Genomic DNA, 70453 nt, shown 5'->3' on the forward strand with positions numbered 1-70453 from the left:
CATCCCAGAGAGACAGGCTTCTCCAGGAAGAAAGTCACTGGGAAGCAAGGTGGGGTGAGGAGAGAAATGAGGTGGGGTGAGGAGAAAGATGAGGTGGAGTGAGGAGAAAGATGAGGTGGGGTGAGGAGAGAGATGAGGTGGGGTGAGGAGAAAGATGAGGTGGGGTGAGGAGAGAGACTGCAGGCTGTGAGTCACCGCGTGGTCTAGGCATGGGACTGCCAAGGCCCAGGGAAAAATTATAATCATTAGGTACTTTAAGAGGCTGGGGGAGGGACCAAGGGGGGCAGATTGCAATGGGACCCCCCAGTTCCAAGGCCCACTACAGTCTTACCTCAACTCACCTTCCATCTCTCCTGCCTTCTCTGGGTCTGTGTCCCTCTTTCTGAGTTACACACACACACACACACACACACACACACACACACACACACACACACTGAGCCCCTGTCTCTGGGTCTGTTTCCTTCTCTTTCTGGGTCTCTATTTCTTTCTTTCTGTCTGTCTGTCTATCTATCTATCTATCTATCTATCTATCTATCTATCTATTCATCCATCCATCTTCCTCTCTGCCCTTCCCAGTATCATCTTTGGAATCCCTACCCAGATTTTACCCGTCCACTGCACACTCTTTAACTGGGCTGGCCACCTCTCCCACCCTCCTTGCCCAGGACCAGTCCTCCCCCCATTCTTTCCAGATTATAGCATCTTTCACTGGGCGGGCTCCCATTAATAACTGTGTCTGCTTCTCTGGCCAGAGATGGGAGGGAAGGGAGCAAAGAATCTTGGAATGGAAACTAGGTAATAAAAAAAAAAAGTCAGAAGGGCGGTGGGGGGCAGGGCCAGCTGCCCAGACCAGGGATAAAAGGCTTTGCTGGCGTGTCCTGGAAGAGACACCACCCTGCTTCTTTTACACTTGCAAGGAGCCAGAGTGACTGGAGCCTGGTAGGCATCATTTCTTCACAGCCGGAGGAGGCTGTGACCCCCATCCTCTCCGACTCTGGCCTCTACCACTCAGCTCTGTCCTCATGTCACCGAGGTTCTGGGCCTCAGTGTGAGTGGTACTCACTGCCCCAAGTCTATTTCTGGTTTTCTCTTCCACTTGCTCTCTGCGTTTGTTAGACCTGGACCTTCAGCTCCAGAATGTTCCTTCTACTGACCGTACTCCAAGCCTTGGCTCTAGGTAAGAGCAACGGGGTCCCCTGGAGACTCTGGGATGAGCTAGGGATGGGTTCTGGGGTGTAAACATGCTCTTGGAGACAGCCTGGTTAGAAAGAGTCCAGAGGGGCTGGAAGATGGCTCAGCCCTGTAGACCAATGGCCTGAGTTTGATCCCCCTAGAACTCACTCTTTTAAAAAATGCAGTGGACTATTGTAATTCCAACACTGGGGAGACAGAAGACAGGAGCCCCTGGGGCCCGCTGGCCAGCCAGCCTAGCCTAACCAGCAAGCTCTAGGCCACTGAGAGGCCCTGTCTCAAAAGAAACACAAAAAGATGGATGGTGCCTGATAGACGACACCTGAGGTTCACCTTTGGGTTCTACATACACAGAGAAAGCAGAGAGTAGAGTAGCTGAGGACTTCACTTAACTAGAAGTTCATGCCCTCATTCTAAGTTTGGAGATACCAGGGAAAAGGGTTGGAGAGAAAGCAGCTATAGGAAATGGAGGAAACCAGGAATTCGAGAAGGTTCTGACTCCTCAAGTGGCTTCCATCTGAAGAGGCCCATGGGGCTGTCTCTGGTCGTGTCCGGGAAGATGAAAGTGGACTATGAAAGGGTGGAGGGAGTCTGGGGGAAGGTTTGGAAGGACACAGGAACTCGTGTGTTGAGGAAGGACTGAGTGGCGTGTGGTACTCTGTGGGGAGGACTGAGTGGCGTGTGGTACTCTGTGGGGAGGACTGAGTGGCGTGTGGTACTCTGTGGGGAGGACTGAGTGGCGTGTGGTACTCTGTGGGGAGCACGGAGAGTTCGGCAGTAAAGTACTTGCCACTCAAGCATGCGTAGAGTTCAGATCCCCAGAACCCACACAGTAGCATCTGTTTGTGACGGGCATCCTTGAATTCCAACTTTGGAAGGCAGAGATGGGATCCCCAAAGGAAGCTGGCTAGTGAGACTGCCCCAAAGAATGAGTTCTGGATTGGACTGAGAGACTCTGCCTCAATGGACAAGATGGAAAAATGATCAAGGAAAATTCCCAACATACCTTCAGGCCTCAATACATACATGTACACACATAAATATACATGCATACATGTGCCCATATATATGCAAATACACACATATGCATACCATATGAAAATGGAAAAACAAAAATATTCATCGGAACCATGAACCGCTATAGCAAGGCCCTGGATGAGTTGGACAGGAATACAATAACAGAAACCATGGAGGTCAGTTGAGGGAGGGTCAGAGAAATCCCGTTTGTGTTGGGGGTAATGATGCATGCATTTCACACTTGGGGGAGCAGAAAGAGGTGGATGTTTAGGTGTTGGACCACAAGGAAGCGTCTCTGTCTGCTGGGCATGGTACAGAGTTGGGGATTAGAAGACATTTGTCCATCTTCTCTCCCACTCCACCCACCCCATCTGCCCCCAGCCATGGTCCAGAGTCAAGGAGATCATAAAATTATCGGTGGCTACACATGTATCCAGAACTCCCAGCCATGGCAAGTGGCCCTGCAAGCAGGTCCTGGGCGTAGATTCCTGTGTGGAGGGGTTCTACTGTCGGACGAGTGGGTCATCACTGCTGCCCATTGTGCCCGCCCGTGAGTGATCTCTCTTGCTCTTATGTCAATAACTTATAGAATTCCAGGGTCCCGGAGTTTAGCTGTGAACGCAGTTCCATGTACAGAACATAACACAGAAGCTAGGTTGTGATTTGGAGTCTAGGAAAGAATCGCGACTGACAGGCATACGTAGTTCAGAGTATGGAGCCCTGCCATCAAGGACCTAGCTTCACTCATGGGCCTCTTTAGAACTCAAACCCCAGAAACCTGCATGGACACAGGAACGGAGCGAAGAACTCCAAGTTGCTCTTGAGTATAGCACACAAGAGGAAGGAATGTCAAAGGAGGTTGAGCAAAGAGAGAATGCCCAGGCCATGAGAAGGGAAGGCCACAAGGTGCTCAGCCCACAGTTAGAGGGACGCAGGTTAGACTCTGAGTGAAATTCATCACCGCAGAAGAAAATGGGGCTGGAGCATGCTCCGTGGTCAGACTTCAACCAGCATTTACTCTTGGGGTCTGCGGGACAGGATTCTTCACGTGGCCCTGGGCAAGCACAACCTACGGAGGTGGGAAGCGACTCAGCAGGTGGTGCGCGTGGCTCGCCAGGTGCCGCATCCCCAGTACCAACCCCGGGCCCATAACAATGACCTGATGCTGCTAAAGCTGCAGAAGAAGGTGCGGATGGGACGAGCAGTGAGGGCCATCGCCGTGGCCACGTCCTGTGCCAGCCCAGGGACTCCCTGCCGGGTGTCAGGCTGGGGAACCACAGCCAGCCCCGTTGGTAAGGAGCCCTCGCCCTGGAAATACAAAGCTGGGCACGAGAGAGGAGGCTGACCCTGGACCCCTGGGTTCGTAGTTCTCTACTTGTGACCCTTCTGTGCCCCACCGCAGCCAGGTACCCCAATGCTCTGCAGTGTGTGAATGTCGACATTATGTCAGAGGAGGTGTGCCGTCGGGCCTACCCGGGAACCATCACTTCCGGCATGGTCTGTGCCGGGGTTCCCCAAGGCGGAAAGGACTCCTGTCAGGTGAGGCCCAGTGTCTCAGTAACAGAAGAGTCAGAGGATGTGGTTGGAAGGGACTTCAGGGGCACAGACATGCAGGAATCACCCAGTTTCCTTGCCTTGCAGTCACATGTTCCTTTGGATTTAACTCTATTATGCCTCAGTTTCCTGTTTTGTCTAATAAACTTCTTAGGTCTGTGGAAGCAGCATAGAGTGATGTGTGTACATAGGGAAATTTGGGGGAACTTCTGGAAATCCAAAGCTAACAGTGAAAGAGGCAAAGACAGGGGGTGTGAAGAGACACAGAGTCGTCTGGAGATACGGTGGGGGTGGGGTGGGGGCACCAGATCCATGGAGGGAGCCTGGGGTGGGGGCAGTGCGGACGGAAGCACTACCCTGGTCTGAGGCTGGAGTCAGAGGTGAGGAGGGCTGGTGTCTAACTGCTTACTTCTGTGGCTGATTCTGTTCCCATTCCCCCTCCTCACAGGGTGATTCTGGGGGACCCCTGGTGTGTGGAGAACAGCTCCAGGGCCTTGTGTCCTGGGGAATGGAGCGTTGTGCCATGCCTGGCTACCCGGGGGTCTACGCAAACCTGTGCTATTACCAAAACTGGATCCAGAGAACGATGCAGGGCAACTGAATATCCACTACCATCCTGTCATTACCAGCTGTCCCTGCGCTTTCACTGCCTCCTCCATCAGACGCTGAAGTCCTCCTCAGCCCTCCTCCCACACACTTAAGACTCTAGTCTCCAGCCTCCTCCCTCAGACCCAGGACCCCAGGCCCAGCCTCCTCCCTCAGACCCAGGACCCCAGGCCCAGGCCTCCTCCCTCAGACCCAGGACCCCAGGCCCAGGCCTCCTCCCTCAGACCCAGGACCCCAGGCCCAGCCCTTCTTCCCTCAGACCCAGGACCCCAGGCCCAGCCTCCTCCCTCAGACCCAGGGTCCAGGCCCAGCCTCCTCCCTCAGACTCAGGACCCCAGGCCCAGCCCTCCTCCCTCAGACTCAGGACTCCAGGCCCAGCCCTCCTCCCTCAGACTCAGGACCCCAGGCCCAGCCCTCCTCCCTCAGACTCAGGACTCCAGGCCCAGCCCTCCTCCCTCAGACTCAGGACCCCAGGCCCAGCCTCCTCCCTCAGACCCAGGACCCCAGGCCCAGCCTCCTCCCTCAGACCCACTATCCTTGCCCTTACTCCATGCTCCCCCTTCCTCCCAGGGTCTTGGCTCTGGAATCTCTCATAGCTGGTGGTCACAGTTTGAGACTCACTGGGTCCAGAAGCTGGAGTGCAAATGCTCTGGACCAGCAACCTCATCCAAAGAAGGCTGCTTCAAAAACTCTCTCTCTACAAACAAATAAATAAAAACAAAAATGGAACAATCCCATCTTTCCCCTCTGCTCTTCATTAGTCCACTCCCACGACCACCGTGTGCTGTGAGAGGGGCTGCCTCCGGCACTGAACTCCTCCCTGGAGTCTGCCCGTCACTGTCCATCCACCTGTGCCGGGGTTCCCCATCTCTGAGCTGCCTCGTTTCCTGGCTACTGCACACACAGAGAGCAGTCAGGGTAGGGGGAGGACATCTGAGTTCAAGTTCCAGCAAAGCCTATCTCATTCTGCCTGTTCATCTCTAACCTTCATCCCTGGCTCCAATCCCCCACAGAGGCAGGACGCAAATGACCTTGAATGCCAGGGATCCAGGCCCAGCCCTCCTCCCTCAGACTGAGGATCCAGGCCCAGCCTCCTCCCTCAGACCCAGGGTCCAGGTCCAGCCTCCTCCCTCAGACCCAGGGGTCCTGACCCCAGCCCTCCTCCCTCAGATCCAGGGGTCCAGGTCCAGCCTCCTCCCTCAGACCCAGGGGTCCAGGCCCAGCCTCCTCCCTCAGACCCAGGAGTTCAGGCCCAGCCTCCTCCCTCAGACCCAGGAGTTCAGGCCCAGCCTCCTCCCTCAGACCCAGGGTCCAGGCCCAGCCCTCCTCCCTCAGACCCAGGAGTCGAGACCCCAGCCCTCCTCTCTCAGATCCAGGGGTCCAGGTCCAGCCTCCTCCCTCAGACCCAGGAGTCCAGGCCCAGCCCTCCTCCCTCAGACCCAGGGGTCCAGGCCCAGCCTCCTCCCTCAGACTCAGGGGTCCAGGCCTAGCCTCCTCCCTCAGACATGGAACCATGAGCATGATACAGAGATAGCAGATTTTGTCAGCGTCATGCAAGCCATCCCTAACTTCCTGTTATGCCCCGAGGCTCCTCTTCCCTTCGTCCTCTCCTCGAGCGGTCATTATTGGACACCCACTGTCAGCAGTCACCTGTCTATCGTGGACTACCTACTCTGCAGCAGCCCTCAGCCTAGCTGCTGGAGAAGATACGGTCAAGATTCCATCCCAAACCCTGCTTGTACAGCCTACATTCTGGCAGTGGGCAGCCCACAGGAAACAGCAAACATCAAGAAAGTCAAGTGGCGTCCCTGTGAGTGAAAACGGCCATTCAGCTAGGGCTGAGTGGCGGTGCCCACCCATACTTATGGAAACAACTGGAGAAGATTCAGCCATTTAAGAGTTGCTTGATAAACACAACCATTGTTAAAATTAAAGTGACATAAATTTTAATGAAATAATTTGAAAAATAAAATCAAAGGGCTGGAGAGAGGGCTCAGCAGTTCAGAGCACTGGCTGCTCTTGCAGAGGACCTGGGTTCCATTCCCAGCACCCACGTGGTGGCTCACAACTGTTTGTGACTCCAGTTCAGGAGGTCTGGTGCTGTCTTCTAGTTGCTGCAGGGACTGCATGCACATGGTGCACAAATACACACACACAACACACAGAAACCTAAGGAGAAATACATTTTAATAGATCAATCCATACAACAGCATCCCTACACTTGTCGTTTGAGGCCGTGTGTGTATACTGTGTCCTGTCTGTCCATTTTCTGTTGGCTGTGACAGAATGGGTGGCAAACGCCACTCAGGGATTAGTTTACTTTAGCTCACAGTTTAGGGGATGTGGAGCATCGTGGTGAGGAAGGCATGGAGGGAGAAGTGGGGCCATCTCACAGCTCAGTGGGTCGGGAGGGAGAGAGGGAGGGAGGGAGAGAGGGAGGGAGGGAGGGAGGGAGGGAGGGAGGGAGGGAGGGAGGAGGAAACCAAGGACAGACCAACAACAATTACACCACAGTCCGGCTTGCTAACCCAGTGAATGTTTCCAGGTTCCTACATGAGCAGGGACAACACGAAGCAGTGGCATCATGACGGAGCTCCCTGGAGCACAGCTGGAGACTCACAGAACACTGCAGCCCCGGAGCCCTACAGCCCCGGAGCCCTGCAGCCCCGGAGCCCTGCAGCCCCGGAGCCCTGCAGCCCCGGAGCCCTGCAGCCCCGGAGCCCTGCAGCCCCGGAACTCTGCAGCCCTGGAGCTCTGCCTGTGGCTTCCAGGGAAAAATCCCCCCTCCAGCCCTTGTTGCTGTTTTTATAACCTTTAAAATGGCCCTTGTGAATCTTGGAAACTTTAGCTTTCTCAGACACTTTCTGTGACATTTGTTTACTTTTAGAGTTTCATGAGTACCCTGAACCTCCTTCCTGGAAAGAATGTACATGCAATTTAAAAATATTAATTTCATTTTAGACAGGATCCACTATGCATTCCTGGCTGGCCTAGAACTGGCTATGCAGACCAGGCTGGCCTTGAACTTACAGAGATCTGCCTGTCTCTGCCTCTTGAGTGCTGGGATTAAATAGGTGTGCCACCATGTCTGACTGGCTTATTTTTAATTATGTGTGTATGTGTGTGGGGTCAGGGTGCACAAATTCATGCAGATGCCTACAGACACCAAAGAGGCCATAGGTGTTGGGTTCCTAGAGCTGGAGTTACAGGCAGTCGCAAGCAGCCCTGTGTGGGTGCTGAGAACCAAGCTTGGGTCCTTAGCAAGAGCAATGTGAGCTCTTAACCACTGAGTCATCTCTTCAGCCTCCATGGGGGGTGACCCCTTATCACCCCGATGCATCACTATTAAACCCTAAAGCTTCCTTTCTTGTTTGTCCCCAAGAGCTCATATTAATACCACTAAAACAGTCTAAAACATTCCAACTTATAAAAGCTCTAGTCTCTTTCAAACACTTTAAAAGTTCAGTCTTTTTGAAATATTTAGTTTCTCTAATACTAAAACTCTAAAACTGTGGCCTTTTTTTTCTAAAGTCCTTTTTTTTTTTTTTTTTTTTAAATCCTTTCTTACTCCAGGAGGGAAGAGCCAGGGCACAGTCACAGTCAACTCAGGTCAAAACCAAAGTCCAACCATGTCCAGCTCAGTGCTGTTAGGTCTCAAACTTGGGACAAATGACTGAGGTGCCTATTTAACATACCAAGTGGAAGCTGGCCACCAGGTTCTCCCAGCATCCCTCAGTCCCGACCTGTTACAGCCCTCCTGGCTGGCATACCCCACCCCCTACCCCGAACTCTCCAGTACAGGGGACTGGGCTGCTCTTCCCTGTATGACCCAACCATTTTGGTTACCTGTTCTCTTTGTAGCTTTGGGCATCCTGGCTGCTGACCTGGTTCCTCTCTTTCCTCTCCTCCTCACATGGCCCAGCTCAGTCTGATCATGTCCACTCTGGACTCTCCCAGATGTCTCTGCCTCCGATTATACTCTCCCTTTTATCTACAACAAGCCTTCTCCTCCACCATACCTAGACGCAGTCATGTTTTCCTTTTTTATTTATTTGTTTGTTTGTTTGTTTGTTTAATTCAAGTGTCCGTCACCTGGGACTCACTTCTGGACTCCAGGGGGCTTGAACAGCTCTCCTCTCCTCTCTGCCATCCCCAGCCTCAAAGCTTGTATCCTAACCTCAGAGCACCTCCACTCCACACCTGCTGGTGTCCTTGGTGATCGTCCCACGGTATTGGCATCTCCAAAATGCTCAGGTCTCTACTGCCGCTGGCTTCCCCTTCACCAACAGCCTCCTCTGGGCTCTCTTCAGTGACCCTGACCCTGCCACATGGTGCCAAACCTCGGCTTCTCTCCAGGACCCCTCAAATACTGGAGTTTCTACTGAAAACCGGGGTTGCCCTTCACCAACGTCCTCTTTTCAGGGACTCCAGCCTTGGCACACAGTGCAAGCCTTGTCTGCTCTCTATGACCCCTTCATGCACTCAAAACCAGTACCACCTGGGAAACTTCCCACATTACCAAGTTCAGCTGCCAGCACAAGACACAGCCTTGACCCCGTCTCTGAACCACAGCCTCTGTGTGCTGACCCTGAAGACACACTCCCAGAAGACTTCACCTCAGTGATGCTGCTCTCCTAGCCACAACTCCAGCTGACCAGCACTCACTGCCCCAGCAAGGAAGAGATTTCACTTCAGTGTTTCTGGTCTCTTGTTAAGGACAGCTTCACCCACCTGACCAGAACCACAGAGTCTCAATATCAAACGGCCCCAACAGAGTCTTAAAGGACTCTCAAACTTCCCTCAGAAGTTTCACAAGCCAGGCCTCCGGTGTGCACTGCTCTCAGCGTTATCTTCCAAGTCCCTACAGTAGCTCATTAAGCTTTGCACACTAAGTTCCAAAGTCCTTCCACGGTCCTCCCCAGAACATGGCCTCGTCTGTCACAGCAGTACCCACTAGTACCAGCTTTTGCCCTTGTCAGGTTTCTATTGTTCTGATAAGGATCACGACAAAAAGCAACTTGGAGAGGAAAGGGTTTATTTGACTTACACTTTCACATCACAGTTCATCACCAAAGGAAGTCAGGACAGGAGCTCAAGGCAGAAACTGAAGCAGAAGCCGTGGAGGAGTGCTGCTTACAAGCTTGCTCCCCTTGGCTTGCTCACTTTGCTTTCTTATGCACCCTAGGACCACTGCCCATAGGCTGGGCTCTCCCACAGCAATCAAAACCACACTACAGTCTTGCCTACAGGCAATCAGATAGTCAAAAGCCAAGTAGGACAGAGGGAATGTTTTAATTTAAAACTTCCTGACCCTTAAGGAGCCTTCTTCCAGGGTGGAATGTTTCAACCCAGGAGCATGCACATGCACAGGATGCACATGTGCGCGCGCGCGCGCGCGCGCGCGTGTGTGTGTGTGTGTGTGTGTGTGTGTGTGTGTGTGTGTGTGTGTGTTTAGGTCGGAGGTCAACCTCAGGTGTCATTCATCAAGAGCTGTTCACCTTGTTATTTGAGACAGTCTTTCACTGGTCAGGAGCCTGTTGATCAAGGAAGGCTGGCTAGAAAGCAAGTCCCAGATTGGGATTGCAAGTGCATGCCACCATGCCTGCTTTTTTTTTTTTTAATGTAAGTATGTAAGGTCATACCAACTGAACTATAATATCACCAGCTCTCCTAGGAATTTCTTCTTTTTTTCTTTAATTTTTTTCATTTCAAAAATGTTACATGCATGACTGTTCTGCCTGCATACATGCCTGTGAACCATGTGCATGCCTAGTGCCTGTAGAGGCCAAAAGAGGGCATCAGATCCCCTAGATGATTGTTACAGATGATTGTGAGCCTTTGTGTGGATGCTGGGGATTTAACCTGTGTCCCCTGGAAGAGCAGCCAGTACTTTTAACCACTTAGCCATCTCTCCAGACCCTCTAGGTATATCTTAATTCAAACAACTTGACAATCAAAATTAATCATCACAATGAACTGCATATCTCATCCCAACTGCATATCCAGTGAGTTAACATTTTTTTTCCTGGTTAGCGTTTGTCAACTTGACATAGCCTAGTATCACCTGCTATGGAATAATCCTCTGCACACTGTAAAGATTTGTCATTTGAATTGGTTTAATAAAACACTGATTGGCCAGTAGGCAGGCAGGAAGTATAGGTGGGGCAATTAAACTAAGGATGATGGGAAGGAGAAGGGCAGAATCAGGAGTCATCAGCCAGACTCAGAGGGAGCAGGAGATGAACATGCCATTCTAATAAAGGTAGCACCATGTGGCAAAGCATAAATAGAAATATGGGTTAACTTAAAATGTAAGAGCTAGTTAGTAATAAGCCTGAGCTATTAGCCAAGCATTTATAGTTTAGATTCAGCATCTGAGTCAGTTATTTGGGACCAGGCGGTTGAAACACAGAATGTTCCTTTACAGTCACCTAAGAAGGGGGTCTTAATTGAGGAACTGTGTAGACTAAATTTGCCTGTGGACATCTCTGTGAGGGATGTCTTGATTATTAATTGATGTAGATAGAGGGCCCAGGGCATTATGTGAGGCACTCCCTTGACAGGTGGTCCCAAGCTGACCACGAGCCTGTGCAAGGAAGCAAACAGTATTCCTCCATGGTTTCTCCTTCAAACTCCTCTTTGAGTTCCTGCTTTGACTTCCTTCAGTGAAGGACTTATAACCTGTGAGCTGAAATAAACCTTTTCCTCCTCTAAGTTGCTTTTGTTATGGTATTTTTCACAGCAACAGTGTGAGACTAGAACACACCAGTAACCTGACATCAGACAAAGCAGGACTATTTACACCACAGCAATTGGCAAATAGGACGGCTTTGTTTTCAGAGAGTCAACATCAAACCTCTACCGTCACAGCCATAGAAATGTCTGCCTGGGAATGACCTCATGATCTTTGTGTATGTCTTGGATATGGTGTGGTTAAGATACAGGAAGCTATTAGGCTGGCCTCGTGTAGGAGACAACATAGGGTTTGGCAGTTTTGGGGTGGCAAGCCTTAGACCTGTATTATTAAAGCAACACAAAAGATTGCTAGGGAGTGGAACTGGAGAGGTGGCTCAGTGGTTAAGAGTGTTGGTTTTTCATGTGACCTGAGTTTGGTTGCTAGTACTCACATTGGAGGGCTCATAACCACCAACTCCAGGGGATCCAGTGCCCTATTCTGACCTCTGTAGGCACTGTATTTGCATAGTATAATACACACACACACACACACACACACACACACACACACACACACTTAAAAATAAAAATAAAAATAAGGGCTGGAGAGATGACTTAGTGGTTAAGAACTGGCTGTTCTTGCAGAGGACCAGAGATCAGTTCCCAGCATCCACGTGAGTTTAGCACCCATATGGTGACTCACAAACATCCACAACTCCAATTTCAGGGGATCCCAAACCCTCTTCACACACACACACACACACACACACACACACACACACACGCACACACACATGCACACACACACACACACACACACACACACACACACAAAATAAATAATCAGAAGTTAACAAGGGTCTACTGTTGGTCTGTATGTTGGAAGCAGGACCTGAGCTGACTTCATGCACCATTATCTCTTACATTGTACAAAGCTCATCCTGTAATTCTCAGCTTGCATTCTTCTACAAAGCTAAGGAAAAAATAATTTATATTAAAGATGGCTTCAATCTGATTTTCCAACTCACCAACCCACCTATAATGGTTGAATACCTTATTTTATTGATTCTAGTAGGTACATCCTTTTCATCTTTCCTGGTGCTGGGAATTGAACCAGGGCTTCTGCTTTCTAACCTATATCCCCAACCCTCCCCTTACATCACTTCCTTCTTTCCTTCCTTCCTCTCCTCTCCCTTTCTCCTTTTCTCCTCCTCCTCCTCCTCCTCCTCCTCCTCCTCCTCCTCCTCCTCCTCCTTCTTCTTCTTCTCTCTCTCTCTCTCTCTCTCTCTCTCTCTCTCTCTCTCTCACAGGTGAGACTATGTAGCTCTGTGTTCTGCAACTCACTATGTAAAACAAGCTAGCCTCGAACTCACAGAGATCCTGCTTTGTCTCCTAAGTGCTGAGATTAGAGGCGTGTGCCAATATGCTCAACTCCAGCCCTTTTTATACACAGAAGAAAATAATATTAACACATTTTAAAATCAAAATAGGAATAGAGTGAATTCACTAACTTGGGGAATGTTAGGTTGCACAGGAATAAGAAACCCCATCTCCAACAACTGTAAACATTCCTGTCTCTACCTCTTTTTCGGGGGGTGGGGTGGAGCACAGACAGCAGAATCTGCTTGTGAAGACAAACTGTCTTAACTAGAATCCGATCCTTAGCTCTTGTAAAACTTGCTTAGCTCCAGAGAAAAATCTCTTTGGGGATGGGGATGAAAAGATCAGCTTAGGATGGCCACATAGACAAGACTATGGCATGCCTGACTCTAGATAAGCCATGGGCTATTTCTTGTCACTGTGGGATCTCCTGCAGCAGAAGCTAGGCTTTTGTAGCCCACCCACTAAAGTTCCTCCTTTGATGTCTGAGTGCTGTTAGATATCTCCCTGGGAGTGGGTGATTCACAGAACACTCCCCTTTTATACTTTAATATCTCTCAGATTGGACAGCATCTCACAATTAACTGAGCATCATGTCTTACTATTATTCCATAATTCAGATGGCAGCTCCTTTGTCTTTCTTAGTGGCTTAGAAAATAATAACTCAAATATAACCAGTACCATATATTTAATAAACCAAGACATAAAGGAAAGTCATTGTAGCTGGGGATGTCAGGCTGCAGCTTTAAATGGGTGGCCAAATTTATTTGACTCTTTTCTTTAAAAAAAAAAAAAAGATTTATTTATTTTATTTTATGCCTATGAGCATTTTGCCTGAATGTATATCTGGGCACCATGTGTGTACAATGCCCTCAAAGACCAGAAAAGTGTGTTAGATCCCCTGGGACTGTAGTTACAGACAGTTGTGAGATGCCACGTGGATGCTGGGAATCAAGCCTGAATCTAGCCAGTATTCTTAACCACTCAGCCATTTCTCCAGCTGCCCTTTTCTCTCTTTCTCTCTCTCTCTCTCTCTCTCTCTCTCTCTCTCTCTCTCTCTCTCTCTCTCTCTGCATTCACAGGTGCATATTGAAAATGCATTCATCTGCTGGGCATTGTGCCACACACCTTTAATCCTAGGTAGGCAGAGGCAGGTGGATCTCTGTGAGTTTGAGGCCAGTCTGGTCTACAGAGAGAGATCCAGGACAGGCAGAGCTACAAAGAGAAACCCTGTCTCAAACCCCATCCCCCCCCCAAAGAAAAAAGGAAAGGAAGGAAGGAAGGAAGGAAAGAGAGAGAGAGAGAGAGAGAGAGAGAGAGAGAGAGAGAGAGAAAGAAAGAAAGAAAGAAAGAAAGAAAGAAAGAAAGAAAGAAAGAAAAGGGAAGGGAAAGAAAAGGGAAGGGAAGAAAGAGAGGGAGGGGGAGAGGAAATGCATTCATGCAGTGAACATGTGTTCAGTGCCTACAGAAGCCATCAGATCTCCTTTGAGCTGGAATTACAGGTGGTTATGAGGCACCTAGGGTGCGTTCTGGGAACCAAACTTTGGTCCTCTGCAAGAGTGGTATGTACTCGTAACCACTGAGCCATCTCTCCAGCTCCATTCTTTCTTTTTACTTAAAAAACAAACAAGTATTTGTGTGTGTTCATGTGCATATGTGGTATGTGTAGGTAAATGTGTGGAGTCCAGAACAACTCTGGTGTCATCCTTAGGGAGGTCATCCACCTCTTAGGAGAAGATCTAAAGTTCATTAGTCTAAAGTTCACCAATAATGACAGGCCAGCTGGTGAGTGAGTCCAGTGGACCCTCTTGTCTCTGTTTCCCCAGCCTTGTGATTACAATCATATGCCACCATGCTCATACATTTCAACAATTCTGAGGACTTAACCGATCCCTCAGCCCGCTTTGTCTTCTTAACCTTCCACCTTGTTGTTTAATATTCTGGTTTCTTGCTTATAAAGCAGTCACAGAATCTTCCTGACATATGCTCTCCAAGCATTAGGCATTAGGTTTATTATGTGAATTCATTTATTTTTTAATGTTTGTTTTTATTTTATATGGATCTGTGGCGGTACAGTGTCCACTGAGGCCAGAAAAGGTCATCAGATCACCTGAGCTAAAACTACAGCCTGTTATAAGCCATCAGATGCCAGTACTGGGAACTGAACTCAGGTCCTCTGCAAACTTGCTCTTAACTGATGGGTTCATTTAATATTTTATTAAAATTAGCTAAAATTGGATGCACACTAAAATTTTATTACTTAATCACACTCTATTTTAGGTACCTGGCTAGTGATGTTACATTGAACAACAAACATACAGAGTTCTACTGGAAAACACTGCTCCAGTTTTTACTCTTTCTTCTCAGGTGGATGTCTAGGAAATTGTGGAAACTTCCTGAACTTGTTGCAAGTGCAGGGCCTTGGGTGTTGTTTCAGATCAACTGACAGCATGTCTGAGCTCTATAAATTCCAGAAACGGAATCAAATCGAGATCCCCAGAAGCCTCCAAAAAACTAAAGTTTGAGAAGCACTGCTCAGTAGTGTGCGCCCACCGAGTTTAGGGACCCATCCACCAGCGATGGACGATTAGGCTGTGCTTCGTACACCATTTAAGCAACAGTTCAGTCATAGGATGAGTCATCTTGATGGTCTATTTGATGGGATTTAGAATCACCATGGAAACAAAAGATGGCTAAAACAAAAGGCATACCGTTGATCAATTTTACCAAACACCAGGAGTTGTCCCCCAGAAAATAAAAGTTCCCATCTTCAACAATGTGTTTTATTCATTCATCCAGTGAATATTCATTAAATCCTACTGTGTGATAGATACCAGTCAAGGAATAAAACAGTTAAACATTTCTGCATTTCAAGAGTTCACCTCACATTCTAGAAGGGAAGCTGAAGAGAATCAAATGAACAAATAAAACGTAAAGCATGAGAGATGAGAGTAAGTAAGTCCCGTAGAGAGAAGAAGTAAAGCTGGGAAAAGAGAATGCCTGTGGAGAGTTGAGATTTTTATGTTGAGTAGTTATGGAACTTGAAAGGCCCGGGTTGTCCCAGCACTGCACATCACAGAGAAGATATTTGAGGCTGGGTAGATAACTCAGTTGTTTAAGGACTTGCCTTGGAAGCATGAGGATCTGAGCAAGGCTATATGACAATTTTCTTCAAATTGAAAACATTCAATTCTGGGAAGTGGTTCTTCTAAAACTTATGAAGTAACCAACTCACAAGTTTCAGAGAGTCCCCCAAACCAACAAGACCCACAAGGCCCCTCTCCAAGTAAAGACTGCTAAGGAAAAGAGACTCTCTAACCTGTGGAGCTGCTCGCAAGTTCTGAAGAGAGTTCCAGGGCTGCATCTTTCTACCCATGCTAGAGTGGGCTTTTTGGTGATGCAATTGCTTTTGAGTCATCCATGCTCCTGGAAGTAACCCTAATAAACTCATTGGTTCACTATTTTTAGACGTCAGGAGAGTGATTTCTTTGGTCTGTAGTTGGTGCCCTATCTAGGATGAGTAAGTATTTGTTCACAACTCCCCAGGAAAAGCACTCACATAAAAAGCTGAGTGTGATGGTGTGTGCTTTTAATCCCATTCATTACTGGACAGGTAGGGACAGGCAGATCCTTGAGACTTGCTGGCCAGCCAGAGCAGCCTGCTAGGTTAACTCCAGGTCAGTAGATGTTGTCTTAAATTTTTTAAAGGTGGACAGCACCTGAGGAACAGCATTTGAGGTTGTTCTCTGGCCTCCACATGCACAGTGTACCCACACCCAAACACACTATTGATATCACCACCACCACCACCATCATCAAAGAAGACTTTTGACTCTCACCATTTTTGTAAGTCTTTGGAACATCCTGACTGATGACAGTTCCTTTGTTTACCTTGAAGAATTTGGCTACACCATATCATCTATACCAGTGGTTCTCAACCTGTGGGTTGCAACCCTTTGAGCGGTCAAATGATCCTTTCACAGGGGTCACCTAAGACCATCAGAAAACACGGATCTTTACATTACAGTTCATAACAGGAGCAAGATTACAGTTATGAAGAAGCAATGAAAATAATTTCATGGTTGGGGTCACCACAGCATGAGAAACTAACTGTATTAAAGGGTCACAGCATTCGGAAGGTTGAGGACCACTGGTCTATACTAATGCTGTGTAGGAAATGTGGAGACAGGTATCAGTTTGACCTCAGTGTAACAGCAGACTGAAAGCCCCCACACTGGTGGGCAGCCATGTGGGTGTGACTAATCTTCCCAGTACAAACTTCTGTGAGTGCCCCTGGCTGGCAACACTCCATACACGTCCTGCATCATGGTTGGGTGTAGATGTAACCAACCGTCTTATTAAATAAGAAACACAGAACCAATGCAAAGAAGAAAGCCAAGAGGTCAGAGCTAAGAGCTAAAACCTTACCCTTCCTCTCGCGGTGGGCCTACCTCTCCAAAAGAGAGCTACTTCCTGTGTCTGTCTTTTTTTTTTTTTAAATAGAGTTTCTGTTCTGCCTTCTCATTGGTTGTAAACCCAAACACATGACCTCCTAGTCTCTGTCTGTCTGTACAGACCTCCAGGTCTTCTGTGGTTGGTATTGAGATTAAAGGTATGTGTCTCCAATGCTGGCTGTATCCTTGAATACACAGAGATCTACCTAGCTCTGCCTTCCAAGTGCTGGGATTAAAGGCGTGCACCACCACCACCCAGGTTTCCTATGGCTTCCTAATAGCTCTGACCCCCAGGCAACTTTATTTATTAACATACAAATAACATTTTAGTACATATAAAATATCACCATAGTTGAGAAAGTGAAGAACTCTCCACAGGCTTGCACAGGGAGAGAATAGATGGGAGTTTGTGTTGGGACCTTCTGGACTCTACCCAACACAGCTTTTCTATGATTTTTTTTTAAAGATTTATTTATTTTATTTTATGTGTGTGGGTGTTTCACTGGCAAGTATGGCTGTGCACCATGTGAGTGCAGTGACTGTGGAGGCCAGAAGAGGGCATCAGATCCTTTGGAACAGGAGTTGTAGACAGTTGCTGACCAGCTTATGGGTGCTGGGTGCTAAACCTGGGTCCTCTGGAAGAGCAACAAGTGCTCTTAAGCAGCCTCTGCTTTGATGCTTCTTAGTTGATTTCTTTTCTCTTTTGTGTGTGCAGCTGTACGTGTGGGGAGGTATGCACACACATGTTGCCTGCAAATGCGTTTGTGCACATGAATGCAGTGCCTGCCTGCAGAGGCCAGAAGAGGGAACTGAGGTTACAAGTGGTTGTGAGCTGCTGCACATGAGTGCTGGGAACAGAGCTCCTGTCCTCTGCAAGAACAGTGTGTTCTTAGCCACCGAGCCATCTCTTCAGACTCCCCTTGGTTTTTGTTTGTTTTGTTTTTTCTATTTTATGTGTATGAGTGTTTTGCCTGCATGTATATATGTGACTTATGTGTGCCTGGTGCACAAAGAGGTCAGAAGGGGGGTCTAAAGTCTTGGAACAGGAGTTACAGATGATTGTAAGCCATCACATGGGTGCTGGGTTTTGAACTCAGGCCCTCTACGAGAGCAATGAGTACCTTAAACCGCTGAACCATATCTCCGCTACCCTTTGTTTTTTGACATAGGTTTCTTTCGCTGATCTGAAGCTCACCATCGTAGGTTAGATTGTCTGGCCAGTGAGCCCCAGAGATCTACCTGTCTCTGCCTACCCAACAAGGGAGCTGCAAGTGTGTGCCATCACATCTGACTTTTTCATGGGTTCTAGGGAGTGGAACTCAGGTCTGGTGCTTGTAAGGAAAGCACTTCTCTCCAGACTGGTTTTTGTTTTGTTTTGTTTCTTGTGGGAGTGGGGAGCATTCGAGGTTTTCTGTAGCCAAGTCTGGCCTTGAACTCACTGTATCTCAAGACAACTCTGAGCCTCTACCTCCTGAGTACTGGGGTTACTAGTGGACACCACCTTGCCCAGCTCCAGATTTTCATCTGTATCACTTTAATTTAAAAAGCTTTGACTTTATTTAGGTGGAGGGTATCGGTGAGGGTGGGTTGGGATGGATGTGGGTGCACATGTATCATTGTGCGGATGCCACAGCACAAGGGGGGTCAGAGGACAGCCTGTGGGACTCAGTTCTTTGTTTCTACCGTATGGATCCCAGGGATCAAGCTCAGGTTGTCCGATCTGACAGCATGCACCTCTGCTCTCTGAGCTGCCTCGCTGGCCCGCATTGTAGCTTTCCACAGCGACCAACAAAAACCATGAACCTAACACTTTTCAGAGTTTATGATCCCCCAACTTCACTAGCCAAAGACATCTTCATGGAGATGATAAGGACTGGGGAAACCATAGAGACACAGCTGAGAAAAGATGGTTCCAGGCAGTGAGAAAAGCAAACAAAATATCCTGAAATGAAAATGTGCCTGGCCTGAGAAGCAGGAGAGAGAAGAGGGCATCAGATCCTGTCGAGAGCATTGGTTGCAGGAGATCTAAACCTGGTTCCCCTGCCATCAGACGGCACTCGTTCTGAGTGAGGCCTCAGGGTTTTGAGAACCCTCTTACTCCGTAAGAGGTCCCTCTGGGGAGTAGGGGCTGGAGAGACTGCTCAGTGGTTAAGAGCACTGACTGCTCTTCTAGACAACACTGGTTTGATTCTCAGTTCCCACAAGGTGGCTCACAACCCGCTGTGGCTCCAGTTCCCGGGGATATGATGCCATCTTCAGGCCTCTGTGGCCACTGCACATACATAGTGTGGAGGCAAAACACTCATACACATAAAATAAAAATAAATCTCAAAAAGAAAAGAAAGTAGAGAGAGGACCCTCTGCATAGTTGTGAAGCCTGGCAGGTCTGGGTTCTTCGAACCCTGCACTTCACAAGGGGAAAATGTGGTTCTTTCCTGGGAGATAATCTCTAAGTCCTTGGACTATTCTGCCTGCTAACACCATCTCGCTCATCTGGGTTCATACCGCTAAGCTACATCTGTGTATGCTGAAAACAGGCTATGGATAGAGGATGTCAAGACGGTGCGGTGGGTTAGGTGCTTGTCATGCAAGCAGGAGGACCCGAGTTCAGATCCCCAGAGCCCACGTAAAGCTGAATGCTATAGCATTCATCTGTAACCCCGGTGCTCCTGCAGAGAGGTGAGAGGTGAAGCAGGAGAATTCTTGGAAGCTCCCCAAGGGAGCTACCCTAGTGCACACAGCAGTGAACAATGAGAGATCTCATCTCAAGGTGGACAGCAGTGACCAAACAAAGATTGCTATCTGACCCTCACAAGTGCACCCAGGTCTATTCCTTCCTTCAATTACAAACACAAACATGTTTACACACACACACACACACACACACACACACACACACACACACATTTAAAATATAGAGTTCAGACAGAGACAGAAGCAAAGAGATCACACAGGGAACTCAAAGTAGCCCAGCTGAGAAGGGGGAGTCCAGGAAGACGTCAGGGGAGCAAGAAAGAAGATGGTGAGAAATGGTCAGACTCTGGATGCTTTGAAGGTAGAGCTGGGAGGGTTGGTAGAATGATATATGATGTGAGAAAAGGTCCAAAGTCAAGGCCAGGTTCGGGTGAGTAAGGAAAGGATGGTGTGACCACTGACAGAGAAGATCAAGAGGAGCAGAACACGGCAGGCAGATGGGCAGAGTGGGCAGGCAGATGTTAAACTTGAAAGCTCTGGAGCAAGAGTCCAGAGACATTAACTTTGGAAGTAGTTGTCAACCTGTAGATAATATTTGAAGCCATGTGCCTGGATGAGGTCAGTGAAGGAGTGAGTATAGAGAGAAAGGAGACGAGGCTTTGGGCAGACACGGCTGAGGAGACCCAGAACACCACGTCCTAGAAAGCCAAGGAAAGGAACTCTGGTGGACCAGGGAGGGATGGACTTTGAACTTTACTGATAACTCAAGTAAGATAAACCATGAAGAGATTTTCAGACTCTACAACATGGAGGCCACAGGGGCCCTTAATGGGGGTACAGGGAGAATGCAATCATGGAATGGGCTCAGGGGAACTACACACTAGAAGTGTAGCCAATATTTTAGAGACAGAACTGAATCAAATGGGAGCAGAGATGGGCCAGCAGTGGAAGGGGAATGCCAAGGCTGGAAGAAGGAGGTGTGCCCCCCGTTGTTATTTTCTTATGATAGATGGGAGAAATTCTACCATTTTATGCTAATGGGACATTTTCTGGGGAAGAAAAAATATTGATTGTCCTGTCAAAAAGGGTGTTGGAACAGCACCCTTGAGTTATCAGGAAGGACAGGCTCCTGAGGGGTCTGTCTTAGCCACAGGTACAGAGAGTAGAGGCAGAGGCTGTGGTGCAGAAGCAGGTAGTTGGTAAGACAGACTTTTGAACTCTCTCTATTCTGGTGGCAAAGAATGAGGGTGATAGGGATTAAACTCGGTGTTCCTAATGACAAGGACGCAGCTGAGACATCCAGTCTCCAAGAGTCTGCTGTCTTCTTGGGGATTTCAGCCTTTCTCCCATGTCTCTGCCCTCCCTCCTCCCTTGGCTTCCCATGTCTGTGTATTTACATCACCTGTACTCAGACCCCCAGATAGGAACCACTAGGAATGTCAACTCTTCTTCTGGTCCTTTCTTCCTCTGTATCCTCTGTCAATTCATGTTTACATCAGACTCTGGGTGTGGGGCAGATTTTCTTGTCCCAGCCAACACTTCCAACCAGAACTTCCAGTTTATGCTTGACAAAGAATCCTATTTTGAAGCCAAGCTAGGGTGGGGCCTCCTCTGGAAAGCTTGGGGCTGCCTCCATCTCCAGCTTTGGTTCTTTAATAAGTACACAGAGACCCACGATCCCCACCAAGCGTTCTTCTAAACACCTTCAAATATTAGTTCACTTAACTCTTTTCTATGAGGTGAGTGCTGTGGATGGGGGCCATGTTGCAAATGGGGACACTGAGGCACAGAGCAACTACCTCACCTGAACTCAGGCTATCTATGAGTAGGTGTCAAGTTGTGTGCCACTAGGAACATTGACTCTTCTCTTTTCTTCTTTCTCCAGCTAGGCTGCCAATACATGGAAAGGTGATGAGCTGTGAGATGATGAGCTGTGAGACAGAACCCTGGACTTGGTCCAGTGTGAATATCAGCCATGGGCTCCTTGTTGCCTTATTAATGAAGTGAGGGGGTGGAAGGTGCCCAGCCCTTGGTGGGTCCGTGACCTCACTTCAACATAGGTAGGTTACCTGAGTCCTGGCCAATCATAACCTTGAACATCAACATTGACCTGGCAATCACCCCTCAACAAATGCCAACACCAGCCGCCCCCACTCCTGGCTTCAACCCCTCCCAAGTGAGAAAGCTTTACTGGAAGCTTGAGCCTGGGCCACAAGAGGGCACAGGTACCCCGACTTCCCACACAAGCTGTCACCTCATTTCACCTAGCATCCTCCCTCCTGCCACCCCACCTGAACCCGACTCTACCGGAAAGGAATGGGCTCAGCACCCACTCCAAACCCTGCCCGGGGAGGTGGAGGAAGTCTAGGGTGGGGAAGGACAATGGCCTTTCAGTCACCTTAACAGGAACTCACAGATGTGACCCTGCCCCCTACCAGGACCTACCCCAACACAAATGCTCAGCCTGTGTCTAGTTCCCATCGCTGGTATTCACCCACAATCCCAACCATCTCAACGTCCTTCCATCCTCCATCCTGCCCTCCAACCCACCCCAACCCAACAGGACCCTATCAGCATCCTTATCTCCATGTCCCTCCCATCTGCAACCCAACCCTATCCCCAAACATAACCTAGTATCACAGTACCCTTCTTCCCAACCCCACTGCTTTTCCAGCGAGCTCATTAGAATCACCAGAACCCTAACAACAATTCACTTCAGTTCTTACGTTAAAACTAAACTTCTCTTCCTAGTGAAGGACTGAGATAATAGACCCAATAGGTTCTTCAATGGAAAATCAGATAAATTATCTGATTTTAAAACATCTCTGCATCTGTGTTATTGTCTTTGAGATGCTTCTTTACCCCATTGAGAAGTACTAGGGCTTGAACATGGAGCCTTACCATGGTAGACAGGGGCTCTACCACAGAGCTATGCCCCCAGCCTTCACTGGGGGATTCTAAGTAGGGCTCTACCACTGAGCCACGCCCCTGTCCCCTTCATACTTTGCATACTCTTGCACAGGCTGGCCCTGAACTCAGTCTGCAATGCAGGCTGATCTTGAAGTTTCCATCCTCCTGCCTCAGCCTCTCCAGGTATTTAGGATGACAGAACTGTGTAGTAAGGCCCTGTGATACTCAGTGCTACTTTATAACTTTAAATTGCAGGTATCTGAGAGCGATGAAAATATTCTTCTCTAAACCCACAAAAATGAAACTTGCCAGGTGGAAGTATTGCTAAGGACTAATGTGCTGAGCAAAGCTTTGACTTGTTAAGTTCGTATTTGCCTTCCTTGTCGCCTATATGCTGTGGGCTTCCCCTCTCCTTTTTAAAGTCCATACTGACCTGAAACTCATCTTGTAGCAAAGGGTGACCTTGAACTCCTGATCCTCCTGTCTCTCCCTCTCTAATGCTGGACTTACAGGTGTGTGCCCCTGTACAGGGATGGAACCTACAGCCTTCATGCATGCCAGACAAACACTTTACCAAATGAACTACAATTAGTAAAACCCTGCAACACCTTATTCTAAAAAGGAACCTTTGAACTAGGTTTGGTCTCTACATCCAAACCTTAACTACCTTGTCTGGACTACACCATTCCCAAATCCTGTACCCGACCACAGCCCCAGCTCCCACCCTGTGAACCTTCACCCAACCAGCCTGTATCTTAATGATGTCATCTGTACTAGCTCCCTCTTTCCAAACTTCACTGGATCCCCATCCTTGGCTTGTTTTCAAATTCTGACCCCACCTCTGTCCTTCTTAATCCCTAATCCTGCCCCATCCACCCCCTGGGATTAACTCATGGCGCCCCACCCAGCCAAAGTTCCAGAAGCCACCTACTCATTCCCCAGACACCATCCCTTCCTCCTTCCTCTTCCTCCACCCCATCCCATCTCATCTTGCCCCCCCACACCCTAGCCCTATCCCTCTCCACCCACCCTGCCATGCACTCCGTCACCTCATCAACTGCTTCTGAAAGGCAGCCTAGTTCAAACTACTTTCCCAGGCTCGGTCTCTGCCCCACACAGGGCCAGGGGCACTAGACACCCTGTTGCCTAGGCACCTATGGTGATGTGTGTCTTGGGAAGGGGGTGATGAACATAAATAGTCATCACCTTGAATTTCAGAAGAAACAAGGCTGGAGGTGAGACTGGCTGTGCTGGCTTTGATGTTGAGAGATAAGCTTGGGTTGCCTCTGGTGGAGGGACTGGCCTTGAGGGACAGACGGGGGTGGGGGGTGGGGAGGTGGGGGGTGGGAGATGGGGGTGGTCTCTATGGTAAAGGTGGGATTTCAGGACTGTTCAGGGATGACTATCCGGGAACGGGGGTGGGGGTGGGGGCAGACGAAGAGTACGCACAACGCGAGAGCAGAGGTGGGGGGAGGAGTGAGGTGCGCATGGCAAGGGGTATGGAGGCGGGCGTTTGAGAAGGAAAGTGGGCTTTCCCCTTTTCTGTGGTCCTGCCACACGAAGGTTCACAGTGGGTTCAACTCGGGCTTGGGCGGGGCCAGATCTGGGTCCCAGCTTGCCCCAGGAGCTCCGCCTCCAAGCCGAGGGCAGAGCCCAGGCTGGGGGGTGCCTGTCAACAGCAAGCTGAGCCATTGGGGGTGGAGAGGGGGAGCCAGCACCGGGAAATGGTGCGCGCGCTGGGGGAGGGAGCTCAGGGGTTAAAAGCCATGGGTCGGAGCTGAAGTTTCTAGGCAGTTGGAGGCTGAAGTTGGCCACCTGGGCCCCTCCTCAGGTAGGGTCTCTGGTCAGGAGAGGGGCAGAGGCCTGGGGGAAGGGGCATTGAAGGGGGGCAAGGAGGAGGAGAAAGGAGGAGGGATGGTAAAGGGGATACAGGGCAGCTGAGTCAGCGTGAGGCGCAGGTGGAGACAGAAACCTGCAGAGATGCACGGAGTCTAAGCATGCAGAAAGACTAGACTCCAGGGAGGAGACCCAGGGTCCGGGACAGGCCCAGAGAGGGGAGAATGGGGTCAGAGGCGGGGAAGGAGTGATGGGCAAGGGAATGCTGTCGGGACTCAACCCTCAGAGTGCAGGGGAGGAAGGGGTGACCTCTTGGAAGTGATGGCGGGCACTGGAGCTCAGAGGAGCGCACGCTGTCCCTCTACCAGCTCTCGGGGTGTCCCACACACACTGCGGATGGAATTATGGGAGGGCAAGATTCAAGGGTCGAGGATTTCAGAGTGAATAGAGCAGGAAAGTTCAAGATTGCAAAGAGCAGAGAATTTCAGTCTCGGGGCTTGCTTTGCAATACCCACTTCAACCTCTCGGCCCAGGCCCCGCCCACCCTGCCCACCCCCATCCCGGAGCTATCATGTGGCCCCTAGTGGCTGCCATCGCTTGCCTGACCGTGGCCTTGTCCGGAGGTGAGTACTCAGGCACAGGGGTGGAGGCAGGGAGGCCACTCACGCCAATGGTGGGAAGGGTCAAGCCACTGGGAAGGGGGAACCCGTGCGCTCCGCCCCCCCCCCCCCCCCCGCCCACTCAGGGCCAGGGAGGCCACACTGATAGTTTCCTGTGTGACCTGATTTCCCAGGTCAGGTCAGCCCACCAACACCAGTGCCTTCACCTCTGGCCCCAGAGATGCCCCAGCTCAGAGAAGCCCCCAGCCCTCCCCCATTCTCTTGGCTCTTTGCAGCACACCACCACCACCACCACCACCACCACCACCACCACCACCACCCACTTTCAAGACCTCCCCAAGAGCAGGAAGCCCAGCAGGACATGGGTTCAAATGTTAACAGATGCTACTTGGAGCAAAACTTGAGCCTACAATTATTTTCTTCTGCAACATCAATTGCCTGGGACAAGAAAAGGAGGGGCGTGCCTAGTGTGTGATAGAAAAGGCTCTGAAAGTCGTGAATTTTTATTTTATTTACTTTTTTAAAATTTATGTCTGTACGAGGGTGCCGGATCCCCTGGAGTTATAGACAGTTGTGAGCTGCAGTGTAGGTGCTGGGACTTGAACCCAGGTCCTCTGGAAGAGATGATAGTACTCTTAACCATTGGGCCATCTCTTCAGCCCCTTATTTGGTATTTTAGTGGCTTTTTGTATTTTGTTTTTTGACACAGTGTCTCCTGTAGACCAGGCTGGTCTCAAACTCATTATGTAGCTGAGGATGGCCTTGAACTCCTAATCCTCCTGCCTCTACCTTCCCAGCATTAGGAATGACAAGCATGTGCCACCAGGCTCTGTCTATGGGGTGTTGGGGACGGACCTCTGGGCTGTGTGTGTGCTGGGCACACACCAGTGGAACTACAAGCCCAGCCCATTTCTCTGCCTTCCCATACACACTCTCTAGAAACCCTATGTATGCATGCATCATTTATTCTACTAGGGACAAGCACCAGGCACTGCGTGCGCTCTGCCTGTGACATCCACAGCCTATCTGGGGAGCTGTGCAGATATTATTGAAACAATTATCCAAATAATTAGTTAATAATTAATTGCCACTGCGAGGTGAGCCACTATCAGGAGCCTAGATACGTAATGGAGGCTTCCAGAGACCTCCCTGGGACTTTGTTCTGACTTAAGGGAGGAGGGTCCACAGTACCTAGCACCCTGAACCAGCCTTCGCCTGGAGGTGGGGTGGCTGCTCTGCTTTGGTGCCACACCCAGGATTCATGCCCTTGCCTCTCCTGGTGTCTTGCCCTGGGCCAGGAGCCCCACATGCTGCATCTTGTGGAACCCTCCAGATCCCAATGAGGTAGGTGCGCTGCAATTACTCCTAGGACTCAGGGACAGAAGGATCCTGCCCCAAAGACACTGCCACACCTGAGCCAGGACTCTAATCCAGGCTGTCTACCTGGTCCACCTGCTCTGGAAGTCCATCGGACTGTCGGCATAATTTCTGACCTAAAGGCTTTTAAAATTCAACTTTTTTGTTTCATTTTCCTGTTGTTTTCTTTCTATTTTTTTTATTTATTGATTGTGTGTGTGTGTGTGTGTGTGTGTGTGCATGCACGCATGCGCACACCTATGTATACATTGAAAAGTAAAGTTTACTGGCTGGATATAGCTTAGGGGTAGAGTGCTTTTCTAGCATAATTGAGGCCTTAGGGTCAATCTCTAGGACTGCGGAAGGTTAGATCCTTAGTACACTGCAGTCTACTTGGATAGATGGATGGATGGATGGATGGATGGACGGACGGACGGACAGACATAGATATAGATACACACAGACATACACACACACACACACACACACACACACACACACACACACACGTATCAATCTCAGGGTCCCATGAGAACTAAGGAAGTTTCTACAACTGACCTACATTTCCAACCCTCTTTTTACTTTTTATTTTGGGGTAGAGTCTCGCTAAGTTCCTCAGGCCAGCTTGGACTACTGTACCCTGGGCAGGTCTTGAATTTGCAATCTCGCTGTGTTGGTCTCCCAAGGAGCTGGGCTAACAGGCCTGCACCACCAAGCTTGGCTTAATTGGCCCTTCTCGTCTTCTGTAAAACAGCTACTGAAGATGGTGGAACCTCCAGAGCTCAGGTTCTAGAGGAGGATTTGCTCCCTCCTGATGAGAGTGGGGGTTTCAGTCCAAAGCCTCCCCATGAACCTTTGACACAGACACACCCAGAGTTAGAAGAGAACTGGACCATGACTCAGCTTCCGAGTTTGCCATTTATTTATTCACTTTTTCATCTTTGAGACAGGGTCTCAAGTATCCCAGGCTGGCCTCAAACTTGCTCTGTAGCCAAGGATGACCTTGAAGTTCGCATCCTCCTGTCTCTACCTCTTAATGTCACCTTTGTCTCATTTTTTGGTCCTAACTAAAATGGCCCTCTGTTCCTGCCCTTAACTCTTAGAACCATGGGGCCCATCCCAGCATATGCAAGTGGGAAAGTGGGCTGGTGGACAAGGGGCCTCCCCTGTAGTTAAGCATTTGTAAGATGCTCAGGTTGGAGGTAGATGAATCCCACAGATTTCTAATGTATGCTGAGCCCCCAGAGCCTGTCCTCTGTATCCACAGCTCCCCATCTGAAGATTCAACCAACTACACAGCAAATAGAAAAACACACACTATTCTAGTCAGTGCTGAGCTCACATTGGCATTACTCCCAGAGAAATAAGGTGTAGTCGTTGTTTATATAGCATTTGGCTTTTATTAGCTATTATAAATCATCAGGGGTGGTTTGATGGGACGGAAAGATGTGTAGAGGTTATATGTAAACACCGTGATGCTTTACGTAAAGGGTTTGAACATTCCTGGCTTGTAATGTCTGTAGAGCCCTAGAACCAGTTCTCCACAGGTACAGAGGGAGGACTGTGTTCTTCCTACTCAACAGCGAGGGAGGCTGAGGCTGGCAATTTGCAGGACACTGCATAGTCAGAAAGCAGCCCACTGGGATCTAGATGTGCCCACCGGCCACAGCTGTGTCTCCGTCGCTGTCACAAATGCTAAACCCGAGGACTGAGAAGGCTGAGCAGAGTGGTTCAGCCGGCTGCTGCCAGTGGAGCTTATGGTAAGGGAAGGGAGCGGGGAGAGAGGAAAAGAAGACAGGGTAACAGAGAGAAAGGGAGAGAGAAGAGGGGCATGCAGAGGACGGAAAGAAAAGGAGAAGGAGAGAGAGGGGGAGAGAGACGGAGGGGGGAGGGGGAAGTGAATAGAGAAGAAAGGGATGGGGTGGGGGAGAGGAAATTACCAACAAGCCTGAAAAGATGGAAAGCTGTAACTTTGATGAGCATCCTTACAGAAACATGACATGCCTGAGGTTCAGGAGGGGAACCCCTTACACCAGGGGCCCCAGAAGGCTTTGCTGAAGATGTTATATGGACTTAGATGTCATGTGCCTCTGGATTCTCCATGCACCAGCTCAAATGTACTCTGCACCACATGCTTATGTCTGGTCATGTGGTTAAATGAATATCTGAGACGTGTCTGGTATCCCCAAGGAACTGAGATTTGAATTTTATTTTAATTGACTTCAAGACACACATGTGGCTATGATTGGCATCATGAAACATGTGGGTCTATGATTGACATAAGGAAGAGTACTCAGGAGGAGAGAACAGCAGTTACAAACAGAGGCTCAAGTGTGTTGGGAGAACAGGTGTATGAGGCCAGAGCAGCGTGGCCCAAGAGGAGAGAGGTGTGTGTGTGCGCTTGCGCATGTGTAGGCCAGGTCAACATTAGGTGTCCTCTTCTATCATCCTTCGCCTTATTTTCTGAGACAGTCTCTCCAGCTAACCCTGGAGCTCTCCGGTTCAGCTGGACTGGCTGACTGCAAACCCCAGGGGTCCTCCTGCCTTTGCTTCCCCAGCTCTGAGTTTACAGGAAACTTGCTGTTCCCTCCAAGATGGTGGCAGAGAGTTGGTAAAAACTTGTTATCAGGAGGCTGGAGAGATGGCTCAATGATTAAGAGCAATTGGCTGTTCGTGCAGAGGATCAGGTTTGGTTCCCAGCACCCACATGATGACTCACAATGGTCTGTAACTCCATTTCCAGGAAATCTGATGCCCTCTTTTGACACCTTGAGCACCAGGCATGCACATGGTGCTCATACATGCATGAAAGCAAAACATTCACACACATAAAATAAATAAATATTAAATGTTTTAAACTGGGTATTTAGGAGATAAACTGACAGGACTCTTGTGAATGATGAAGGGATGAAAGGAAGCAAGGCTTGTGCCCAGATTTGGGCTGAGCATCAAGATGAGAAGGACTGGAAGGAACAGTTTGGGGTGAGCAAGATCAATTTCCAGACACAAACTTTAAGATGTGCATGAGGGTGTTTGGGTTGATAGCATTTGAGCTTCCAGCCACAAAGGTTGGGGTTGGAAATGTGAATTTGGGCACAGCTACTTGTAGGTGGTCTGTAGAACTGGAAAAGCACCCAGTAAATATGTGTTGAAAGGATGGATGTGTGGTTGGATGGATTAGTAGTAGATGAATGGATACATGGGTGGGGTGTGGATAGATAGATGAATAGGAAAAGGAATGGATTGGTGGTTGTGAGGATGGATAGACATGTAGGTTGTTGGATGAATGGATGGATAGAGGGGTAGATGGATGGATATGTGTATGTATGGATGGATGGATGGATGGATGGATGGATACATAGAATGAGTGTGTGAGTGGATAGATGAATACATAGATGGATGAGTAGATGGGTGGACATGTAAATCTATGGGCTGGTGGATAGGTAGATTAGTGGGTGGGTGGATAGATAAATGGAAAGACAGACAGACAAACAGATGGTCGGACAGACACACATACACATACACACACACATACATGGATAGATGGATGTTATGGGCCACAGGAATATGAAGTAAGAATTCAGCTGACCATGACAAAGCTCTATCTGGAAGAATCAAGGAATTTCTCCAGAGGAAGCCAAGTGTCAAGGAGTATTTGGTGTTGTTTAGCTTTTAATATATCAACTGTTTCCTGCTATGAATTTCATGTGCGTTCTCATAGCTTCCCCAGGAATTTCTAATAGTGTGGACTGATCATTCCTTGGACATATATACATTTAAGGTACTTGGATACAGTCATGCAGGCAAGGCTCCCTGCCTCCAGGCTTTCTGCCCCCTTTTAGCATTTGAATTAGTTGTCTGCCTTCTGCAATTATCTCCTTTAGCAAGCATCCAAAATCAGGGCCAGCTCGGACAAAACATCCAAAGGTAAGTAGCAGACTAGCTGATCAGACCACCCAATGGTCTCCTCCATTAAGGTAAACACCCATGTGGAGACACTGCCTAGACCAGGTGGATGTTAGGTACATAGTTTTGCTTCTTGTGCAAATTAAGCTCAGATCTCCCTTTCTCTCAGCCCAAGTGGCATCCTAGAGCAACTTACTTAGAAAAAAAAGATTTTTTTCATACCAGGTACTTCAAGCAGTGATGCAAGTTATCTAGCCATAGAGTACTCTTCCCCTGCCCTGCCAGAAAACAGCAACATAGGAAAATAAAGGCAGTTTTATTTTCGTGACTCATAGACTCTTGTACCTAACCATCTGTAAGATTGTAGTTTGAGCACATTTATAATAAACTAGTAAGGTTTCACCTAACCTCTTATAAGAATATATTTTGAGCACATAAATTCCCTTTCTGATTTATTCCAGCCCTTATCTGACCCCACCCCCTTTATTCACTCCCCTTTTGGGTTGAAAATGAAACTATCACTGCTCTTTTGGGAATCTTGAAAGCCTTGCATTGTATTGTAAAGGTCGGACTGCTTGTAAGGTTTTAGACAGGTTCCCAGGGAGGAATGAGGAGGAAGAGAGATGGAGAGGAATGAAGACAGAAAGTTTAGTTAGAACTGTGAGAGGACAGGAGGAGAAGGGACAGAGAGGAGCTAAGCATGAGAACAGAATTAGAGCTGTGTGGACAGAATTTTGTCTCAGAGGAATAAAGTGAATGGACTGAAGAGCTCAGTGTACTTAGATTCTTTTCTCTCAGATTATTCTCAACATTGGTAGTGTCTCTTCTGGAGACCCTGGGAGGAAGACTTTCGAGGCTGGACCCCAATAGTCTCCATTAGATGGATGGATGGATGTAGGTAGGTAGATGGATTGATGAGTGGATGAATTAATGAACAAGTGGATGGATACTGCCTAGGGAGATTCATAAGTCAACACTTTCACCTTAAGAAAATGGAGATGGAGAGAAAGTGAACCTCTGATTACTTCTTGGCAACCCTCCCATGCCATAAGCTCTCTTCTCAGTGCCCATTGGACAGTTCAGCACTTCTATGGTACAGGTGAAATGTCTGCCTGACTCATCCCCACTGGATAGAACATGGCAACTTAGAGGATAGCAAATGAATCCTCAATCCATGGTGAGCCAAAACAATAATCTGACCCTTTCTCCAAGTCCGGAACCACAGCACTGGCCTTTCTTCTTCTCCCTTAGCCCCAATTCTCTAACAGTTTTCTTGTCTTTGACAGGAATCTCCCAGGACTATCCCAAGATTCTCAGTGGGACCAATGGGACCAACGGTTTTCTCCCAGGTGGCTACACCTGCCTCCCCCACTCTCAGCCTTGGCAGGCAGCTCTACTGGTCCATGGACGGCTTCTCTGTGGAGGCGTTCTGGTTCACCCCAAATGGATACTCACCGCAGCTCACTGCAGAAAAGAGTATGTGGGGCCTTGAGTGCAGGATGGGGGGGAGGCTGGGGCTGGGGTGGGGCAGAGGTGGGCTCATCTGTCTCTTCCCTGCCACTTCCTGCACCACAGTGGGTACACAGTTCACCTAGGCAAGCATGCCCTGGGGCGTGTGGAGAACGGCGAGCAGGCAATGGAGGTGGTCCGCTCTATCCCCCATCCTGAATACCAGGTCAGCCCCACCCACCTGAACCATGACCATGACATCATGCTTCTGGAGCTGAAATCCCCAGTCCAGCTCAGCAGCCACATCCGTACTCTGCCACTCTCCCCAGACGACTGCCTACCCACTGGCACCTGCTGTCGCGTTTCTGGCTGGGGCACCACCACCAGTCCCCAGGGTAAGTGCTTGCACTGGCTGCTGGAGACCTCGTAAACGGCTGAGAAAAATGAGGCTGCGATAAGCCAGAGGAGAATTCTTCTTTATTATATTTGTATTGGTTTTGGGTGTGTGCTGCAAAGAAGGTGCATATACCAAAGCAGTCGAAGGGCAATCAGAGAACAATTGCAGGATTCCTGTCCTCTCCTCTCCCCATTTTGGTTCTGGGGATCAAATTCAGGACCTCAGGTTTGGCTGCAAGTGCCTTTACCCACTGAGCCATCTGTCCAGTCCCTTTATAAAAATAAGTCTACATAAATGAAGGCATATATCTTCTTAATATTAATATTAATATTACAAATTAATATTAATATTACAAATGTATGAGTAATACACAAACACACATAGAGTGAGTGTGTGTGTTTTAAGACAAGGTCTTACTATGTAGCCCTGACTGTCCTGGAACTCACAGAGATCCACCTGCCTGCCTCCCAAGTACTGGGATTATATATACATTCCGTGTGTGTGTGTGTGTGTGTGTGTGTGTGTGTGTGTGTGTGTGTATGATTTATTTTTAATTCTGTGTGTGTGTCTGTGTGGGTTTGTGCATGTGAGTGTAAGTGCCCACAGAGGCCAGAAGAAGGCACTAGATCCCTTAGAGCTGGAGGCACTGGCAGTTGTAAGCTGCCTGGCAGGGGAGCTGAGAATCTCCCCTGGGAGAGCAGCAAGTGCTGTTACTCACTGAGCCGTCTCTCCAGACTCAGAATAAATGATTACATAATATGCTGAGCCTGGTGGCACAGGCCTGTAATGCCAGTCACCCGGGGGACTGAGTAGGATCACAAGTTTAGGTCAGCCTAAGCTACAGAGAAGCCAGCCTGGGCTACTCAGAGGATTCGGTCTCAAAATTTCTTTTTAAAGAAGTAAAATAGGGCTGGCTAGAGGACTCCGTGAGTAAAGGTGCTGGCTACCACCTGGCAGCCTGGGTTAAATCCCCCGCATGATGGGAGGAGAGGACTGACTCCCAAAGTTGTTCCCTGACCTCCTCACACCTGTTTTAGCACACATACACATGTACACAAAAGCTTTTAAAAGTAAAGTAAAATTAAAAGGGCTGGGGAAGTAGAGTAGCCGTAGAGAATGTGCCTTGCCTATCTGAAGCTTCAATCCCTAGCTCTGAAAAATAAAGATTGTATGATAATGTTTATTATGTAACATCTAACACATTATTATATACATTAATAAATATATTTATGACTTACATATTTGTAATTTACATAATACATTAAGTAAGTGTATCTTATGGAGGTGGATGAACTATAAAAAGTGTATCTTTAGGTATGTTTTACACATATGACTAACATATAGCATAGCATATGTCAGCAGGTGCCTCCACAGCAATCCCTCCATCACCTTTCTGTATCTTTCTCTCCCTCACACTCCTCTCTTGTCTCTCACTTTTTCTCATCATCCCTTGCATCCTACCTAGCTCTAGTCCTCTTTTTCCCCCTTTTCCATTTTCCCACACATGTGGTGTGCATGTGTGCATGCACATTTGCTTGTGTGGGGCACACACGCGTGTGTGAGTGCAAGTGGAGTCTCAAGGTTGATGTTGGGAATCATCCTTGATCACTCTTCTACCTTATTCATTGAGGCAGGGTCTCTATCAAACCCAAAACCCACCATCATGACTGGCCTTGCTAACCAGCTTGCTTTGGAGATTTCATCTCTTCTGAGGTTGAAATTATAGGCAGGACCATGCCTGCTCCCAACATTTACATAAGTTTTAGGGATCTGAACTCTGGTCCTCGTGTTTGCATGGAAAGTACCGGGGCACCTCCCGGTAACCCACCTTCAGGTCTCTTATCTCTCCATGTCCCTGTCTCCCCCTACCCTAGCTCTCCCACCCTCCCCTCCTTTTATCCTCATTTGCTTCCCATGTCTGTCCATTTCTCATCTCTCTACTGCTTTCTGCCTCACCGTTCGCTTCATCTTACTTATCCCATCCCATCTCATTTCCTGCCCACTCTGACTCTTGAACACCCAGGACAAGCCTCCTCAGATGGTCTCTCTCCTCCCCAGTGAATTACCCTAAAACCCTGCAGTGTGCCAACATTGAACTGCGCTCAGATGAGGAGTGCCGGCAGGTGTATCCCGGGAAGATCACTGCCAACATGCTCTGTGCTGGTACCAAAGAAGGCGGGAAGGACTCTTGTGAGGTGAGATATGGAGAATGTGGGAGGCATGCAGTCCATCTCTCTGACTCTTCATCTCCTTGACTATTATCTCCACGACTCTCTGTCTCTCTGATTCTCCATTTCCATGATTCTCTCTCTCTCTCTGAATCTCCATCTCCATGACTCTCCATCCTCTGACTCTCCATCTTCCTGACTCTCCATCTCTGATTCTCCATCTCCCTGACTCTCCATCTCTGATTCTCCATCTCCCTGACTTCCCATCCCTCTGACTCTCCATCTCTGATTCTCCATCTCCCTGACTCTCCATCTCTGATTCTCCATCTCCCTGACTCTCCATCTCTGATTCTCCATCTCCCTGACTTCCCATCCCTCTGATTCTCCATCTCCCTGACTCTCCATCTCTGACTCTTCATCTCCCTGACTCTCCATCTCTGATTCTCCATCTCCCTGACTTCCCATCCCTCTGACTCTTTATCTCCCTGACTCCCCATCTCTGACTCTCCATCTCCCTGACTCTCCATTTCTGACTCTCCATCTCTGATTCTCCATCTCCCTAACTCTCCATCTCTGATTCTCCATCTCCCTGACTTCCCATCCCTCTGACTCTCCATCTCCCTGACTCTCCATCTCTGATTCTCCATCTCTCTGACTCTCCATCCTCTGACTCTCCATCTCCCTGACTCTCCATCTCTGATTCTCCATCTCCCTGACTTCCCATCCCTCTGACTCTCCATCTCCCTGACTCTCCATCTCTGATTCTCCATCTCCCTGACTCTCCATCTCTGATTCTCCATCTCCCTGACTCTCCATCTCTGATTCTCCATCTCCCTGACTCTCCATCTCTGATTCTCCATCTCCCTGACTTCCCATCCCTCTGACTCTCCATCTCCCTGACTCTCCATCTCTGATTCTCCATCTCCCTGACTTCCCATCCCTCTGACTCTCCATCTCCCTGACTCTCCATCTCTGATTCTCCATCTCCCTGACTTCCCATCCCTCTGACTCTATCTCTCTGACTCCCCACATCTGTCTCTCTCCATCTTTCACTCTCCTCCCCACATCTCCCCCATCTCTACCTTCTGTTCAGTCTTATCAAGAGCTCTTCTTTCTCTTCTCCAACCAGGGTGACTCCGGGGGCCCACTGGTTTGCAATGGCAAACTCTATGGCATCATTTCATGGGGAGATTTTCCATGTGGACAGCCCAACCGACCTGGTGTCTACACACGAGTCTCAAAATATCTGCGTTGGATCTGGGAGACCATCAGAAACACTCCGAAGCAGAGATGGACAAAGGACATACAATAAAATTGGGTTAATTTGCCTGCCTCCCCCCACCCACTGTGCCTAACTCACGGTGTGCTCCTCCCTTCTCTGTTCCCTCTGCCTTAAGTGTCCCTTTGGAACCACGGAGTCACATTCACTACCGGCCACTTCCCCTCTACCAGCCTTGAAACACCTCAATAACTTGAGTTCTCCAACCCAAATACCATCCAAGTCCACAGCTCCATCATCATGGCCACCATAAACTGGAGCTGATAGTTTGATACCTGCATATCCCAACTCTATTCATGCTATTCAGTCCTTTCATTAACTCATCTCAGTAGCATTCTGTAGATAGACCTTCCCCAAGAGCTTCTTGGAACCCTCAAAATATTTACCCCGACAAAACTGTATATTTTATATTCAAGAAGGTTCTAGACTCCTTGCATTCTGAAAGTCTCTCTTGTCCAGAATCTTCTGCCCTAACCACATCCTGTGCACTTCAAGGTGACTCACCACAGCTATTCTAGACCCTCTGCATGGCTCATTCCTACTCCGATATCCTGACACAAACTTCATCCCACATTCTACAAGGCCCAGCCCCTGTCAACTCTGCCCCTCTCTGAGTCACTGCCACTGCAGAGCAACAGGAGCCAAAGGGCCTCCTTCCTAGCTCTCATCACCCCCACAAGTCTCCTTTTACCTCCCCTATGAACATCCCTACCTAATCAACAGTCCTTGTTTTCATATCTTTGCCTATGACCTTGCATCTGCTTAATGCTAATCCCTGCTTTGAATAAGTCATAAAACTCACAACTTCCTTGCTTCCTTTTTTTGTTTTGTTTTGTTTTGTTTTGCATGAGACATGGTCTTGCTTGGCAGCCTGAGCTAGCCTGGAATCCTCCTGATCATCCTCCTGCCTCACCCTGCAAAGTGTGAGTATGACAGGTGTGTGCCACCCACACCCAGCTCTCAGCTCTCTTCCTTGAAAATGGGTTCATAATTTACCCGAGAGCCTTGTCACAAGGGTAGATTCTATGCTAGAAAGAAAAAGCAAGTATTTCCTAACATGGGAGGTGTTCCTGAATGTGGTGGCACACATCTGTTATGCCAGCTCTTGAGAGACTGAGGCAGGAGGATGTTTGAAACCAGCCTGAGCTACAAAGAGAAACCGTGTCTCAAACAAGAATAGCGAGGCCAGTGAGACGGCCCGGCAGTAAAGGCATTTGCTACCAAGCGTGACAACTTGAATTTGAATCTCCACGGCATACATGATGGAAAGAGAGAACCAGCTCCTGAAAGTTGTCCTCAGACTTCCACATAGGTGTTCTGGTGCACATCCAGCACACACACACCACACACACACACACACCACACACACACACTTAAAAGAAGGGCTAGAGAGATGGCTCACTGGTTAAGAACAAGAAGACCCAGGTTCCAGCGCCCACATGGTAGCTCATACTGATTTTTAACCCAAGTTTTAGGGGATCCAACAGTCATGCACATGGTATACATACATGCAAGCAGGCAAAACATTCATACATCTAAAATAAAGCTAATTTAATTTTAAAAAAGATAGCCAGGCATAGTGGTTCATGCCTTTAATTCTCTAGCTCTTGGAAGTCAGAGGCAGTCAGATCTCTGTGAGTTTGAAGTCAGTCTGGTCTACATAGAGAGTTCCAGGTCAGCCAGAGTTACAAAGTGAGAGTTTGTCTCAAAAAAAAAAAAAACAGTTAAAAAGATAATGGACAATGATAATGATGATGTTAAGTGAATTTTTGGAAAGTCCCTAGAATGTGATGTATTTTAAGGGTTGTACCAGTTTACAGAGGAACCAGCCACCTGCTTCAAGGCTGAAATTCTTCCCTGCAGCACAAGGAAGGCTAAAGGTTGAGTGACCAATAATAACTGGTGTGGCCAAACAGCAGTGGCCAATCTGTGGGGGAGAAGATTCCAGGCTGTTGCTTTGAATACCATCTGACACCCAGCTGGAAAGCTGTCCTGCTACCCATGTGTTGCGATGATCTCTATGGCTCATAAAGTATGTCATTCTGCAAAGGATAAAGGGCAAGGTTTTCATTCTGGAATTAGGGGAAGGCTGGTTCAAATAAGGTGAGTTGAGAACTTCTCAGGGTAGGTGGCATGTATGTAAAGATTCCAAGTATAAAAGGAATTGCCTTTTAAAAAAGATTTATTTATGTTTCTCTGTGTGTATGTGCACATGAGTGCAGTGACCACAAATACCAGAAGAGGGCATTGGATCTCTTAGAGCTGGAGTTTCATGCAATTTTGGTGCTGGGAACAGAACTGTGGTCTTCTGCAAAAGCACCAAGTGCTTTTAAGCATTAAGCCACCTTGCCAGCCCCAGGGAACTGGTTTTATAAAGTGTGGGAAATATATCTCTGGGAACGCCCCAGAATTCAAGAGCTCTGAGTCCAAGAGATGATCAATGTGACCACAGAACAATGATCAGAACAACGATGCAGGGGCAGGTCAGGAATACAAGGTATTGTGAGGAGTATATTTTGGCTTTCTTTTCCTTTTGTGAGATAAGTTTTCACCACATATCCCAGAATGACCTTGGACTCACTTATGCAGCCCTTGAAATTGAAGCAATCCTCCTTCCTCAGCCTGCTGAGTGCTAGGATTATAAACATGTACCACCATGTATTTTGTCTTAATTTGTCTATAAGTCCTGCTTCATGGGACCTAAAACCATGATGTCTCCTATCTAAACATATCCATAATAATGGTTTTCCTTAAGTGTTTATCCCATTATCCTTGGTTCCTGAAGATATCCCCTATTAGCTGTAACAAAGGAGAAATACTTACAAATCCTTTCAAACACATGACATAAGACAAGGTCTTATGTAGCCTCTATTAGCTGTAACACACAGAAGAAATATACTTATAAGTCCTTTCAAACACATGACATAAGACAAGGTCTTATGTAACCTTAAACTCACCGTGTAGCAGAGGCTAGCCTTGGACTCCTAATATTCCTGCCTCCACCTCCCAAGTGTTGGGGTTACAGGAGTACTCCACCACACCCAGCTTCAACATACTCAAACTACATTACTAAAGAGGTCCTAGAAAATCAGACAGGGTCGGGACAAGATTAGTTATCAGAGGAACAAGCCTCCTGCTTCAAGGCTGAAACTGCTGGTTGAAGGTGAATTGATCACCAATGGCCAATGGCTTATCATGCCAATCATACTTAATCAAGTATTCATAACCCCACCACCACCCCCAAACAACCAAGTTCAGAAAGCTTACAGGTAGCCAAACACTTGGAAGGCCCCAAAAAGATGAGTGTGAGAAACTATGGGAACTCCACTGAGGAGTGCTTGGGCTTGGGACCTTGCTGACCATGACTACTGATTTGTGTCTTTTAAAAATATTCATTGTTCACTTCTGGTGGGAATGGAGCAGTCACTATGGAAATCAGTATGGAGATTCCCGAAGAAACTAAAGATGTCGCTCAATAGATAGGGTGATCATCTAGCATTTGTGAAGCCTTGGGTTTGAGCCTCAGCACTGCATAAACTGGATGTGGGTGCTCACACCCATATTCTCAGGACCTGGAAGGAACAGGCAGGAGGATCAGATGTTCAGAGTGGCCCTTAGCTACATAGAAGGTTCAAAGACAGGCTGTGCTACATGAGACCTTGTCTCCAAAACATAGACAAGTAGAGAGGGAGGAAGGAGGCAGGCAGGCAGGCAGGCAGGCAGGACAAGGAAAAATAGAACCACCATCTGATCCCGCTATAACTAACTCCTGGGCAGTCCCCGAGGGTTCTAAGATGACACACCACAGAGACGCCTGTCCCTTCACGTTTATTGAGGTGCTATTCCTAACAGCCTAGATGTGCAATTTACCTTCAAGCCTGTCTGGAGGAACAGATGAAGAGAATGTGGTGAAGGTGCTAACAGTATTTTTATTGAACCTTAGAGGATGAAATCGCCATGTTTGCAGGAAAACAAATGAAATAAGGCAGACTCAGAAAGACATTGTGACGTAGCCTAGAGTCACCTGGGAAGAGAGCCTCAGGAGGGACTGTTAGACTAAGTTGTCCTGTCGGCACGTCCGTAGGGAAGTGTCTGGGTAGTGTTAGTTGATACAGGAAGACCTGTCTGCTGTTGGCAGGACTCCTCTGGGTTTGGGCTTTAGACTGTTTAAAGAGGAAAAGGCCAGTTGAGCGTAGACAGGAATGTTTTTTCTTGTGTTCTGGACTGTGGATGTGGCCGGCTGCCTCAAGTTCCTGCCCTGACTGCCCCACAGTGATCGCCTGTAAACCTGGAGTTGTGAAATAAACCCTCTTCCTCTGAAAGGTTCTCGTTGTGTTGTTTTTCTTTCTGTGTAGACCAGGCTGGCCTGGAACTATGTAGACCAGGCTGGCCTCTGCCTCCCAAGTGCCAGGATTAAAGGTGTGCATCATCATGCCTTATTTTAAAGTTGAGTTTGTTGGGGTATTTTGTCGGGTGGAACTAGGACATAAAAATGTAGAGTATTTTGGGGTAAAGAAAACCAGGAGGGGGGATTAGAGACAAAAATGGGCCCTGAGAACAAATGAGACACATAAAATGTCAAAACGTCATAATGAATTGTGTTGCTATTGGTATTTTTTTTTCTCTCTTGGGGGGCTGCCACCCAGCTCCCAAATAAATTCACACACAGAGGTTTATTCTTACTTACAAATGCCGAGCCTTAGCATGGCTTAGTTTCTAGCCAGCTTTCCTTAACTTAACTTATCCCATCTCCCTTGTGCCTCTGGGCTTTTCCTGTTCTCTTACTTCTGTATCTTCCTCTTCCTCTGTGGCTTGCTGTTGACTGTGTGGCTGGCCCCTGGAGTCCTCCTTCTTCTCTGGCTGCTAGATCTCCTTTTCTTCCAGATTTCTCCCTCTATATATTCTCTCTGCCTGCCAGCCCCACCCATCCTTTCTCCTGCTTTGCTATTGGCTGTACAGTTCTTTATTAGACTGTGTTATTATCAGGTGTTTTAGACAGGCACAGTAACACAGCTTCACAGAGTTAAACAAATGCAACATAAACAAAAATAACACACCTTAAAACATTCTACTATAGAATTTGTTGTTTTGTACAATAAATATAAGCTGATAATAAAATATCCTTTGTAATAATCCAGTAAATGTAGTGCTTCCCTGAACTTCATGAACTGTTCTAACAAGTCAGGAGTGGGTGATAAATCCAAGAAACTAAAACAGAACTCCTATATGACTCTTAAAATGGACTCTTAAGTTACCATACCACAGAAGTACATGCATGTAAACCCAGTGTCCCAGTTAATTTTCATTGTCAACTTGCCACAACTTAGAATCACCTGAAAACAGAGCCTCAGTTGAGAAATTGCCTCTATCAGGTTGGCTTGTGGGCCTGTCCCTGGGGGATTGTCCTGATGGTTAATTGATGTGTGAGGGCCTGTTCCACTGTGGGTAGCCCCATCCCCTAAGCAAGGGTTTCTGAATTGTGTAAGACAAGAGAGAGCTAGATTAGAGTCAGAAGCAGAGGCAGACAGTATGGGTACACTCATTTCTCTCTGCTTTTGACTGTGGATGTGATGTGATTAGCAGCCGTAACCTGAAGTTATAAGCCAAATAAACCCTTCTTTTATGTGCTGCTTTTGGTCAGGGTATTTATCACAATAACAGAAATAAAACCAGAACACCCAGTTTACAGTCACTTTGTCAAAAACAGCCTGGAGCTTGAGACTGGTGTGATGTTGATGGAAGATGTCCTGTGGCTTTCATGCTGCTTCCAGGTAAATGTGTGTTGTCAACTTGATAGTCTAGAATCACCTTGGAGAAAAACCTCCAGGCACATCTGTGAGGTTTCTAGACTGGGTTATCTGAGGTGAGAGGACCCACCCTAAACATGGGCAGCACCATCTCAGGGGCTGGGCTTCTCTACTGAATACAAAATGCAAGTGAGCTGAAAAAGCATTTATCCCTTTCTGCCTGCAAGTGCAGCGTGACCAGGTGTCTGCACTTCCTCCTGCCATGCCCTCCCTGCCATGACAGGCAGTGCAACAGACCACCGGCACCCACTGCGGGACTGGCTGGGGAGAGATCATTGGACCCTCTGAAGGTGGCAGAAGTCTTCTGTATTGCCTGCCATTGAGTGCGCACTACATGCGTGGTTTAGGGTCTGAGCTAACTGTGGTGACAGGGAGTGGAGAAACCACAGACACATGGTAGTGGTCTGGATGAGAATGGCCCCGTAGACTCACACATTTGAATGTTTAGTCCTCACTTAGGAGAACCGTTTAGGAAGGATTAGGAGGTATGAGCTTGTTGGAAGGGATGTATCCCCAGGGGTGGGCTTTAAGGTTTTAAAACCCAGGCCCAGAGCCACTCTCTCTCCCTCTCTCCTCCCCTCCCCCACCTCTCTGCCTCTTGCTTGCCATCAGGATGGAAGCTCTCTGCTACTGCTTGCCTGCCCAGGCTTGCCGCCATGATGGTCACAAACTCACCCTCTGAAACTGTAAGCAAGCCCCCGGTTAAACGCTTCCCTATAAAAGTTTCCTTGGTCATCGTGTCTCTTCACAGCAATAGAACAGTAATTAAGACACACCCACACAGAAAAGCTGCGGTTAGGTGGGCCATGGTGTGCTCTGAAGGGGACTCAATAACAACAGCAACCCAGATAACTCTGCGAGTTTGTTTTCTAAGTCTGAATTAAGGAAGTGGGCTTATCATATACAGCTGACCCAGGAGGCAAGTTCAGCTAATCTCAGTAGGGAGGTCTCTGTATGGGAGTAGTCTCGGGCTATCAAAACCGAGGGAGAAAGAGGCCATTGACGATTTCTATAGACATTGTCAACATCTGCACAGGGACCAAGGGGAAGCACTGTCCCTTCTCTGAGCCTGATCTGGGGAAGGTTTATCATTCCGTGGGTCTGAGGCATCAGGGTCCTTGACATGGCTGTGCTCATGTCACCAGCCCACATTCCCTCGGGACTTCATCCACTCCCCACACAGCTGTAAGATGGATAGAGTCTGCTCTTGCCTGTACTCAAGAGAAGATTGGAGGATTCCAAATATGCAAAATGTTTTTAGGCACTGAGAAGACCCCAGCACCATTCTGGATGCTGAGGGGGCAAGGCTGTGGGAAACACAGATGAGTGACAGCTCTGTGGTGTCAGGCTGGGCCAGCAGACAGCTTTGGGAGCTGAAGAGGATTAGGAGTCATCGTGGGGCACACCTGCAATGCTTTCAACACAGGACGTCGATGCGGGAGGAGTTGAAGAAAAACTTTGAAAACCTCTTAAAAGAGAAAGTTTTGCAGGGGGTACAGTGGTTAATAACACTCTTGCAGAGGACCCATATTCGGTTCCCAGCATCTTTATTGGGTGGCTCCCAATTGTCTGTAACTCCAGTTCCAAGCGATCTTATACCCTCTTCTGGCCTCTGAGGACACACCCATGACTTGCAGGTAAACATGCATACACACAGAATAAAAATAAACCTAAGGGGGAAAAGCTCTGCAGAAAAAGCTTTTTCACCCTCCTCCATGGCAAAGTGTTTGCTGTACAAACACAAGGATCTGAGATGAGAATTTGATGAGAATTCATGTAAAAGTGCCAAGCATGATGGCGAGCACCTGGAGTCCCAGAGCTGGGGAGGTAGCAACAGGAGAAACCCTGGCTGGGGCTTGTTGGCCAGAAAGCCTAATGGAATTGGTGAGCTTCAGGCTCAGTAAGAGACCCTGTCACAAAGAATAAGGTGAAGAGTGATGAGGAGGACACCCAATGGGAACCTCTGGCTTCCACCGCCCCCACACACACGTGCACATCCCCATACACATGCACACATGCACAGGACATACACTCTACAACACATACAAAAAGCTTTGCAGAAATAGCAAAGAAACTGGGCGATACAGTCAGGTGTGTTCCTCATAGTGGTTTTGTTGTATAGAACCTCCCTGAACACAGATGAGCAAACACTGAGCCTTGCCCAAGCAGGAAACTAGGGCTAGGCTCCTGCAAGCCACAATGGTTTTGTCTACTGACCAAATTCTTGCTTCCACACGTCTCTGTTGAAAGACAATCTAATGTATTTGTCATTTGTTCTCTGAGGACCCAGAGCCCAAGTCTCTCTGACTCAGCCTGGAAGGAGCTCATCTGATATGTGTGCTTCTCTCTGATGCACACCCAAGGCTTCTCGCTCTGTGGACATTAAACAGCACTTCACAGTGTGTCTGTGAAGCATTCTGAATAGTGGCATCACATGTACACACGCACAAGAATGGAAACGCAGGAACTCAGCTGTGTGTAGTGGTGCATGTCTGCAGTCCTGAAGCTTGGGAGATTTAGACAGTGGGAGAGGGCTTTGAGCCAGACCTCAGTAAAACAGTGAGACCCTCTCTCAAGACAAACAAACTAGGGGACAGAGAGACCGCTCAGTGTATAAAGTCACCCTGCCTCCAAGCCTGATGGCCTGAATTTGATCCCCAGGACAGACACAGGGGGAAGAGAGAACCAACTGATGGGTGATGTCGTTCTGTATGCTGTGAATATGTGTTGCAGTGATTGGTTGATAAATAAAGCTGTTTGGCCAATGGTGAGGCAGAATAGGGTTAGGTGGGACATTCTAACTAGAGAGGAGGAAGGAGAAAGGCAGAACATAGGAGAGACCCTGCCAGCTGCCGCCAGGAGAAACAAGATGTAAAGACACTGGTAAGCCATGAGCCACGTGGCAAAGTATAGATTTACAGAAATGGGTTAATTTAAAATGTAAGATCTAGCTAGTGAGAAGCCTGAGCCAATATAGTTCGTAATTACTATAAGCCTCGGTGTGTTCATTTGGGTGTGAGTGGCTGCGGGACCATGAGGACACAGGAGCCAGGTGGGCACAGGAAAACTTTCAGTTACAACCAACTCTCTCAAGGTGTTCTCAGATCTCTGCATTCATGTTCCACACACATACACACACTAAATAATCAATTAAGTATCTCTTTAAAACCAGGGCTAGAGAGATGGCTAGATAGAGATTGGTAAAGGGCTTGCCATGTAAGCACAAGAGCCTAAGTTCAGTTCTCCAGTATTCACGTAAAAAGCCAGAGGAAGTAGAACATACCTGCAACTCCAGTGGAGAGAGGAGGACCCCAGGAGATCACTGGCCAGTCACTCTAGTGACTCATCAGACTTCAGGTTCAGTGAGAGACCCTGTCTCAGAAAATATGGTGGACAGTTCCAAAGAATGTTTCTTCAGGGTGTCCTCTGGCCCAAACATGCATACACACAGGCAAGTGCTCCCACACACTGTAACACACACATATTCACACACATACATGCAAACACACATATATATATACATGTAACACAAATACACACACACATACACACACATACACACACACACGAATACACATAAACATACATACACACAGAAAAATCAGCATACTATTGTGGTGATATTTTGTTTGTGATCTAACAAAGCTTGCCTGAAGATCAGAGTGCAGAGCTAAATCACTAGTTAGCCATAGAGGCCAGCCAGTGGTGGCACACACCTTTATTCCCAGCACTTGGGAGGCAGAGGCAGATGGATCTCAGTGAGTTCAAGGCTACCCTGGACTACACAAGATTGATCCAGTTTAAAAGAAAAACAGAGCCAGGCAGTGGTGGCTCATACCTTTAATCCCAGCCCTTGGGATCTCACACCTTTAATCCCAGCACTAGGGAGGTGGAGACAGGAAGTGATATGGCTGGGCAGAGAGAGGAATGTAAGGCGGTAGGAGACAGGAGCTCACTCTCATTCAGGCTGAGGAGTTGGTGAGGTAAGAAGTGGTGGCTGTGCCTTGATCTTTTGTCTCTCTGATCTTTCAGCATTTATCCCGCTCTCTCACTCTGGGTTTTTATTAAGCCCAATTAGGATTCATGCTACATACTATCCAATGCAGAGCACATCCTTGTGTTGCGTGCAATGAGTTATCTGAATACTATTTAAATCCTAAAAGCTATTGAGAGCTGTCTGTAGTTCTGTGCAAATACTACGCTGTATTACGTAAGTGACTTCCATGTGCACAGATCTTAGAACATGTCACTCTTGGACACCGAGGAATGGTGTGATGTCTAGTTTTGTCACCTTGACACAATCTAGAATGATCCCGACAGAGAGTCTCAGTGAGGACTGTCTAGATCACAGACGCACATGACAAAGTAGCCCAGGGTCCCAGTGTCTGAGGTGGGGTAGCCTAGCTCCAATCCCTGCTTTGCAGGGAGGTGGGGGATGGGGTAGAGGTGGTTTTGTTTGGTTTTGTGTAATTCACATTTATTTATTGTGTGTATGTGTGCCATGGCATGTGTTTATGGGTGTGTAGGTCAAAGAATATTTTAGGAAATAAAATAAGAATGGAGGCTGGACAGATAGATGGCTCAGTGATTAAGAGCACTGACTGCTCTTTCAGAGGACCTGGGTGTGATTTCCAGCATCCACATGGTGGCCCACAACCATCTGTAATTCTAGTTTCAGAGGATCTGATGCCCTCTTCTGGCCTCCACAGGAATGCAAGTGGTGGATAGGCATGCATGTAGGCAAGACACTCAAAAAGAAAAATAAATAATAAATAAAAAGATTTAAAACATTTTTTTTTTGGTATTTGTTGTTGGGAATAAGGTCTTGCCATGTAGCCAAGATGCCCTCAGATTCCTGGTCTTCCCACCACCTCAGTTTCCTGGAGTGCTGGGATGACAGTCGTGTTCTACCACACCTGGGTTTCATGAATTACATCTTAATGGTCCAGCGTTACCAACAACAGCTGGTGAGAATGTGAAACAATGGGGACACTTAAAATGCTGCTGCCAGTGACACAGAATATGGGAGGACTCCTTGGGAAAGCATGTGGCAATCTCCTAAAATAGCTAAGACACACACTTGTCATGTGACCCAGACATTTCACTGCCTTGTGTCTCTCCAAGGGAAATGAACACAATGATCTCCACCTGAACATTTATGGCAGTATTATTTCTAATAATCAGGAACTGGAAAGCTACTCAAAATATCCAACAACTGGCGCATGAGCAAACATACTAAACTGGAAGGCTGTGCAGCAGAATAACGTCCCGGAGCAGGAAAGAGCGAGCATGCAGTAGAAGATGCTTGCAGACCCGTGGGCGGACCAGAGATGCACGGAGCTAGAGAAGGAAGCCCAGCATCTACGTGACGTGCAAAACATGACAAAATAGAAGTAGAAAGTAAATCACTGGCTGCCTAGAGCCATGTGAGGAGGGGAGCTTTGCAACAGAGGTTCAGGGCTGTTTTAAAATGCGGTTGGGGGTTGATGGGGGGCTGTCATAAGTTTTAATAAGGGCATGGTACAAAATGGATCAGAGCAATATTTCATGTAAATACAAACTTATTAAAATAAAAAACAGATCTGGGTAAAAAGAAATATAGAAAACTATGTGCCCTACCATCATTGATATAAAATTTAAAATATACACACGTTGGACAATATGCAATTTATAAGCATACTCTTAAAAAACAAGGTACATTGGACTACAGCAAACACCCATACACATAAAATAAAAATAAACAAGTAAATCTTAAAGCAAAACAAAACAATACAACCTGGACTAGAGAGACGGCTCAGTGGCACTGCTCTTGCAGAGGACCTGGGTTCTGTTCCCAGTTAGCTCATAATCGCCTGCAACTCCAGCTCCAGGGATCTCTGGCCTCCTTGTTCATTGTGTTTGTGCACACACACATATACATAAATAAAAATAAAAAATAATTTTTTAAAGGACCTAGAGTTTAGATCACCGTCTAGGTGAAATTAATCTAAATTGTTATCTTTTGAGACAGGGTCTCATTGTCCTCATTAGATTCATCTATTGCTGTGATAAAATGCCACAACCAAAAGCTGTTTGGGGAGGAAAGGGTTTATTTGGCTTACATCCGGGTCACAGTCCATCCCCAAGGAAAAGCAGGGCAGGAACTCAAGCAGGAGCCTGGAGGCAGTGAATGAAGCAGAGGCCACTGAGGTGCTGCTTAAGGACTGGCCCCCCATGGCTTGCTCGGCCTGCTGTCTTATTTACCCGGGACCACCTGAGCAGGGGCGGCACCACCCACAGTGGGCTGGGCCTCACACACCAATCACTAGTCAAGAAAATGCTCCACAGACTTTCCTACAGGGCAATCTGAGGGAAGTGCTTTTTTTAACTGAGGTTCCTCTTCCCAAATAGCTTGGGTCAAGTTGACAAATAAAATAAAATAAAATAAAATAAAATAAAATAAAATAACCAGGACACCCATGTAGCCCAGGCTGACCTCAGACTTGCTATGATGTTAAGGATAATTGAACTTCTGATCCTCCTGTCTTCACTTTCCAAGTTCTGGGACCACAGGCCCACACCAGCACACAGGGTTCCTACAGTTCCAGGGATTGAACCCAGGGGTTTTGGATGATAGGCAAACCCGCTACCAGCGAAGGTACATCCGCAGCCCACATCTTTAATCAAGAAAATCAAGAAAAATAAAACAGAACAGACATAGTAGGTAAAGACACACAGTAATGAAGGTAAGCTGTCAGGGCTAATAAAACAGTGCTGCAGGAGATACACTAACCAAGGTAACTGCTAAAGACACACAATGATAAAGACAGAATCGAATGAAGATAAAATACAACAATAGAAATGAAGAAAAACAAGATTTTAGCACTATCACTAATGAAAAAAAACATGCCACCAGCTAACCCTGAACAAAACAGACGCATAAATCATCTTTGCTGTTCTTGTTTGGAGATGGAGTCTTGCTGCTGGTTTTTCCAGGCCGGCCTCCAGTTTCTGAGCTCCAGCTATCCACCTGCTTTGTTCCCCAGCGTAGCCAGGACGACAGGTGCACACCACCACACCTGGCTGCAGATATTTTTTAATTGGAAAAAAATAATAACACAGATTTCAGAGGGTTGCTGGGAGGATTAGTCCAACTATTATTGTGTGGAAAGCGCAGAGAACGCCTTGCACAGAGTGCATGTTTAGTAAGTGGTAGCTGTCATCATTATTGTTACTGTAGCAGTTGCCCTTATGGATTTAATTGCCATGATGCTAATGTCTCCAAGGTTCCAGGGCCAGAGCCAGCGGCCTTGAGTGACAGCTCGGGATTTGAGCAAGTAGGAGGCAGCCGCCCAAATCCTTCCTGTGGAACAGAAAATAAGGACATAGTTGAGTCGGAGAGACAGCCAGGTGGCAGGCTTCCTCCTCCTACCTCCTTCTCATGAGTTTCACAGACACCTAACCTCCTCTTCCTGTTTTGGCCCAAGGGAGTTTTAATAACAAAGGAAGCCTGTGCAGGGGAGGATGGAATCTAGAGAGAGTTGCTAAGAAGAGGTGGAGGAAAAGAAACTTGGAAGGACTTCCTCCCTGACCGGATGGCCTTGTCAAAGGGTAGCCGCACTTCCTGGCACGCATCCAGCTCCTGCAGCATGAGAAGCCCTTCTAGTTTTCTCTCCCAAGGGTGAGATGTCATGTTCCTGTTTTATGGAAGCATAGGCCGAGAGAAAGGAAGGTTCAGCCCGGGTCCATCCAGGCTAATGGGGTCACATTCTAGAACATTTTTTAACCTGAAGGGTCAAGAGAGGGGGCCATGCAGAGAGGTGAAAGAGTGGGTTCGTGTCTCCATTTTAAGAGGTTAAGAGAAGATGAGAAAAACATCCAGTGTGTGGGAGACTTGAGGAACCCGGGAGGGCTGTTATGGTAGCCTAAGTCCTAGGAGTCCCAACTCTCTAGGCTTGACCACCTCCTCTCAAAATAAACAAGTCATGGGAAAAGAAGAAAGAGGATCCACTTTGGGGAGAGGGACAGAGGATTCCGTGACAGTCGTCCCCTCCCGGTCATGATGTGAGGTACAAGAGGTACTCTCAGCCGAGCAGTCTCGACCAAGCTGTGGTCCCCTAAGTCTTTGCCTCAGTCTGGCAGAGTTCTGACACTTTGTCAGAACTGTGAAATCAGTGTTTGGGGAGATGGGTGGCTCAGTCAGCAAAGCGCGTGCCGTGAGGACCACAGTTCCATCCCCAGAACCCATACAAAAAGCCCGGGTGGTGGTACCTGTGTGATGCCAAGGCTGGAGAGGTAGAGAACCTCCCCTGGGGGGGGGGGGGAGTGAAATATCCCCAAGCCTCTGAGAGCTCTGTCTCAAAAACAAACAAAAGTCAAGGAGAATGCTATTCAAGGCCATCCTCTAACTTCATATGGATGTGAACACCTGCACACACAAGCCCACTTGTACACGTACTCTCTCTCTCTCTCTCTCTCTCTCTCTCTCTCTCTCTCTCTCTCTCTCTCTCTCTCTCTTAAAAATTTAAAGTCTTTTGAGACTTGAGAGATGGTTCTTCAGTAGTTAAGAGCACTGGTTGCTTTTACTGAGGACCAGGGTTCAGTTCCCAGCACAGACATGGTGGCTTTACAACTGCCTGTAACGCCAGTTCTAGGGCATCTGATACTCTTTCCTTTGTTTGTTTGATTGTTTTTGGAGACAGGGTCTCTCTGTGTAGCCCTGACTGTCCTGGAACTGGCTCTGTAGACCAAGCTGGACTTGAACTCAGAAATCCACCTGCCTCTGCCCCCCAAGTGCTGTGATTAAAGGTGTGCACCACCACCACCACCACCCAACTCTTTTCCGACCTCTGAGGGCACCAGGCACTCATGTGGTACACATACATACACAGACAACACCCATACAAACAAAATAAAAAATAAATAAATTTTTTAAAAATCTGTTTTCAAGAGACAGTCTGCACCTGGGTTCTCCCTATTTCTTCTCCCAGCGTAAGACCCTTGGGAATATCAAGTTTCTTGGGGTCCATTGTCTCAGTAATCTGATAGCCAAAGAAAGGAGCACAGTGTCTCTTTAGAATATCTTCATTCCTGCCTGGCTGTTTACAAAATTGCCTCAGAGGTGGTCTGGACACACTATGCTACACACTCAAAGGGTGGTCTCTGGCTCCTGTGGGGTGCTGTGAGCAGGTAGGTCATCATGGGTCCCTGTGTTGTGTGGTGATGCTCTGAGGAGCTTTGTGAGGTTTGCTCTAGAACAGGTTGAACCAACTGAAGTCAGAAGATGTAGGACGGGGACTCTCCTTCAAGGGGCCCTGGTTTGTGGGTCTGGCTTGGCTAAACAAGGTTTCTCTGTGTAGACTTGGCTGACCTGGAACTCGGTCTGTAGACCAGCTGGCCTTGAACTCAGAGATCCGTCTGTCTCTGCCATTGTACTGGGTGGGATCAAAGGTGTGTGCTGTGCCCCACCACCACCTGGCTAGTTTGATTTTTTTTTTTTTTTTTTTTTTTTTTTTTTTTTTTTTGAGTTAGGTTCTTGCTCTGTAACCTAGGCTCACTTTCCTTCTGCCTCAACCTCCTGAGTGCTGGGATTCCAGACATGTATCACCACACTTGGTTTTGTTCATGTTTGTGTGTGTGTGTGTGTGTGTGTGTGTGTGTGTGTGTGTGTGTAGGCCAGAGGGCATCCTTAGGCATCCTTTGTGGATGGGCCACCTGTTCGGTTGGAACCTCCAGTTCATTTCTGCATGGTCTGAGAAGCCCCATCTCTCTCTCCAAACTCTGCCCTCTCAGAGAATCTCCAAGAAAGAAAAGGCAACAAAAAGCCCAGTTCCTCATTCTTGAGGCTGTAGCAGCTCCTTCCCCGAATTTGCAGGTGTTGTGCCCGCATCTGGACCCCCGAGCAAGACCACCACAGAGCCAATATCCGATGCAAAACACACAGGGGTTTATTGATAACAAACAAGCCCAGGCTTGGTCCGTGTCCAACACTGGACACAGCGGGCAGAGGAGGACAGCCCTGAGCTCTCAGGGTGAGGGGTTTTCAAAGGGAAAAAACCATAAGCAGGGTGGTACAAGCCTTGGTGTCATATGATTGGGTGAGGGTGTGTAACCTTTGAATTTACTGGTTGGGGGTTACAGTTATCATTTTGGGGCAGGCCTGGACAAGTCCCAGGCTCTGTCCTTGAGCTGCCATAGAGGCTGGCTGGCCTCACACATTGACCTATGCACGTAGCTCTAAGTTGGTGAGGGGTCCCAGACAGTAAACAACAACCTCCAGCAGTCAGAGTACGTGCAGAAAGGGAGCTACTGCAAGGACTGTGTCTTTTGTTTATGGCCCTCCCAGAAACTGCTTGCTCAAGTCTCAGGAAACTGAAATTGAGGCCTGATCTCTGAGAGAAGACTGAGCAGCCTGTTAGGGCATCTGCTTGGTCCTTTCAGCCAGCAGCCCAAGTCCCCACCTAAGCATTCCAACTTTTGACCATACTTGGGCACAAACCCAGCTTGCGGCAGACACATCATCACCCCTAGCCTACAGGCTATATAGCCTCCCAGCTTTAGTTCAACCCATCACTTCTCCTTTCCTCCACCTCTGGGACTGGAGAACTCACCCAGGAGTTGCTTTACTCAAATAAATATGTTCTTTTACATGTTCATTTCAGCTTGATCTGGCTTAATGTGTTACTGGAGAAACCTATTATGGTATGCAGAAAACCTATGACCACCCACCTTGCATTTTTCAAATTTTTGTTATTGCACTAATTTTGGAGGAGGGAGAGGTGTGTTGTGCCACTACTCAGATATGGTGTCAAATGTCAGGTCTCAGGTTGTTTTCCTCATTTGTCCACGCGAGTCCCAGGAATTAAACTTGGGTCCTCCAGCTTGTCACTTTAGGTGATCCATCTTCATTACCTTATGTTTTGTTTGGTTGTTGTTCGCTTTTGTTTTTGAGTGAGGGTCTCACTGAGTAGCACTGCCTGGTCTGGAACTCACTGTGTAGATCAGATTGGACTTGAACTCACAGAGACCTACCTGCCTCTGCCTCCCAGGTGCTGGGATTAAAGGTGTGCGCCACCACACTCAGCTCCCACCTTGTGTTTTGAGAGTGTTTCTCGCTAGTCTGAGACTTGACAGATCGGCTAATCTGGCTGCACGGAGTTCCATGGGTCCTTCTGTCCTTCCCTCCCCAGCTCTATTGTTACAAGCACACACCAGATCAGCCACACAAAGGAGACTCCCTGACCTGTGGAACTGCCTGCAAGTTGTGCAGAGAGATCCTGTGTCGACTGAAGACATCGCACTTCCTCTTCTTCACAGTAGAGAGGGGTGTCGCATTCACTGGGGAGGGTCTGAATGTGCGGCTGCTCGCTCACACAACAGATGAAAGTCCAGTGCAGTGTTTCCTATGGCTTGGAGAATTCCGTCTGGAGAACACAGGGGCCCCAATACTGAGTCCTTAGCAGATCCAACAGTCATTAGTAACTTTCGTGGAACTCATAAGAACAATTTTTTTGCCTTGATGTCTCTTTTTGCTCTCAAACCAAAGCCCTCTTCTTTGAAGCTAACCATTTCAAAACCCTCGACAGAAGTTCCCTTTTCAGAGGCCCATTTCATTAGATCAGGGAAGTAATCTTTTCTTTTCCCATCAAAAGTAACAGACAGACCTTTTCTGGGTTCAATTCAGGGTTACAGGTCCTGTAACCCATGCTAGGTGGGCTTTTTGGTGATGCAGCTGCCTTTAGGTCATCCCTGCTCCTTCCTGTAAGTGACCCAGTATTCATTCACCAAATTGGACTTTGGTGCAATCTTAGTTTTGTCTGTTGTGGGTTTCCTATCTGGGCCAGGCAGATGTGTGGTGTGGGGTGTGTGTGTGTGTGTGTGTGTGTGTGCGCGCGCGTGCTCACGGGTGCGCAAGCACGGTGTCTCCCTAGGAAAAGTCACTTAGCATGGCCCTGTTGAAGGGCAGTTACTGTGTCACAGACAGAGATCAAACTCCTCAGAGGGTGGATGGTTTACTGAGACCCTACAAAATGTTTCTGCTGCCTCATCCCACTGTATTCCCCCTACCTCACATAGCATTGGGCCAGGAAATTTAAACCTAACTAAACCCTGGCATCCACAAATTCAAAGCATCATCCACAAATTCAATACATCCTCCACGATTGAGAGGTGACAATCGTGACAATAACTGACTTAGGGTTAACTAGAAGAAAGTAAGGAAACATCAGCATGAGCATGTCAGAGGGGAGCCGCCACACCCCAATACGTATCCAGTCACCAAACACTTTAAAAATAAATCACAATACCTTTAAATGAATTTTTAAATGTTAGAGGGAGGAAGAAACCCAAGAAATCCATTGTGCAACATGCAATTTAGCTACTACCCAGGTGATGTGTTCTGAGGAAAGCTAGAAGGAGATTTTAAGTGCTCTCATCATCAAACTATGGTAACTATGTATAGCAGTGTGTGTGTGTGTGTGTGTGTGTGTGTGTGTGTGTGTGTGAATCAGATGAAGTCATCCACCCTACAGTGCATACAGATTTCTTTGTGTTATGTTTGTTTTGTTTTGTTTTGTTTGTTTTTACCTGGGTACTGGGTATGGAATTCAGAGCTTCATGAAAGCTAAGTAAATACTCTGCCACTGAGCCACACCCAACCCCTCACTGAGAGATTCTAGGCAGGTGCTCTATCACTGAGCCACACCCAACCTCTCACTGGGGGAGTCTAGGCAGGGGCTCCACCACTGAGCCATACCCCCAACCCCTCAGTAGGGGATTCTAGGCAGGGGCTCTACCGCTGAGCCATACCCCCAGCCCCTCACTGGGGGATTCTAGGCAGGGGCCCTACCACTGAGCCACACCCCAGCCCCTCAGTAGGGGACTCTAGGCAGGGCCTCCACCACTGAGCCACACCCCAGCCCCTCACTGGGGGATTCTAGACAGGGGCTCTACCACTTAGCCACACCCCAGCCCCTCACTGGGGGATTCTAGGCAGGTGCTCTACCACTGAGTCACACCCCAGCCCCTCACTGCGGGATTCTAGGCAGGGGCTCTACCACTGAGCCACACCCCAGCCACTCACTGGGAGATTCTAGGCAGGGGCTCCACCACTGAGCCACACCCCAGCCCCTCACTGGGGATTCTAGGCAGGGGCTCTACCACTGAGCCACACCCCAGCCCCTCACTGGGGGATTCTAGGCAGGGGCTCTACCACTGAGCCACACCCCAGCCCCTCACTGGGGGATTCTAGGCAGGGGCTCTACCACTGAGCCACACCCCAGCCCCTCACTGGGGGATTCTAGGCAGGGGCTCTACCACTGAGCCACACCCCAGCCCCTCAATGGGGATTCTAGGCAGGGGCTCTACCACTGAGCCACACCCCAGCTTCCAGTCTCAGTTGTCCAACACTTACTTCATCTCTTTTTCTATCAAAGACATGGCACGTGATTAACCTAGACCATAGCTTGTGAAAGTGTGTTTGAGACAGGTGGAGACTGTGCAAAGGGGGATCAAATGATCCAGTTTTGGAAAAGCTCCCCATGGGAATCCTCCCTCTTTCTATACAAAGACATCCATGGGAGCCCAGGGCTCACACACAGCTCCAGAGTTAAAAACACAAATAGTCCTGTTCACCCTGATGTGGAACAGGGCAACCCTAGGTCCTGGTGGGCAAAGTTGATCAATATGCTGTCTGCAGCTGAACTCAGACGTTCAGCAGTCAGGCTTGGATTCCAGTGAGATAGCCTGTCTCAAAAAGAATAAAGTGGAGAACAATTGAGGACAATACCTAAGGCTGACCTCTGGCTTCCACACATATGTGCATATATGTGTACATGCACCTGCTCACGTACAAACACATGCACTTTAGACGTACCCTGTCTTAGTTAGAGTTACTATTCCTGTGATGAAACACCATGACCAAAAGCCAGTTGGGGAGGAAAGGGTTTATTTTGGCTCACACTTCCACTGAAGGAAGTCAGGACAGGAACTCAAACAGAGCAGAAACCTGGAGGCCATGGAGGAATGCTGCTTACTGGCGCGCTCATCATGGCCTGGTCAGCCTGCCTTCTTATAGAACTCTATACCCCTCACCCCAGGGATGGCACCACCCATAATGGGCTGGACCCTCTCCCATCAATTATTAATTGAGAAAATGTGCTGCAGCCTTGCCTTACAGTCAGATCTTCTGGAGGAATTTCTCGGTTGATGTTCCCTCCTCTCAGACAACTCTGACTTGTGTCAGATTGACACAAAAATTAGCCAGTACATACCCTAACAGGGTGGGCTCTTTCATGAAAAGGGAAATAGAATATAATACCCTAAAGGGAGAAAGGGAAAAAATGATCAAGAAGGGTTAAATGCAGTAGGGGATGAGAGGTGGACTAGAGGGGGGAATGTGGGAAGGAATAACTTGGACTAAGAACATTTGAAGAGACCGTATATACTTATATTAAAGGAGGTCTAATGGTGTTACCCCGAAATGGGAAGATAATACCCCAACTGAACCCCTCATGCCAGCAAGTAAAAATGCAAGTACCAAGAATGGGTTACCTCCTTTTGAGTTGTTTGCCAATAGGGTTCCATAGATGCTTCCGAACATCATAGACTATTGCCAATGGTTATCTCTGAACTTGATTGACAGTAAGATGCTCTAGTTAAAGACACCACATACTTGAATCTTACAGCATGAAGGAATCAAGCTGGTGCTGCCCTGGAAGCTTCATCCCTACCAGCTAGCGTTCATAGTGCTGGAAGGTGCTGTGCACACCCCTGGAGAAAAAACGATCATCAGTCTAAGCCAGGTGTGAAACCTACAAGCTAAAACAATGGCCTGCTTGCAAGATAAGCCCACCGGTGCAGAGTGTAAGAGCCAGGGATGTAGATAACTTCAAGGAAACGATTTTTCCAGACCACTAGGGTAGATGTGCATATGAACTCACAATGGTTGTGGTGGCATGCTCTACACCTACTCAGGTCCAAGCCAGGCACAATCCCAGCAAGGGGAGGGGAGGCAGTGTAAACCCCACTCCTAGCTGGGGAGCTATTAGCATTTGATTTAATGTTTTAAACTAAATGCTTTCTTTGATGGTATGACTCCTGGTATATCAACCACCTTCCAGCACAGATGTATTTAGCCAGCACAATCTGGACTTGCTGGGTTTAAAAAGAGAGGGGAGGGGCATGAGGTTGTATGGGAAGGGAGGAGAGAATCTCGGAGGGGTTGAATATAATATTTTATTTGATTTTTGAATAAAATCAAAACACATTGTATGAAATTCTCAAAATATTAATCAAAGCATTATTTTTTAATTTTAAAAAGTAACTTTTTCTTTTCTGTTTAAAAATCATTTTATTTTGATGTTATTGTGTGGGTATTTGGCCTGCACATAGGTGTAGGCACCACATGTATGCTGTGCCTGGCGGGATTCCCTGGAACTAGAGTTACAGACGGTGGTGAACAGCCATTGAGGGCAGGCTGTGAGTTAAACCTAAATCCTCTGGAAAAGTAGCCACTGCTCTTAATCCCTGAGTGGGAGCGGTCCCTCCAGGCCCAAATAGTCCTTTTTCTTTTTTTTTAAGAGAGAGGGGGAAAAAAAGAATTGCTCATCAAATTGACAAAGGAGATTCGCCATCAGACTAGGCACCCTGGTGCCGCTTGGAATCAGCTGATTGAACAGCAGTGGCAGCTCCTGCCTGGGACTTGGTGAGTGGAGGTCATCATCACAGTGGAAGGACCTTCCTGTCAGCCTCTGAGGATGTCTGGTGGAGTGTGGGCCCAGCTGACTGAGCTGGCTGTAGACAGTCGGAGTGGTCCAGCAGTCAACCAACACATGACTGTTTTAAAGATGTTTGTGGGCTGAGGATATGACCCAGTTGGTAGAGTGCTTGCTGAGCATGCACCAAGCCCAGGGTTCAGTCGCCAGTACTAAACCAGGCATGCGATGCACACCCCTAACTCCAGGACTTGAGAGGTGGAAGCAAGAAGATCAGGAGTTCAAAGACATCCTCTGGTGCTAAGAAATTCCGGGTCACCATTGGCTATATGAGACCGTCTCAAAAAAGCAAAGAGCCGGGCGGTGGTGGTGCACACCTTTAATCCCTGTACTCAGGAGGCAGAGGCAGGCAGATCTCTGTGTGTTTGAGGCCAGCCTGGTCTACAGAGTGAGTTCCAGGACAGCCAGGACTGTTTCACAGAGAAACCCTGTTGGTGGGGGGGGGGGAAGGAAAAGAAAAAAAGTTCAATATCATCCTTGGCTACATAAGGAGTTCCAAGGCAAGCCTGGGCTACATGCCACTATCTCACACAACTTAGAACATTTTAAAGAAACCAATAAGGTCCCTGACTATGGTTCCAACCTACAGCCCAGTGCATGCCAGGCAAGTACTACCACTGAAATACATTCCCCAGCCCACTTTTTACTTTTTATTTTAGTGACAGGCTCTTACTAAGTCATCCAGGCTGGCCTTAGCTCACTCTGTAGGCCAGGTTAGCCTTGAATTTGCAATCATCTTGCCTCAGTTTCCCCAGTAGCCATGACGATGGGCCTACAAGCACCATATCATCCCATGTGACTTCAGCTCTCTTGTTTCCTGTGTTTTTGAGAGGATGCAGGGCGCTCACATACAAGCAAGCTGAGCTTAGGGGTTGGGGGAGTTGGGGAGAGAGAGAGAGAGACCCTGTGAGTGATGAGCCTGATGACTCAAGGTTTTAGGTAGGTCTGTGTGATTCTAGAAGTCTGACAAACCCCTTCACTAACTCATTGATCTAATCCTTTGTTTACTCAGCTATTTAAATAGGGATCAGGAACAAAGGCTCTGGTTCAGCCTCCTGTCAGGTCAATTATTCGCTGAATGGCCTTGGACAAGTGACATCATCAAGCCAAAGCTCGGTTTCTTTATCTATACGGGTCTCTGAGTGCTTACTGGAATGTGTCCATATTCCCTCTAGGGAGTGAGGATATTTTTGCTGTTGTTTTTAACTTTTTAAGGATTTGTTCTATGTTCAGTCATATGTGTGTATCTTTGTATGAGTTTGTGCACATGAGTGCATTGCCTATGGAAGTCAGAAGATCGATCCCCTGGAGGTAGAGTTACACTCAGTTGTGAGCCACCTGACATGGATGCTGGGAACTGAACTCTGGTCCTCCAGAAGAGCATCAAGTGCTCTTAACCACCGAGCCATATCTCCAGCCCCAACAGTGGGTTTTAAGTGATGCACAAGATCAGGAAGCAAGGGGTCCCTCGAGGTGTCTCCAAGAGTGAGGTGTTGGCTGCCTGTCAGTCCTGACCCTCCAGCTGAAAAAAGAAGGGGTTAGCTTTATCCAGAACCCACACACTTGCAGCATGGGGATCAAAAGGAAGAGAGCCGTTACTCCCTCCCCCCTGAAGTCCTGGCAACCATGTACTGCCTCTCCACGGATTTGTCTATTCTGTATTGGGTGTTCATGGAGTCACCTCATCTGTGGTCCTTTGTCCAGCCACGTGGCGTTTCCAGGGTTTATTTAGGGTATTGCATATATCATGATGTCATTCCTTTTTGTGTCTGTCTAATGAACTAGTGAACAATGTTCCACATCTATCACCAGGTGATGGGCCATGGAGTTGCTTTGGGGAGTGATGGAATGTTCTGTAATTAATAGTAGTGATGGTTTTAGGATACTTTGAAATTGTGACCATGATAGGCATCTCCCACTGGGCTTTAAATCGGCTAAAATACTAACTTTTATGATATGTAAATTTTACCATCTCCACCTTCAAGAAAGGTGGAGGAAGAAGGAGAGACAGATGAGACTCTGCTATGCCCACAGTGCTAACCGACCACATATTACACACACACACACACACACACACACACACACACACACACATTTTGGTTTTTATGGCAGGTTTTCATATAGCTCAGGTGAGCTTCATACTCTCTATGTGGCTGAGACTGGACTTGAACTCCTGATCCTCTCATCTCAGCCATTTGAGTGCTGGGATGACAAGTGTGCACCCCATGTCTGACCTATCCACTCTTATTTTTTATTTATTTAGTGGGTGGGGACACAGCACACATGTAGGGGTCAGAGGACGTCTTTCAGGAAAGGGGTTCTCATCTTTCACCATGTCAGGCCTAGGAACTGAACTTAGATCCTCAGGCTGGGCGGCAAGTGCCTTTCACCTGGTGAGCCACCTTGCTGCTCGTTATCCATGATCGTAAGGTCAGCAAATGTCTCACCATCTGTACATTCCAGCTGGTCTTGGGAAGTTAAAGGTCTTGGCAGGAGCGTGCACGCCATCTGTCATCAGCTCCCACCTGAAGTCAAGAGTGAATTTTGTTGAATCAATAAACCCAACTCCTCAAAAACCCACAGGAGACGAGGGACTGAGCTAGTGCTTGGTTTCTTAGAACTGATCAAACCAAGAAGTTTTATTGTTCTGAAGACAGACAAAGGTCCCACACCCAAGGAAAAAGGCAAAGAGAAAAATATGAAGCATGGGGGGCACTCTTTCCAGGTTATATTATCTTGCCACTATTTTTTGTGGGGGGCACGGAGAGGGAGGAGACAGGGTCTCTCTGTGTAGCCCTGGCTGCCCTTGAACTTGCTCTATAGACTAGTCTGGCCTCTAATTCAGAGATCCCCCTACCTCTGACCCCAGAGTGCTGAGATTAAAGGTGTGTGTTCCACAATGCTTGGCTATTTGCCCTTATTCTTAAGAACATTATTTTATTTCATTATTTTGTGTATATAGACGTTTACCTGTGTGTGTCTGTCCACCATGTTTATGCAATGCCCACAGGTGCCAGAAAAGGCTTGAACTGGAGTTACAGACCACTGTGAGCCACCATGTGGATTCTGGGACCTGAAGCCAGATCTGCTCTGGAAGAGCAGCCATTGCAGGCCTGGAACTCAAGATCCTCCTGCCTCCATCTCTTCAACATATCCTACCTTCAGGGACAGCCAGAACCAGCTTTTGCCCCCATAAACACATTTATCTATGAACAACATTGGCTGAACATGTCCAGAACCCAGACAAAAGATTTTCAGACTTCCAGAGCACTCTGCATACAGAGACATTATACTGTAATAGGATCCCAGACCTTAGTAGGCCCTGAGACCTTAGCACAACTGACTCCATAATGGAAGTACTGTTCAGGCTATAAAACCCAGCATGTAGACTGCATCACCTGCAAAAACTAACCCAAAGGCCCAATCCTTCTAAGTCCATAGTCATGGGAAATGCACTGACCTTGCTTTTTGGCTCCTGTAGTCCTACTTCTATATAACTGTTCCTGTTAACTGAAGTGTGCTAATCCAGAACATGTTTTTTGTGCTTAAAAGCTCACCCTGAGAAGGGCTTAGGACTACACTGGGATCCCGAACACCCAGTGTAGTTGCCATCTGACTAATAAAGACTTTCTATTGGTTTAAACTCACGTCCAAGCAGTCTTCTCTGGTGAATACCCACAACATTTTTGGAGGCCCTGCTGGGATCCCAGAGACCAGACCTCAAGACACTGGGGGTCTCAGAGCCCCTTGGAATGAAAAAGAATATGGTGGTCAGGGGACTTCTAGGAGGTACAGCACCTGAGATGCTCCAGACTCCCTTTGATCAATTGCTGCCTAGTGCTTCAAAGTGGTCTGACGCCTCTACCCCAAAAGGAAACAAATGGGAAAGTCACCTGGCCTGTCACCTATGGAGGTAAGTCTGGTTACGGCACCGTCTGTTCGGGCCCGTAGGAGAAGTGGGACTCGACTGTTGACCCAGTGTCTGGGGTCCATCTGAGATGTCACTGGACCCCTCTGTCTGTTCAGGTGCATGAATGTGTGATGACCACCCCTGGTTGTCTTTACGGTGTGTCTGTCTTTCTATGTGTTTCTGTCAGTTTTGTTTCCCTGTCTTGTTGGGGTTTCCATTGCTGTGAAGAGACACCATGACCACAGCAATTGTATAAAAGAAAAACATTTGATTGAGGTGGCGGTTTACAGTTCAGAGATTTAGTCCATTATCATCGTGGCAGGGAGCATGGCGGCATGCAGGCAGACATGGTGCTGGCTACATCTTGATCAGAAGGCAACAGGAAGCAGACTGAGGCACTGGGCTGTTGTGGAATATTCCTTACACTATGTGAAGGTGTCATTGGGATTGGTCTAATAAAAAGGTAAACAGTCAATAACTAGGCAGGATTTGGGGGGGCAGAGAGAATGCTGGGAGGAAGAAGGGGTCACCAGCCAGAGAGAGAAGGAGTAAGACATGCAGGAGGATGTCTGGGTTCAATTCCCGGCACCCACATGACAGCTCAAAAACTGTCTGTAACTCTAGTTCCAGGGCTAAAGCCATGAGCCATGTGGCAACACAAGATGAATCGAAATGGGTTAAGTTGTAAGAGCTAGTGGGACAAGCCTAAGCTCTCAGCCGAGCTTTCATAGTTAATAATAAGTCTTTGTGTTATGATTTGGGAGCTGGCAGGCGGGACAGAGAAAGACTCACCACATTGGACATGGCTCGGGCATACATGAAACCTCAAAGCCCACCTCACAGTGACATATTTCCTCCGAGGCCACACCTACTCCCAAAAAGCCGCACCTCCTAATAGTGCCACTCCCTATGAGTTTATGGGGGCCAGTTACATTCAAAATACCACACCCTGTATTGACTAATGGCTTTCTGTGATGTGAGACCCTCCCCACACCTGGCTTACGACTGTTGGAGGCCTGAATCTTTTTGGCTCTGCCAGGTCACTCAGAGAAACTCGAAAACCCTCCACCTGTCGCCCTCCAGGAGCAGCTGCTTGTTTTGTTGCTTGACTCCTGCCCACAGTCAGGGTTGGTCCCTGTGGGGAGGGGCCAGGCCTCTCATCCAGGGCCCCTGCCATCGAAACAGAATGCAGACCAGGACAGGGAAATCGTTCTCCCAGGTGAGCGTTCCGCTCTGTTCCACTCCATGCCTGCTTTAAGCAGCCCCAAGGAAGGGGGAAAGTTCTTTTGGGCTGAGCCCGAAGGGAAAGAGAAAGTTCTTTCTCTTTCATGATTGATCTATGTAATTAAAAACTCAAAATGCATCATTCTCTGAAAAAAGTAGAAAAAACAACAACAACAACAACAAAAAAAAAAAAACCCCAAAAAAAAAAAACAAAAAAAAAACCCGCCCTTAGACAGGGAAGGGAAATCAGTGCCAGACAGTGCAGCCTGGACGGAACAGATTCTCTATTCCGTCCAAGATTGACCAAGGGGACTTTAAACAGTTTTTGCTCGATTTCCTTTGTCACCCAGTCAGCCCAGATATTAGAAAAAAGTTAGAAAAGTTAGAAAATTTTAAAGGTATAATAGGTCCCAGTTGCTGGAAGTAGATCAGCAGGTGTTTAACCACAGAGAACTGACTGGGACAAGACTCTTTCATAAACTGAAAGCCGCCATCCCCTTCCTGATGGTGAGATGCAATTGGACTTACAAATACCCAGCACAATTTTGGTGTGTTACCCTTTGTCAAAAGAAACCCTCTGCCCCCCAGGACTGAACCAGCACCGGGTTCCTATAATTGTTCAACTAGCCAGTTCAGCTACCTCCATCCAGATTAAACAATACCCAATGACCTTGGAAACAAAAAGGGAAATTGCAGCCCATATTGCCTGGCTTGGAGAGACACGCCAATCACCCTGGAATACGCCTCTCCTGCTTGTGAAGAAATGTGCGACCTGATTATCATGAGTCTGATTCTTCCAGAAAAATGGATATGCACCTCCTTGGACCTGAAAAATGCATTTTTCAGCCTCTTATTGGCAGAGGTGAGTCAACCCATCTTTGCTTTTAAATGGGCAGACCCAGTGAGGGTATGGGGCAACGTACCTGGACCAGGTTGCCCTATGATTTAAAGATAATGTCTTTAAACCTAGTAATGCAATGCAGATTTCCTGTCCTTCCATCAGAGGTTTCTTGGGGAGCCACTGAGAGATTGCTGCAGAAGTTCCGGACCCTGGGCTACAGAATGTCGGCTAAGAAAGCCCAACTTTGCAGAAAACCACCTATCTTGGCTACCACCCGAGGGGAGGCAGAAGGAGCCTGTCTCAGACAGGACTGCGGCCATCCTTCAGATCCCAACTCCAAAGACTGAGAGACAGGTTCAAGAGTTCCCAGGTGCAGCTGAGTATTGCTGCCTCCGGATTCCAGAATTTGTAGAAATAACAAGGACTCTATACACCAGCACAGAGAGGGGAGGGGCCCCTAATTAGGAGACCCTAATCTGGACTGAGACTAAACTAAAGGCATTTGAGGCTTTAAAAACACCTCTGACTTTGGGATCAGCCCTAAAACTTCCAGATGTCTCGAATTTGTTTCATCTGTTTGTCCATGAAACATAAAACAAAAGGGGTCATATAAATGCCCCCATAGAGACATGACTTGTCCAAACAACTGGACCCTGTGGCTACAGGATGACCCACTTTTCTAAGAGCTATGGTGGCTTCTACTAATTTAATAGGAAGAAAAAGCAAACGTGTTAACTCTGGGTCAAGATCTTACATTCACAGCACCCCACGATGTGGTTGAGGCCCTCCTTCGAGGAACACTGACTGTCTAATGTGTGTGCGACCCAGTTCCAGGCCCTATTCTTGGAGCGCCCTCAAGTCCAGTTCGAGAAACTCATTGTCATCAATTCTGCTACCCTCTTGCCTGGTGACAACCCAAAGATGCTCACCTATGCCTGTCATGAGATGAAAGATGAAACCATGTCCAGGTACGAGGGAGCTGCAGCAGTTACTTTATCAAAAATGATTTGGGTCCAAGTCAGGTACCTCAGCCCAGGGAGCAGAACTGACTGATCCAACCCAGGCTCTCAGATGGAGAAAAAAAATGCCAACAACATATATACAGGCAACTGCTATGCTTTTACTACTGGGCATGATCACAGTATGATCTATACATAAAGAGGGCTTCTCACTGCTGGGAAAAGGGACATTAAAAAATATTGGCCCTCATCCAAGCTATTTGGCTTCTACAAATACTCTACAAATAGAGTAGTGGAACTGTCCTCCACTGTCAGGTTGATGACCTGACTGCCTAACAAATGGCCCTAAGACCGGTGGGGCCTATTGATGTTCTGATGACATACCATGACCCAGTGCAGCCTGAGACTCCATGGTAAAGAAGAAATGGACAGCTCAACACCACAGGAGGACACCAGAGGGAAAGATCACTGTCCCAGAAACAACTGGTAAGACTCTGGTAACTGACCTTCACCAGCCTACTCATCTGGGGTCCACAAAACTTTCTGAATTGCTCAGACCAAGATATGTTGTACCTAGATTGGGCAGCCTAATGCAAGTTTCTCAGCCAGATGCCATGTTTGTGCTCAAGTAAATTCGAAACAGAGTCCTTACCCTGGAAGGGGTCCAAATGAGAGACCAAGACCCTGGCAAACTCTAGGAAAACTGACTTCACCAAGATCCAACCTGCTGAGAGAGGATAAAGTGTTTGTTGGTTTTTATAGATAGCTTTTATGGGTGGGTAGAAGCATTCCCCACCAAGACTGAACTGCTCAAATAGTAGCTAAAAAGCTCCTTCAGGAACTGGTTCCCTGATTTGGTTTCCTCTTTGCAATAGGGTACAACAATGGCCTGGCTTTCACAACCAAAACCTCTCAATTAATAACTAAAGCTTTAGACATAGATTGACAACTTTATTGTGCATATAGTCCTCGGAATTCTAGCCGGGTAAAAAGTATAAACAGAACATTAAAAGAAACTCTAATAAAACTCTCATTAGAGTCCAGCAAAGGATGAATAGACTTCCTTCTTTTGCTTTGCTTTGGGCCTGCTGCATCCCATATAGGGAGGGATTTACCCCACTGTGAGATTATGTCATGCTTCCTGGGCTCAGAGACCAGCAGTGGGCAGAACTCTCTGAGCATTCCTTTCTTGAGTCATCATAGGCCTCCAGTTCTCCATACAGACTGTTCATTGGACTGTCCAAGCGACCCACTGCCCTCTGAGTCCACCAGTTTCCCCTTGTTTGAGTTCAGTGATATTGTCTGGGTCAAGCAAGTAGCCAAAGGGGCACTGGAACTAATCTGCAAAGGACTCTACAAGGTGACTCTCTCCACTCCTCTGGCTGTGAAGGTAGCTGGCATTGCGCTATGGATCCACCACACCTAGGTCAAGAAAATGGAAGCCACAGATGCTGCTACCAAATGGATTATCTCTGAACTGTGGACCCAGTGAAATTAAGGTTTCATTGGGCCATGGGCACTTCTACTCCCTGCCCTTCTGACTCCCCTGAGTTTTGTGTTTTGCACTATGGGTATGAATACAGGGTCATGATCCAATCCCCACACCCCCAGGCCTAGACTGGAAGTGGAGGAAGACAGATACAGAGAAGGTATGTGCTCAGTTCTAAATGGAATGTCTGTATCACCCCTTCAAGGCTCAGGAAACATTGCAAAAGAGGAGACAAAAAAAAGTGTAAGAGCCAGCCCAGTGGGGGTGTCACATGTTTTTAATCCCAGCACTTGGAAGGTAGCAGGCAGCCTCAAGGCCAGCCTGGTTCCAGAGCTAGCTCCAGGACAGCTAAGGCTGTTACACAGAGAAACCTGTCTCTGCAAACAAAAACAAACAGTGTAAGAGCCAGAGAGAAGCTAGGGTGACTGCTGCTGAACAGTGTCTTCTGGACATGACAAGGCCATTGTACTCATGACCCCCCTGCTTTGAACTGCCACTGTGGTTACCTGCACAAGGCCAGCCAGAGCTGATTGAGATTAGGCCTGCCAGTAGATATCACAGATGGGGACAGACTTGCCCCCAGCCCTCGTGGGAACTGTGGGCAGTTAAGGGTTACTAGGGAGGGGGGACCACTGGTAAGTGCTCCAATAAATCACCCCCACCCATGCTTAGAGATCCCCAAATGAGAGGGGTGGGCTGTTTTAGTAGGAGGGGGCAATACAAGAGAGGTGTGTGTCAAATGAAATTGTCAAAGAAATGGAGACAATTAGAAAAATAAAGAGTATTGGGAAGACAGAAATAAAGTCCACTGTGTAGATTTGTGTAGATACTCCTTCTCCATCCATCTACGGATGGACACCCAGGCTAATTCAATGACATAGTTCTAAAACAAATGGGAATTCATAGATTGAAAAACAACAAGCCAGACAGAGACAGAGGAAGACACCTGATACTGCCGGACTCAACAATTCTACCTTTAGGAATATATCCTCAAACTACTGAAAATGTGCACCTATGAAACATGTACATGAAGGTTTACAGCAGTGTGCTGCTAATAGTAAAAAAGTTAAAACAACTCAAATAGCTATCAAATACTGGAGAGAAATAAAATGTGGCTTATTCATACAATAGAATATTATTAAGACATAAAAATGAACGAGAAACTGACAGATTAAATGACTTTGGTGAACCTTCATAATTTCATTTGTAGATCTTTCCATTTCTAATTTATAAATACATTTGGGGTTATAAATTATAAATGTACTGCCTCCTGTCAACATTGTATACGTCTATTTGATGATTTCTGTGTCAAACATTATATGGAAATGTTTCCAAGTATTTTCTGTATTAACTGTGAATGAATAGAACAAAATAAATTGCCTGTGATGGAAAAAAAAAAACAAAAAAACAACAAGCCAGACAGACAGAGGAAGACACCTGATACCTCTGGCCTCTGCCTCTGCCAAGGTACACACACACATGAATTTAATTAGAAGGTGGGTGTGATGGCCCATGTGTGTGACCCCAGCACTCAGAAGGCTGGGGCAGAAGGGTTGCCTGAATTGGAGGCCAGTCTGTACTACACAGCAACTACCAGAGGTAGCTAGGGCAAGCAAGGCCCTGTCTCAAAACCAAAACAAATACAGCAAACAAAAATCAAAAAGAAATTCAGGGGCCTGGAGAGATGACTCAGAAGTTAAGAGCCCTGGTTGTTATCAGAGGACCCACGTTCAATTTCCAGCCCGCATATGGCACCTCACGGTCATTTCCGGGAGATTCAACATCCTCTTCTGGCCTCCACTGGCACCAGGCACACAGGGGGCACACAGATACACGTGCAGGCAAAATACCCATACACATAAAATAATTTAAAGAAGAAGAAAAACAGCAACTTTAAAGGGGAATTCAGTTAGAATTTAATTCATGAAAAGCCCAGGTGTGGAGCCCACATTATATGTCCCTGACCACCAGGCTGGCCAGTCTCTCCTGGCCTCTGCTCTTTCACCCCAGGCCCTCTGCTCTCAGTACCACTCCCCCCCACCCCCCCCAACCCCCAGGTCCTCCAGCCCCCCCAGCCCCCCCCCCCACCCCACCCCCAGGTCCCCCCAGCCCCCCCCAGCCCCCCCCCGTGAGCCCTCCGGCCACTCCCCTGTGCCTAGCCTCTTTCTTCAGCCCTTCCCTGCTCCAGGTGTTCAAGGGCCCCGCCCCCTGGCTCACCCCTCCCTGGAGTAGGGATTAGAATCCAGCTCCACAGATACCTTGAGTCACTGTCCCCTGGGCCCATCCCCTGGGCCGGCTGAAGTGGGGGGAAGTGGGGCTGGGTCTTCAGAGAACTGTGAAGCTCAATTAAGTGTCATTAGCTGAAGAGAGTTTCTGCGGGATTAGAACCATGCCCCGCCCTGGCTTCCTCATCCTCTTCCACCCCCCACCCCACGGAAATCGGATGAGCCGAGACAGAGATCAGGTGGAGCATCATGTGTGACATGTGGACAGTAGGAGAGTGACCAGCAGATGAAAGGGCAGGCGGGCAGGTGGACAGGGAGACAACAGAGAGACAGACAGACAGGCAAACAGGTGAGAAGGGGTCAGATGGAGGCTGTGAGGGAGTGGCCTGGGGGAAGGGGGCAGAGAGGAGAGGGCAGAGGTGGAGGCACGCAGAAGGGTAAGCTCAGATCCCCCACCTTCCCTGGCAGACCCTGGAGGCAGCCTACCATGAGGCCCAGCATCCTCTTGCTCCTGTGTGTTGTGGGTGAGTTTTCTGAGCCAGGACGGGACAGGGAGGGGTGGGGGAGGGGTGGTGGCAGCCCTAACTTCCCTTCCCCCATGATAAGGTCCTATGCACCCCCACCCCAAACCTAGTGCTGGGATGGGGCAAGAGGTCAACCCTGCTTAGCTGTCTCCCTGCATGGTGGGTCTCTGGCACCACCATCCAGCTCTCTCTTCTTCATCTCTATCTTCTTGTTTGTTTTGCTTTGTTTTTCTGCCACTTGTGACAGACCCCCTGCCTCAGCCTCCAGAGTGCTGGTATGACAAGCAGGCACCATCACACACACACACACACACATTCCAGCACCTCACCTCCTCCCACCCACAATCTTCATGTCTAACCCCATTTCTCTGTCCTGCACCCGACCTCAGGTCTCAGTCTGGCCGACAAGGAGAAGATCTTTAATGGCGCTGAGTGTGTGAAGAACTCACAGCCTTGGCAGGTGGGGCTGTTCCGTGGCAAATACCTGCGCTGTGGCGGTGTCCTCGTGGACCGAAAGTGGGTCCTCACAGCTGCTCACTGCGGTGGCAGGTAAGCCCGTGGGTGGGCCCTCCCGGGGCGAGCAAAGAGGGTGCCGGGGGAGGGGGAGGTCTCCCCCGATGATGTCTGGTGTCAAGGGGTAGGAGTCAGCCAACTCCAGGTTAGAGGTGCAGAAGAACTTCCTGAGGTGGGGCTGGGTGCTGCCAGGTGGGATCAGGTGTGCAGTGGGTGAGGCTCTGGGATGGCGCCTCTGTTCCTCTCCCATTTCCTCCTGTGCCATCGCCTTTCCTGTAGAGCATTTATCACCAGCCCCAGGCATTCCCTGACCCCAGCTAGACTCAGGGTGTCACTGAACTTGAGTCACAACCTGTACCCCAAGAAGCCAAGTTCAACCACCCTTCCTTGAGAAGCCAATTAAAACAGACAAATTGATACTAGGAAGGAGATTTATTCACTGTGGCCCCTTTGGGAACTGGACAAATAGACGCAGTTGACCCCCTCTAATCCATCTTCGGGATCCTGAAGTGAGACTGCAGTGTAAACAGAGGGCTAACAATGTGCATTTCTAAGCAGTCCAAGACGTGGTGCAGCCCACCACTGACCCATCACGGTCTGGGCTCCAGTCTCCACTGTGAGGTGGTCTGACCAGCTCTTAGAACTGCTGGAAATCTCTTTCCCGAGACAGGTTACCCCTCTGGTCGGCACCTTTTCCTTCCCCCGGCGTGAGGTTCCTGGAGTGTGTGGGGATTCCCATTTCCTTGGGGTCTATTGTTCCAATAATCTGACAGACATTAGTGTCTCTTTAGCATAGCTTCCTTGTGCCTGTTGGTGGTGCATACCTTAAGTAGACAAAAACACTAACCAGGACACCCACTGAACCCTCTCCCCAGACCTCAGCTGGTCCACTTTCTAGGCCTGGACTAGCTGTAAAAGGGGAGCCAGGTGTCAAGGGACCAAGAAGCTCCATGTAGGACAGAGGTGTCTTCCTTATCCATTGCCCAGTCACAGTCCTGGTAGCATTGCTGGTGCTGGCTGTGGGGATAATTACGGCAGAAGGTATAGCAGAAGACATCCCTGCCCCATGACATCTGCCGTCAAAGAGGCCATGGGAGTAGAAGCCCAACATGCGTAGTTGACGGGGAGCAGAGACCCAGAGGCTGAGAGAGAGAAACAGAGAGAGGTAAACGGCCCATCTGCCACCCACTGACCAGCTGCACCCTCAGGTACGTGGTGCGCCTTGGAGAGCACAGCCTCAGCAAGCTGGACTGGACGGAGCAACTGAGGCTCACCACCTTCTCCATGACACACCCCAGCTACCAGGGTGCCCATCGGAACCATGAGCATGATCTTCGACTCCTGCGGCTGGGCAGACCGGTCCGCCTGACCCATGCTGTCCGGCCCCTGGCCCTGCCCACTTCCTGTGCACCTATGGGGACCAGGTGTCATATTTCAGGATGGGGTACCACAAACAAGCCATGGGGTAAGAGGGTCCTGAGGTTGGGGGTGAGGGATGTAGGGTAAGAGATCAAGTTGTTCACTTTAAGCAGCGTCAAAGGTCATGGTAAGGTGGGTCTTTAGAGTCACAGAGATTAAGGGATTGAGTATGGAGTCAGAAGCCAGGGGTCAGAGTTGTGATCAGAGGTCAGAGTAATGCCAGGGGTCATCAGGGCATCTGATTCATGGGCTCAGGTGTTAGAGGTCATTACAGAGCTGGTATTGCTGGGCCTCC

At 48.1% G+C, this 70453-nt stretch overlaps 3 protein-coding genes and 1 long non-coding RNA gene across 6 annotated transcripts in view; 3 read left to right on the plus strand and 1 right to left on the minus strand.

The window, feature by feature from the left end:
- The first annotated feature begins 543 nt into the window (after positions 1 to 543).
- Positions 544 to 4535, plus strand: Klk14 (kallikrein related peptidase 14). The gene is made up of 5 exons (XM_028858289.2): positions 544 to 1180; positions 2593 to 2761; positions 3250 to 3503; positions 3614 to 3750; positions 4214 to 4535. Exons 1-5 carry the CDS (start codon positions 1141 to 1143, stop codon positions 4364 to 4366), a joined length of 753 nt encoding a protein of 250 aa, XP_028714122.1. The 5' UTR covers positions 544 to 1140; the 3' UTR covers positions 4367 to 4535.
- A 19504-nt stretch (positions 4536 to 24039) lies between these two features.
- Positions 24040 to 36311, plus strand: Klk13 (kallikrein related peptidase 13). 2 transcript variants are annotated; one of them, XM_028858305.2, is made up of 6 exons: positions 24040 to 24315; positions 24854 to 24943; positions 31489 to 31678; positions 31778 to 32046; positions 34107 to 34243; positions 35346 to 36311. In XM_028858305.2, exons 2-6 carry the CDS (start codon positions 24892 to 24894, stop codon positions 35526 to 35528), a joined length of 831 nt encoding a protein of 276 aa, XP_028714138.1. In that variant the 5' UTR covers positions 24040 to 24315; positions 24854 to 24891; the 3' UTR covers positions 35529 to 36311. The 2 variants fall into 2 exon arrangements, with proteins under 2 accessions (XP_028714138.1, XP_037056008.1); XM_037200113.1 differs by lacking the exons at positions 24040 to 24315; positions 24854 to 24943 and adding an exon at positions 27317 to 28056 and having other exon boundaries at positions 31878 to 32046.
- A 31443-nt stretch (positions 36312 to 67754) lies between these two features.
- The window catches only part of Klk12 (kallikrein related peptidase 12), a 4957-nt gene continuing 2258 nt past the window's right edge, over positions 67755 to 70453 (plus strand). The window contains exons 1-4 of the mRNA XM_028858313.2: positions 67755 to 68051; positions 68171 to 68226; positions 68616 to 68775; positions 69948 to 70204. Coding sequence (XP_028714146.1) covers positions 68190 to 68226; positions 68616 to 68775; positions 69948 to 70204 — 454 coding nt within the window. The 5' untranslated portion in view covers positions 67755 to 68051; positions 68171 to 68189. The remainder of the gene's footprint in view (positions 68052 to 68170; positions 68227 to 68615; positions 68776 to 69947; positions 70205 to 70453) is intronic.
- The window catches only part of LOC119086814, a 3253-nt gene continuing 1956 nt past the window's right edge, over positions 69157 to 70453 (minus strand). The window contains exon 3 of one of the 2 annotated variants that reach the window (XR_005090175.1): positions 69157 to 69881. This is a non-coding gene — a long non-coding RNA (uncharacterized LOC119086814). The other variant, XR_005090174.1, reaches the window with a different exon arrangement.

Source organism: Peromyscus leucopus, chromosome 1 (assembly GCF_004664715.2).
Source record: "Peromyscus leucopus breed LL Stock chromosome 1, UCI_PerLeu_2.1, whole genome shotgun sequence".
Taxonomy (NCBI): domain Eukaryota; kingdom Metazoa; phylum Chordata; class Mammalia; order Rodentia; family Cricetidae; genus Peromyscus; species Peromyscus leucopus.

Coding starts and splice junctions, on each gene's coding strand:
- Klk14 (XM_028858289.2), top strand. CDS start 1,141: ATGTTCCTTCTACTGACCGTACTCCAAGCCTTGGCTCTAG. Junction 1,181..2,592: donor ACTCCAAGCCTTGGCTCTAG/GTAAGAGCAACG, acceptor ATCTGCCCCCAG/CCATGGTCCAGAGTCAAGGA. Junction 3,751..4,213: donor GCGGAAAGGACTCCTGTCAG/GTGAGGCCCAGT, acceptor CCCTCCTCACAG/GGTGATTCTGGGGGACCCCT.
- Klk13 (XM_028858305.2), top strand. CDS start 24,892: ATGTGGCCCCTAGTGGCTGCCATCGCTTGCCTGACCGTGGCCTTGTCC. Junction 24,944..31,488: donor GACCGTGGCCTTGTCCGGAG/GTGAGTACTCAG, acceptor TGTCTTTGACAG/GAATCTCCCAGGACTATCCC. Junction 34,244..35,345: donor GCGGGAAGGACTCTTGTGAG/GTGAGATATGGA, acceptor TTCTCCAACCAG/GGTGACTCCGGGGGCCCACT.